General features: G+C 35.3%; 2 protein-coding genes and 1 non-coding gene across 4 annotated transcripts in view; 2 read left to right on the top strand and 1 right to left on the bottom strand.

The window, feature by feature from the left end:
• Positions 1-2955, top strand: part of LOC127119924 (serine/threonine-protein kinase Aurora-3) — a 3594-nt gene extending 639 nt beyond the window's left edge. The window contains exons 2-7 of one of the 2 annotated variants that reach the window (XM_051050292.1): positions 1-26; positions 782-1000; positions 1853-1948; positions 2168-2382; positions 2466-2538; positions 2634-2955. The exon at positions 1-26 is cut by the window's left edge and continues 81 nt beyond it. In XM_051050292.1, coding sequence (XP_050906249.1) covers positions 1-26; positions 782-1000; positions 1853-1948; positions 2168-2382; positions 2466-2538; positions 2634-2732 — 728 coding nt within the window. In that variant the 3' untranslated portion in view covers positions 2733-2955. Of the gene's footprint in view, positions 27-757; positions 1001-1852; positions 1949-2167; positions 2383-2465; positions 2539-2633 lie in introns of both variants that reach the window. The other variant, XM_051050291.1, reaches the window with a different exon arrangement.
• A 26973-nt stretch (positions 2956-29928) lies between these two features.
• LOC127124892 (small nucleolar RNA R71) lies at positions 29929-30036 on the top strand. Its single transcript, XR_007804370.1, has one exon. It is a non-coding gene; the product is annotated as a small nucleolar RNA R71 (small nucleolar RNA).
• A 16374-nt stretch (positions 30037-46410) lies between these two features.
• Positions 46411-67453, bottom strand: LOC127119923 (DNA-directed RNA polymerase I subunit 2). The gene is made up of 27 exons (XM_051050290.1): positions 66956-67453; positions 66751-66833; positions 66523-66645; positions 65464-65540; positions 65135-65198; positions 64851-64921; positions 62759-62836; positions 62601-62646; positions 62314-62494; positions 62186-62238; positions 61740-61813; positions 61460-61577; positions 59443-59530; positions 59118-59233; positions 55856-55983; positions 55698-55777; positions 53555-53796; positions 53305-53469; positions 53010-53174; positions 52860-52934; positions 52526-52629; positions 52374-52449; positions 50043-50171; positions 49823-49963; positions 48859-49071; positions 47438-47677; positions 46411-47073 (listed from the first exon to the last, which is right to left on the bottom strand). The coding sequence occupies exons 1-27, from the start codon at positions 67134-67136 to the stop codon at positions 46645-46647; spliced, it is 3540 nt and encodes a 1179-aa protein (XP_050906247.1). The 5' UTR covers positions 67137-67453; the 3' UTR covers positions 46411-46644.
• Positions 67454-72089: the final 4636 nt, after the last annotated feature.

Here is a 72089-nt window from a genome sequence, read left to right as displayed (position 1 = left end):
GAGTCTATGTCGCCAGAGAAGTCAAGGTACCCAATTTCTCCTCTTTTTTTTCTTTCACAATTTGGCCCTCTATGAATCGTTGAAACAAACATTGGGCACAACACGAACACATAAACACCGGTAATAATGTGAAAAAATTAAATGCTTATATGTAACCAAATGTGTTTGCGTTGTATGGATGTCAGAGACCAAACATGTCTTCAATTCGAAGTGTCAGTATTAGATAGCTACAAACTGATCATGAAGGGAAGACATTTTGAATTCAATCCATAGTTTTAGCTATTGCAACTAATGTGTATATGTAGGTAATAAATTTTCAAGGACTAGAGCTAATTGCATTTTTTGGAATTGGATTTTAAATTTAAGGTGTGTTTGGTAAATAGCTTATTTAAGTTATATATACAAGAGCTTATCATATAAGAGTCTAAATACAAGCTATTTCTAACCTCACAAAGAGAATGAGGATAATTAAGTCTTTGTTATGAGTAAGTTGATTCCTTAAGTTATATTCAAGACTAATGAAATAAGCTGAAAACAAGTAGTAAATATATTATATTAGTAACTCAAGCTATTCTAATTTTTTTAGAATATTTATATAGGTTTTTATATTATGAAATAAGTCAAAATAAGCTCTTCTAAATGCCCCTTGTTAGATTATCTTCAAATTTATAAGTGGATTTTCAAGTATGAGAAAAATTCAATTTTTCAGAGGGATCCAATAGATTTTTGTACTAATTTTGAACTTCTTTTTTGTCAGACTAAATTTGTGGTTGCATTGAAGGTTATATTTAAGGAACAACTTGAAAAGTATAAACTTCACCATCAACTGAGGAGAGAAGTGGAGATCCAGATCAGTCTTAAACATCCAAACATCTTGCGTCTCTATGGTTGGTTTCATGATTCCGAGCGTGTTGTCTTGATTCTTGAATATGCTCATAATGGTGAGCTATACAGGGAGCTTAGCAAAAGACATCATTTCTCAGAGAAGCAAGCTGCAACGGTAATCCTTTATTAACTTGATGAATGTATGGCTATTTTGAAGAATTACCATAATGAGGCTGGTTTTTGAACTTGGTTTTAACTATAGTTGTGAAATGAAATGAGAATATGAAGTTTGTCTTTCCTTCTTAACCTTTTCCTTGTTACTGGATGCTCTCCAGCTTCTCATTGCTTCGACATGGCATTATTTTGGAGGATTCCTTAGATGTGTCTTAGTTATGGGGGAACATTTTCATTGGTTCAAGGCATTGTGTCGGTGTTTGGTTTTGAATTTAAATAAAAGTGAGAAAATAAGAAGTCATAGTTTATTTTGAAAGAAATTTGGTTAAGCAACTGAAGAGATATTGCTTGGGAAACTCAGCAGGACTTTTCTTGAAAAATTAGATATGAAATATGAAGCTCAAATACTTTAGAGTTTAGCAATGGAAAAGGATCAGTGTTCAACGTATCCGATACCAATATGCTTATGATACATTTTAACGTGTACCCAAAAAGCGTTCAATAACTGTTTTTTATTCTTTTTAACAATATTTTCCCCAATACTTCTCAGATCTAGATATGATACATCTTTGATACACAAGCATATTGATATGAGCGGGGGAAAGATATATAACTATGCTTGTATGATATGTTTGATAATTTTAGCAGTGAAGCTAATTGTAGCGACATGCGGTGAAATATGGACTGCAAAAAAAGTTAGTGAATATTGGATTTGAAACTAACTTGTTTTTTTACAAAGAATGTATAAGTAGGGATTTTAGTATTCTATGATTATAATTGTACTTCCTTTTGAAGCAATTCTTTGTATTGTATTGATTCTTACTTTTGTTCATCTCACATTTCAAAATTTCAGTACATTTTAAGCCTGACAGAGGCATTGGCATATTGTCATGAGAAGCATGTTATTCACAGGGATATCAAGCCTGAAAATTTGTTGCTCGACCATGAGGTGATTTTTGTTATTTTACCTATTTTTGTTGCCTGTGTTGATATGTCAGTACAGTTTGATTAATTCAGTTACCTTCATAATATTAAATATAAAACATATCATTTCAGTCCTTTTTGATAATCTTTACTGTGGATATATGACAAAAACAGTTGGGAATTAGTTTTAGTCAGGGGAAGTTGTTGTAGCAACTAGTTTGATTGATAATGGTTTTTGTCACAGGGTCGTCTTAAGATTGCAGACTTTGGTTGGTCTGTACAATCTAAAATGAAAAGACAAACCATGTGTGGGACATTGGACTATTTAGCTCCTGAAATGGTAGAAAACAGAGGTCATGATTATGCTGTTGATAACTGGACTCTTGGTATCCTTTGCTATGAGTTCCTTTATGGTGCTCCTCCATTTGAGGCTGAGAGTCAAATTGATACCTTCCAAAGGTATCCAAGGGCTTGGAACTTATATATGTACGTGTTTGTGTCTGTGTCTCTGCGTGTGAGATGATGGATTTAAATTTGTGCAGGATAAAAAATGTTGATTTGATCTTCCCTCCTAGCCCTATTGTTTCTTCAGATGCCAAAAACCTTATAAGACGGGTATGGTGGTTGTTTTATATTTATATGATACCTATCTGCATTTTCATATCTATGATTAGATTGTTCTTGTTATTGCTAACTGTAAATTCATGCAGCTCCTGGTAAAAGATTCCTCAAGAAGGCTCTCACTCCAGAAGATAATGGAGCATCCTTGGATAATCAAGAATGCAAATTGTATCGGTGACTGCGCGTAGTATCAACTTTAGTCACTCGTGTATAAATATTTTCTGGAGGGATTAAGTTCATCTAGAATTGTAATATGATGAAAGCACATTATGTGTTTTTCAGAATTCAAATCATGATTGAAAAGCTAGAGACCAGATGAGCAACCGAGGCCTAGTTTCCTGTCACATTTTTACAAACAAATTCTTTGACATCTTTGAATAATGAAAGCCAAAAAGAGCCAGAATCCAATAACTTGAATGATCATTTGTCTAAGGGGTAATCTACAACTCGTCTAGGGGAGAATTTGGATAATATATTTTCAGTTCATAGGATAATATGGTTTTTTTACTCGACCCTATAAAACCCTAAGCTTGTCAAGACTGGCTCATTTAGGACTAATATCCTATTTTGACAGCTCTTTGGATTTGATCATTGAATCATTAGTCCATTAAATTGGGGAGAGAAAAGAAAAAGTTATAAAACAAGTGGCATTGAAGAAGGAGAGATTGATTATTTAATGAAGATTAAGTCATGAATGAAGAAGAAAGTTGAAAATTGTTTTGTTTTTTTTCTTTTTTTCTTTTGGAAATTGATATCGGGTTTGGTAGAAAATCATATTCTAATTTTGAATTCATTTTTTCAATTATTTATTTATTTTAAATTTTAATCTTACTTTAATTATTTTTTAGGTCATGTAACCTTGTGCTTCAATGACACATTTTAAAAAAATTCACAAATGAAAAATTTATATTAAAAAATAGTAAAAAATCTATATTAAAAAAGTAGTAAAAAGTAAAATATAAAATTTTAATTAAATTAATATACAATTTTCAATTTTTATATTTTTATATTTGGATATGTGCCCGATACAAGTTAGCTTTATTCTATTTTTAATTAATTTAATTACAAATTTTAGAAAATGGATGAACTAAAATTTTATTTAATAAAATGGAGGAACTATAATTAGATTTTATTTATAGAATTAATAAAATCATATGGTTAGATATTATACAAGTTTTATGTATTTTCTTAATTTTGGATAGTTAGTTAGTCCGTTAGAAAATTGGTTAGTCTGTTAGTGAACTTAGTCTCTTAGTGAACTAACTTCCTTTGATATGTATATATAAGAACATATTCAATGCATGCAAATTATCATTCCTTTGTTAATAGATATGAGTTTCTTCCTTTGCAAGTTATTCTATTTAATATGGTATTACGAGCAATTTTTGCATCATTTTTTTCTTCTTTTTGTTCTTCTTCTTTACTTATCCCTCTGATGGCCTTTGTTAATTATAGAGATTTTTTAACCAATTCTTCTAATCCATATTATTTTCACCCTAACGAAAGTCCAACTCTAGTTCTTGTTTCACCTCAATTGGATAACAAGAATTATCAATATTGGGCTCGTCCAATACATATTGCATTGATCTCCAACAACAAAGAAAAGTTTGTGCCCAAACCAAATGTGTCTGATTCGTTGTATGCACTATGGATACGCTACAACACAATGGTTCTTGCATTGCTTCATTGTTTCATTGGAGAGCCAATTGAAAGATCAATTCTCTGAATCAAATTTGCACCTGGAGTATGTTTAAATCTTAAGACTCAGTTCTCTCAAAGCGACAATTTTTAAATATCTAATATCCATGAACAACTCTACAAACTTCAACAAGGTAATTTGGACGTTTCAGATTACTACATCAAGATGAAGGTTCTTTGGGATGAGTTGGAGAATTATTGTCTCATTCTTCATTGCAAATGCTCTATTCAATGCAACTCAAATACAATTGCTTCTTTGCAGGTTTATCGTGATCAAAACTATGTCATCCGCTTTCTAAAAGGCTTAAATGAGAAATTTTGTATCACCATCTTAGATAATGCTTATAACTCCTTTCCCAGGCATTGACATTGTTTTTTCATTGGTCATTCAACAAGAAAAAAAAATATCAGGTCCCACATATCGATAATATGGGTCACCCATTGTTAATATTCACGCACCAAGTTCAATAATGTTTGGCGTGATGGGGTGTATTGGAAAAAACTCAAGTCTCACATTGGTTAAAGATATAGCCCACAAATAGTTTATAGAAAGTGACACTCCCCTCCTTACAAGTCAGTTTTGTAAGAATGAGTTAAGCAAGACTCTAATATGGTATTACGGACCTATCTATTCGAGTCACCCATGATTTATATATGCTCACCAAGCCCAAAAGTACTGAGCACAAGAGGGTGTATTGAAAACATAAAGTCTCACATGTCGATAATATATTTAGGGGATTGCTCTTTCCACCCTTAAAGGGTGTTCCTCCACCATCGTGAAAAATCATAACTGCCTCTAGAATTCGGAGATACATCTTCGAATGCACTAAAAAAATCGCACCAACAAAGATATTGCAAGTGAGACACCCCTATTTTGTCCAAATAATATTCGGAGATGCCTCTCTGAATTTCAGAGATGTATCTCCGTAAAATGTCAACGAGGTATGCCAATAGTAATGTTTTGTGTATTTTTAGTAACCAATGTTAATATAAGTAATTGGAAATTTTCATTTGCCTTGTGCCTTTATTCTTCTTTATATTAAATTAAAAAACCTTGGATCCAAACCCTGATATAATTTAGCATTATGACTTATGTTCTGTTGTTGTCTCTATGACAGAGTTAAAGAGATCTTTATACTGCTTATTCTCTCAATATAGAAGGATTTTGGACATTATTTCTTAAAAGACACCTAAACTTCGAAGACAGGTTGGATTTGTTTTAATAAAGTAACTGCTACCTGATGTGATTTCCGTGTGATAGTTTGTCCGCAAGTGCACAGACTTTATCAAAGTAATATAAAAGATATCGAGTCCACATAGACTTTTCAGTCAACTTAACCGCTATCTACTGTTGCTATGTAAATTTAAGGCAAATCGGATTTTGTTTGTTTTATGAGAAGGGGAATTTAAAATAAGAAAATAAAGCTTGTTTAAGAAAATATAAAAGCGAGAACGGAATATAATTTCAGTCACACCTCTAGGACTCAATAAATATTTGGCGTTTATTTTGGTTCTTAAAATATTTTTCGAAAGAAATTATTAACATAAAAACATTGCTCACTTTCGCGCAACCCGTGTTATGTGTCGAAACCATAAAAGTCATGTTGTCGCTCCATGTATTACAATTTCGAAAGAATTTTTGAAAACCAATAAATCCTAATTAATCTCTAAATTGATGTCGCTCTTTTTAGAAATTAAATCCAATTCTTACATTCGAGCATGAGTCTCACACTGTCGTGCTATTGACCAGTACCTGAGTATTTTCGCTTTTGCACAAAACCTTTTTTATTTTAAAACTAAAAATCGGAACCAGAAAAACAACTTAATATTGAAATTATACGCCAAACTAATTTACCGGGTCCTGCCGGAACGACGATCCTCAGACTCTATAAAATTAGCCGGACATGGTTACATAAATAAACGTGCAATTATAAATGTTCAACGCAAACAGAGGAATGATATATACTTTAAAATAAATGATAACAAGGATTTACAGATGAATTAAAGGAGTAAAACAAGAATTCAGAGCAATAACAATAGAAATAAAACGATAAGGCAGGAGTTGTAAAAGACTTAAAATAAAAGCTGAAAAGTAAAGCAATTGTAATTTAAATGAACCTGAAACTTAAAGCTGGAAATAAGTTGAATTAAACTTCAAATGGCGACAAAATTGTTTGATTCAAGCACACAACAAAAGCCTAAAAGCACTAAGGAGTAGTAGTTCCTCGATGTGAGAAAGCTACTACTTTACAATGGTGAATTTATGCTTAAAACTAAAAAACTCTAAACTTGCACAAGACTTGGATACCAAAAATCTAATAAACTACCTATTTATAGTGTTATAAGTGCAGGATGCGAGGTCAAAACATGTGGAAGTTGTGGGAGAAAAATATGGTGGAATGTGGGAAGATTGGGCCATTTTCTATTGCTATTTTTCACGACACGAAGTGCATGGCAGGCGCCATGCACTGTGGCAGTCGCCACAGGTGTAATTTGAAGATTGTTGCTAACTGGCAATGCATGGAGGACGTCATGGGTCTTTGACTGCGTCTCTTTGCTCCTTTTCTCTCTCTGGTGGACCCCACGACGACCTAATCATGGCTAGTACCATGGTAGGTGCCATGGAGGTTGCCACCGGTGTATTTTTGTCATATTTTCTTTGTTTTGCGTCATTTTTGTCTGGTTTCTTCATGCATCAACTTCACTTGTAAAGTACCTGAAACATACATAAACTACCAGCATAACACTACAAAATATGACACAATAACACTAAAACATATGCAAATCGAGTCAAAATGAACTATGCATTTTAGTGTTATCAAACTCCCTCATACTTAAACTTTTACTTTTCTTCAAGCAACTTGCTACACATATGAAAAGGACTTTGAAAAATTTGCAGCAGATAGTATCAAGACTCAATGAAAAAAACTAGCATACGGATACTCATTCTAAGTTACAAATTTCACTTTGGCTAAGAGTTGTGTTGACATGTACTAACTCGCACACTAAGGATATCGTAAGAACACAATTACGCAGTTGTGCGATCATAAGCCTCCCTTCTATACAAACCAATTTGAATCATGTCATCATGCCTAAGCCTAACCCATTCATCCCCTTTTCACCCTATTTCATTCTAGCACAAATCACATTAAGCCTGTTATCCTTACACACTCTTAAATAGGATAACATGTTAGTGACTATGATCTCATTATCATTTTTTCCTTGCACATTGGCTTAAGTGTCAACAAACAAAAGAATTTGCACTGTTGGGCTAAGTGACCGAGTGAGGTTCACATAACTTAGAAGGAACACTCCTTTTTATTCATTTTTCTTCTTTTTCCTTCTTTTTAAGCTTGAGATCATTCATTTATTTGCATCAGTTTCCTACTTAGTGTATGCTTAGGATGGTGTTGACTGCTAAATAAACTACTTAAGGACTACTAAGGGGTGAAAATGCAAGGCTACAACATGATAAGTACTCAAACTGGTCTCCATAATTGGGAGACTTAAGGTGTTTGAACGATACCGATCTTGTGGAGTTTTCTCAAGTCTCCACAATCTAACCTAAATTTCATCTGCAGCAAAAAATGTTCAAAATATGCACAATGTTTCTAAGTCAAAATTTTCACATTTTTTTTGTATGACTCAGGAAAATGAGAGAATCAATAAACAACATAAAACAACGCATAAAGACTCGACAACACATGGAATGACTCAACAAATAACAAATAAACTAGAAACAGATAAAATCCTAACAACATGGAATAAACTAAAAGAAACGGTAAATCTAACTAGAAAGCGATAAAATGAAAGCAGTAAAGTTCTTCCCCCACACTTAAACTAAACAATATCCTCAATGTTTTGATAAAATGTAGAAAAAGGAAAAATAGAACGTGTAAAAAAATACTACTGCGTTATGGAGGTTATTAATCCTCCAAAAGAAATGGGCCCTCTCTAGGCAGTGTGCATGTTCCCTAGAATGGCCACTTGGTTTGCTTGCACCGAGCCATATCTGCATTTTCTGAAGCTGCTCTTGCATGGTGCGCATGTTCCCTAGCATGGCCACTTGGTTTGCTTGCACAATGTTGAAGTTGTTCTTCATGTGTTGATGTTGTGCTACTTGTTGGTCATCCATCTGCAATGCCATGTTTACTTGGGTTGCTCACATCACTTGCATATGAATATTTATTTGAGCTTGTGATGCTTGCATATGTTCCATATAGCCCATCATCTCTTGTTGTTGTTGATACATGGCATAAAATAGTCTATCACGTTGTAACACCTCAAAATTTGCCCTCCTCTCTTGGGACTAGCTTAACATATTGCATTTCATTTTTTAGGACATTAGTCATTGCATCTTTGCATATCATATGGCAACATTAAGCAAGTCATCCTCCTAAGTCTTGATCAGAAGATAAAGAGGTTGAGATTCAAGCTGAGGGTTTCATTGAACTGATCACTAATCATCTGAGGGTTGGTGCTTCAAATTAGGGTTTCATGGTTCCTCAATGAGGTTGAGCTTTATCTTGGTGGAAATGGTACATCATCATCATCATGGTATTATCATCACCAAGAGATTCATTATGCTTGATCAGATACCTTGAAATTAGGGTTTTGACCTCTGGTCAACCCTAATCATCTGCATTGTGCCAATCAGGGCTTGTCAAGGAGATGAGGTCTTCATTGATATGAGAGATCATCATATAGTTATATTGAGCTTATGGAAGCTAGGGTTTCATTTTGGAGCCATTTCATCAAGAGATTGAAGCTCAATTTCATCTATGCATGGCCAGTTCATCTATCAGTCAACAAAAGTCAACCAAAGGTCAACTGTTGGATTTGGAGGTGGGAGAGGGTTAGAGACACTTCATTCATGTCCAAACAAGTTTCATTTGACATTTCAAACATCAACAATGAAGAAAATAAAGTCAGATGAAAACTTTCCAAAAATAGAAAGTGACTTGTAATTCAAAATTGCCAAAAATGGAAAGGTTTTCTCCTCAAAATGACATGTCCAAAAATGCTTCAAATGAAATTTTGTCCAACATGAAAGTTGTATATCTTGCTCTCACCTTTCCAAAAAGTCTAAGAACATGAATTTCTCATTTGTGGTTGGCAAGTTATGATCAAATCATTATCCATGGAATTTGAACTTCAATAAGGCATAACTTTCACATCCCAAGGCCAAATGAAGTGGGGTTTTTTGGAGAAATTTTATCTTGACATGAGCTATCATAAACAAGCATTACATTTCATGAATTCTCATCATAAAAAAATTGAACTTTTCATTGGATTTGAATTTGAAAATTGGAGGGAAAATATCACTTTGAAAAATAGGCATGGTTTTCATGTTTCTCCACTTGCATTGGCTTACAAACCTCATTTTGAAGTGCATTGTGACAGAAAAATGCACTGTTCCATTGGTATGAGCACATAAGGGTGGATTTGCTAATATGCACCAAAATTTGCATTTTCACTAATCATGTGCATTTTGGCTAATTGGGATTAGCAACATCATTAACATCACATATATAAACCTAATTCTAACTGTTTTTGTGATTAACACTTCATAATTCAGAAATCTGGATCTAGATCTCAAGAACTCTTCATTTTTCCTCTCAACTTTTCTTCATTTTTCTGCACAAACCTTGCATCATACTTGATCTAATCTTCATCCATGTGCATAATTGAGTGGAATTGAAGCAAGGAATCATCATTTTCAAGTCAAATCGTGGACTGTTGCAAGTGAACTCATCCATGGCAGTTTGAGTTTTCATCAAGATAATGCATAATTAACATCAAAGCTTTCATCCAAAGCATCATAGGAGAGCTGGAGAGCATCTGTTTCAGCATTTCCAAGCCAGAAAGCATCGAATTCAGTTCTGTCATCACTTGAAGGTTAGTTTTCGACCTTAACAATTCTTGAAATCAATAGATGCTTTTGGTAGATCTTGGAACATAGGTTAATCTGCAAGTTGAATCGTTGAAATCCATGAAGAAATGAACGAGTTATGTGGATTAGAAGTTTCATGCACCAAAAAGTTTCCCTTCGAATCTCTTGATTTAGGAAGAATTAGGATAAAATGAGTTTAGATTCGTAATGTGCTTGGAAAGACGGTTCTAGTGATATAGATTTTGTAAATTTCTGAAACAAATTGTTCTTGAGCTATGAAGGTGGATGAACACGTGATGAAACCTTAGGATTTTCGTTCCAGAACCTTGTTTAATCTTCCTTTTCGCGCATTGCATGGCGTTTGGTGTTAGTGGCTCATGCACTGGACCACGTGTCCAGGTCCATGCTGAGCGCGCCTCAATTTGAAAGTGGCCAGGCTTCGATTCCCCACGCTGGACAATTCCATTTCGGCCTTTTGCATTTTTTCTTCATATATGTTACACATGTTCATATGCCATTCCACATTTTTTTTTTATTTTCTTCACTCATTCAATAATTCATAACTTCTTGAATATTTGTCCAATTGAGATGAGATTTTTTGTACCATGATCCTTGCCATGTCTACTATTTTATGGATATTTTTCCAGGATTTGTGCACGTGTGGAATTTGTTTTGGCTTAGGGAATGTTTACACATGTGTTTGCTTGTACATTGCTTGCTATTCTTGTTGTGAAATGATGATGCTTAATCCAAAATTCTTGAAATTTTGCATGTGTAAAATAGACATCTCAATGAACCTTTTGGTATAGAGTTTGTGATTTTTGCTTTCCTGGTTGATGAGATATGAGCTGTTGAATCTAGGTGTGACAATGTGTGTCACACCATTTCTTGTCCAACTTGTGGATTTTCATTAGCATGCCATATGAACTTGAATTGATCTGAATTTTTGCATGTTGATACCTATGGAGTTTAGAATGTCTTGTGAATTTTTATGGAATTGTTAGATGCATTTCCAATTTGTTTGAGAATTTCCTTTCTGTTTGACCAATTATGGACTTTTTGTGAGTCATGATCTTAGATGATTTGTGAAATTCTTGATATGTATTGGATGGACTTGAAATTTTGTGGAGTGATTCTAGACATCTTGAAGTTTGCCATGGCTTTGGTTTGATTCATTTATCTTGTGCCAATTCTGTTTTGTGCTTGCTTGAAGTTGATGCATGATTTTGTGCCTTGTATGAGCTTGTTTTGCCTTGCCTTGACTTGATGAATTTAATTGACTTGCTTCCACTTGTCCAAATGACCTGAATTTTGGTATGATGATCATGTTAGGAATGCTGTTTAGCCATGATTTTTCTTGGGATTTATTGAATTATTTTTGATTGAGTTTGGATTGATTCATTCTGTTTGGTCCAATGAGCTTTGAAATTGCATGCTTTGCACTATTGGTTGTATGAAATGAAATTGGTTGATGATATGGATATGAGACCACTTGGATTTGTTTCTTATTTGATTGAACTTGATTTTTGATAATTTTCATGTTCTGTTTTGGTTTATTGCTCCCATTTTGACCCTAGGCCATGTCCTAGTGGTTAGTGCTTAATGTTTGAGTTGTGTTTTCAGGACAAAAAGCATATGGCATGGAGGAATTAATTCACTTGGCTTGAGTTGCTTGTTTGATTGATGTTGATTAACATTGAGTTTGTTTTTTAGGTGGACTCTAAGTCATTTATGTTGAGCATTGACTTATGCTTTGCTTAATGCATTGCTTGTGTACAGTTAACTGTTGACTTTTAGTTTGTCTGTTTGACTGTTTGAGCTATGTACTGATTATGTTAGATTGTTTTCAGGTACATTAGTTGCTATAGTTCATTGTGAACTTGCTTTTGTTGTTGCTTGGTTGCTTAACCAATTGAGGTATAGCATCACTAACTTCATGTAGTCTGGAAGACCTGACCTGTTACTTGGCCAGACACCTGTCTGAAGTCCTCCTTAAGAGGCAATGCTTGTGATTGTTTATCTTTGTCCCCAAGCAGGAAAAGACCTTTGAGTAAGGCAATTGGCAGATAAAAGAGATGTGCAATCCATCTCCTGCTATTTAGTTGAGTCATCCCTTTGCTCACACAACTGGTGTTGATGCATTGTGGATATTAACCCAAGATCCATGTTGAGTCAGTCATAAGTGTAGAAGGGTTCCCACTTTCTGAACCCACACTTCCTTTGTCTAAAGCTCTCCCAGGCCAGGGATAAGAGTTGTGAGGCACACCCCTCACTTCCTATTTCATCTGCTTCACCCTAACTCTCAATGTTAGGGTTAAGAGCTAACATCACCTGATACAGTTGGTTTGCTTTTGCAGCCTAACCCTTGTGTGAGCCCACTTTGTCTGTATATGGTGTGTGCTAATTGTGAATGTTTGCTTTGTTTTGATTATGCTTGCATGCTTTGCTTTGCCTGGTTAGGATTAGCTTGCAGCCTGTGCAAGTAGATAGAAAACTCAACCTATGACCATTGTGGAATACATGATAACTATTAGGCTCGAGTCAGTCTCCCTTCTAGTTGGTCATTTCCCAGTCTCTGGTTAGGAGAAAGTTTCTCCCCTGTTCAGGGGAACTACGTTGCCCTGATCCTCATACCAGATGAGGTACGTAGGCAGGAGGTCGTGCGAGATCTCTCCGGGCACCCTTTTTTCTTTTTGTATGTGTTTGCTTGACAGTTGCTAGGCTCGAGTGCCAGACTCCTTAGTAACTTGTTGCTTGTTTCTTCTTGTGTGTGTTAGGAGATGGATGTAAGCCCAGCGATTGGCATTCCGTATCCTATTGTTGTGTGCTTGGAGTCCGGTATAAGTCCATCAAGTGGCATCTGGTTTCCAGTGTGGGTTTGTTTGGTTCGGAAGCTGATGTAAGTCCAGCGATTGGCATTCGGGTTCCATGTTTGCCTGCTTGTGTGTTTGTTTTGTTTGGCGTGCGTGAGCCGAACTACGGTAGCTCTGATTCTCATTCCAAATGAGATACGTAGGCATAGGATGGGATATCCTAGCGAGCCCTCTCCCCTCTTCTCCCACCTGTGTTGTGTGTGTGTGTGATGTTTGTGTTAGGAACCTTGTTCTATCTGTCTGAGCGTGGATCCCGTCGAGTACGACGGATGCGTAGGGGTGCTAATACCTTCCCTTCGCATAACCGACTCCCTATCCCATTCTCTTTGGTCGCGAGACCATGTCTTTTCCAGGTTTACTTCAAGCGTTTCCTTTCCCTCTTTTGGGATAAATAACGCACGGTGGCGGCTCTGTGTTGTTTTGTTTTAGCCCGCCGGTTGTTTTTCGCGGATGCGACACACGTTCATCATCATAAGATCTTTGACTGCACATCTCTTGAAATAACTTTTTATATTGTCCACTTCCGGAGGAAGTACCTGCAAAAGTGAGAAAAATATGATGCAATATATGCATGTGGAACATGACCATGTGAAGAATGAGGATGGGTGAGTTACATACGAAAGAGATGTGCTCTCTCCTATCATACTCATCATCAGTGTTACCACCAGCAACAACATTTGTAGGAATGTCCGTGGGCCCCGACTCAACTCCAGAATTGGCATCCAGGTCATAGAACCAATTGTCCCCATTTCGCACCTCGGTGCGGTTAAATCATGGTATAATAATATTTAGAACAACAACATTATTAATCATTAAATCAAATCTCCCATCATGTATGATTCTTACAAGGTGCATATGTCTAATGGCAGTGAGATCAAGGGATCACGGGGGAAGAGGCTCTAGTATGGCGATCTCTGTACCGAGCCCTATGGCACGAGTTATGGAGGTTATTAATCCTCCAAAAGAAATGGGCCCTCTCTAGGCGGTGCCAACCGCGTGCATGTGGGCCAACATGAATGTGGCCGAGTTAACTCGTTCAGGTGCGAATACATCAAATAAGTAAAAGAACTCCCTATCATTGATTTTGTTGGAGTTTTCTCGCAAAAAATAGTGCATGCCAACAATTGGCAAAAGTAACGCATCGACGGGTTATGTATCAAAGAAGAGAGGTTACCCTTAAAAGTATCAGTAGTCTGCCCTGTTAATCCCTCCCATAACTGACTAATACCTCGTGACCAATTAAATCCTAACGGTGTTTCACAAACCACACCTTCCCCATGAGGGAAGTGCAACAAATCAACAAATTGATTGAAACTATACTAGTACTCATTATTGAACATTCGAAAACTAACTAGTACTCATTACTGAACATTCGAGAACGAAGGAATTTTAAGGATAATCTAACATATGTAGGGTATCTACATACAAGAAAATGTGTTAAAATTACCTGTGTAACATACAATAAACATTATAAAATAATCCTAAATCACGCAGACAAGAGTCATCAGCATACCTGGTTGAGAGAATTTCTCGATTCTACAGAGCTTCATATTTCCTCTTTTTCCTATGACCAACTTTGCCTTCCTGAAAGATTACTCCATCAAAATCAAGTTCTCCTCCTTGAGCCATTGGTAGGAATATAGAGAAATTTGGCGTGGATGAAGGTTTGAGAAGTTTGAATCTGGCGAAGACGGGGATGGTAAGGTTAGGTTTAAATAGAAATGTAAGTGGAAGGTGAAAAGGTGGAGGAATAATGATAGATTTTTTTGGGGTGGTTAGAGGTTGAGAAGATGAAATAATGGAGTAAATAGGAAGTTTGAAGGTTGCAAAACTGATTTTTCCCATTTTCAACTGCATGGCGGGCGCCATAAGGGTCGTGGCGAGCGCGACACAATGCAACAACGCTTTTACACTTGTTTTTGTGATTTTTGGTGTTAAGTTTGATCTTTTGGGCTTCTCAACTTTCTTTTTGGGCCTGTATCATGGTTAATGGTGCATAAATATTTGGAAAACATGAAATATTAAAGTTAGATAATATAACTTCAAAGGAAATGCATAAAAAATGAAAAATTTGTGGGTTGCCTCCCATGCAGTGCTTTGTTTAACGTCGACCACTCGACAAGTGAAATAGAAATATTATTTAAATAAGTATTAAATAACCTAAAAACTAAAAATTAATGAGAACAAAGTGAAATGGATAAACAATCACTGAAAAAAAACAAAAGACTTAAACAAAAACGGGAAACACAAGACATAAACAAAACGGGAAATATTTCTTCTCCTCCCCCACACTTAAAATCAACATTGGCCTCAATGTTTCCACCTAAGCGGGAGGAAAGACAGACTAAACTACTTCGTAACTCATGTGTCACGATGTCTAGCTTGATACCCCAACACGCTCCTCAAGGAATGTATTTCTTGGAATAAATGGTCCATCTGCTTAGCGGATCTATCTGATTGATCTTAAATTGCATGACAGAGAGAGATAACTATTCTTTATAGCATGTTGAGCTCATAGTCAACATTGTGTCTGTCTGTAGGATCTGCAAAAGAGGATGATGACGATACGTCTGATGAAGGAGTAAGTGATATTTAGGAGCGGGATGAGTCTCGGGTGGGGTTGGAGTCTCGTTTTGATCCTCTAGTAAGTAACGCCGGTTTTCTCGATTGTGTACACTTGTCTTTTTAGGGTTTGACAGGGTGAATTGGTGAACAAATTCACTTAGAATTACTATCTTGAACTCGTTAGGCCCCCACGCCTCACTAAACCTCTATTCAAGCGGTGGTCTATATCTTGTATGTTATATCCACACATAGGAGTCAAGTGACCTACTTGGTTACGTAGGCCTAAAGCTAAGGATATATGGGTAATTGTACCGTTTACATAAATGTTCTCAATCTTTTGGTTAGCAACCCTATCTAGACCAATAAGCAAGAAGGCATTAGAATTGATAAGGAGAGACTGAAAGACTTTGAACATAATGAACAATTATTCTCTACTGTCCGATCCAATGTTCTCAACTTTCCCAAAGAATGTCTAGGCTACAACCATCTAGAAATACCTAATGGTTAGGTTAAGGATCAGGGTGGCATTCATTCTCTCATTATCTGGTGGAAAATACCTTATAATCCTACCCCATAAAAAATCTAACTCAACTTGCATGTCATCATCGACGGGTACCTCGGTGTGAACATGAGGGCCATGCTGAAATGCTAAGAGTTGGGCCAACTCTCTCTGGTTAAGTCGGTAGTCTCGTCCAAAAAGTCTAAAGGTAGCTAAGCCTCTAGCTAGTCCTAGTCCTATGTGAGGGTGGTATTGAAAAGAGCTTAGGAACTCTAAGGTCAGGTTTTGGTAAGTTGGATGTTTCGCAACTGAGAATCTATCCGAGTTGATCTGATTAAACATGTATCGAACGCTATCTCTGAGTCCTAAGGTTTCTAGGCATGGGAAGTCAAGATATCAGGTAGGTGATATGATCCTTTCATCTAAGACTTTGTAACACCTTCTCTAGGCATCGTTCTTGAAAATGATCCTCATGTTATCCACGTGCTGCATTCTAAAAAATGTTAGTGAAAAAATCCACTAAGGAGAATGTAGTGGACCTGAAAATAAAAACACATGAACAAAGTTAGTGAATAATCAATAAGTTTTAAATTTCGCCATTTATTTATTTTGATAAGAAAAAAATGAAAAACAAAATTTGTGGGTTGTCTCCCACGCATCGCTTTTGTTTTACGTTGTTAGCTTGACGTACTTGTAATCTCATTCTTCAGGTGAACTAGCAGGTGGCTCACTCAATTTCCATTTGGTATAGTGAAAAGTATTTCCTCGTCACTATGATAATATTTTAGCCTCTTCCCGTTTACTATAAATGGTCATATTGACTTACTCAATATTTCAAATGCTCCAGGTTGCATAACTTTTATCACCTCGAACGGTCCTGACCATCGGGAACGTAATTTTATTGAAAATAACCTAAATATGGAGTTGAACAAGAGCATTAGCTCTCTTATCGAGAAATCTCACCTAATGATACGCTTATCCTGCCATATTTTAGTTCGCTTTTTATATTTTTGGGCACTTTAATATGCGTCTAACCTTAGTTCTTCTAGTTCATGGGGATCTAGTATCCGTTTTCCACTGGTGGCCTGGTAATCCATGTTTAGAGCCTTTATAGCTCAATAGGCTTTATGTTCTAGTTCGACCGGTAGGTGGCATGATTTTCCATACACAAGCTTAAAAGGTGTAGTTCCTATAGGTGTCTTGTAGTCCATTCTATATGCCCACAATGCTTCATTTAGTTTAGCCGACCAATCCTTTCTGGAGGTAGCGACAATCTTTTCTAGAATCTGTTTGATCTCTCTATTAGAAATCTCTACTTGCCCACTTGTTTGTGGGTGGTAAGGCGTGGCTACTTGATGTCTTACCTCGTACTTGTGTAGGAGTTTCTCAAATATCCTAGATATAAAATGTGATCCTCCACCACTTATGACTAACCTAGGCACTCCAAATCTTGGGAATATATAGTTTTTGAACATTTTAATAACTACACATGCATCATTTGTTGGAGAGGCGATGACCTATATCCATTTGAATACATAATCAACAACTAAGGGTATATATTTATTTCCCATTGAAGATGGGAATGGACCCATAAAATCTATACCCCACACATCAAAGACCTCAACTTCTAATATGTTGTTTAAAGGCATTTTGTCACGTATGGAAATGTTTCCGGTGCGTTGGCAATAGTCATAGTTTATGACCATATAATGGACATCGCGCCATATGGTGGGCCAATAGAGGCCAATTCGAAGAATTTTAGCGCATGTTTTTGACTTGCTTATGTGTCCTCCATAAGGAGAAGAATTACCGTGGTTTATAATGCTTTATGTTTCCTCCTCGGGAACACACCGGCGAAAAAGGCCATCGGCTCCATGTTTGAAAATGAGTGGTTCGTCCCAATAAAAATGTTTTAGGTCATGGAAGAATCTTTTCTTCTGTTGGTAGGTCATATCAAGGGGTAGAACTTTAGCTTCCAAGTAGTTACATAGTCAGTGTACCATGGTACACTCTTGTGCACTAAGGCAACTTCTTCATCTATCACGGCCTCAACATTTGAGTATTGAGCTTTAAGATATTCATGGCAGTGATCATAACTTATCCCTTCGATGTCAATTGACGCGACCGGGTTTATCATAAGTAAAGTCATCATTTATGGGTACATGGTCTGGTTTTAAATTCTCTAACCTTGAAAGAGGGTCAGCTACCATGTTTTCGGTTCCTTTCTTGTCTCATATTTCCAAATGAAATTCCTATAAAAATAAGATCCACCATAATAGTCTTGGTTTCACGTCCTTCTTGGTTAACAGGTATCTTATGACAATGTGATATATGTATATAATGATCTCGGCTCCTACCATGTAAGAACGAAATTTGTCTATTACGAACACTACAACTAAAAGTTCTTTCTCGGTAGTGGTATGATTAATTTGAGCAGCGTCTAAAGTATTGCTTGCATAATATATTGAAGGAAAATTGTGATTCCAAAATGCAGCGGAAATTAAATAATTTTCTTTAGTGATCCTTACGAATGGACATGATCAGTGATAGAAACCGTTGTCTCTTATGGAGATTGAAACCTTTGATGCAGATCTAAGGAGTGATCACAAGCGTTGAATGATGACAACGCATCTACTCAGTCCACACGAACAGATTCCTTTAGTCTCAGTGCTAGCTGCTACGAATGAAGTGTTTAAGTGAGTGTGTGTGTGTGTGTGTGTGTGTGTGTGTGTGTGTGTGTGTGTGTGTGTGTGTGAGAGAGAGAGAGAGAGAGAGAGAGAGAGAGAGAGAGAGAGAGAGAGAGAAACAAAATTTCATCAAGTGAAATGGTTATGCACAAGGGTTCTATTTATAGAACCACTTGTGTGAGATGCAAGCTAAAAAGCCCACTTAAGTGTATGTGACCCATATCTTATGGTATAGCAAAAATCACTTAAGCGCGTGGTACCTTATCATATTTCGTATTTTACCTAAGTGCACCGTACCTTACGATGTTCTACAATTCACTTATAGTGCATCGTACCTTACGGCGTTCCTTATTTACTCTATCTCTCATCAATCCGTCCTTTTGTATATGACCCTGTAGGTTTTCACGACATTGAAAATTATATTAAATCACATATTTAACATAATAAACAATGAGCATTATCTATCAGCATATCACTGCTATCCAAGACACGAAAATGTCATGTGATCTGACAAATCCTTTTTGTGATAATACTTGTGTGTATAATTACGCTTTTTGCCCTCATATCTATATTGAACATAAGGCATAGACCGTGTCATCCTTATCCATTTCAATATTGGGTCCTTAGACATTTATCCTGTTACGCAGGATGGGCAAATTCCATCTAGGTCACTCATGTCCCTCAACATGCTTTGTGGAGCACCTATCAACTATCTTTATGGTCATCCAGTTACGGACAATGTTTGCTCAGCAATAAAGCACTCGACTCTACATCTAGAGTCCATAGTGGTTTCAGGTCGAAGGGTGGTATACACCAATATCACCATGAGAATAACTTATGACACTTTGCATAACATTTTATGTAGTATTCTCATAACGGGTCAATCCAGTATAAATATTACTCCTAATATTCATACCTATGTTCCAAACTTGATAACTCCTTATCCATGATCCATGAGATATGATCATCAATATATATACATAATAGTATTAATGCTTTAATGTTATCCCACTTCACAACAAATCTCGACTACTGATACTTTAAGAATAATGTCCTTATGTTTAATGGGATCTCATGATTAAGTCACACTTGATACATTAAACGGACTAGTTATTCTAGGGACTTTATTAAACAAACATAATAAAGAAAAAACCTTTTATTATTAATAAATAATTCAATACAAGTACCAAAAGTATTGGCCTCTAGGGGTTACACCAACAATCTCCCACTAGCACTAGAGCCAATCAGACATACCCCTAATACCCATAGATCTAGTATGGCCATCATGCTTCTGTTGCGCAAGAGGCTTTACCAGTGGGTCAGCAATATTGTCAAGTGTAGATACTCTACATATTTTCACATCTCCTCTATTTATTATCTCTCGAATGAGATGATAACGCCTAAGTATGTGTTTAGATTGTTGGTGAGATCTAGGATCCTTAGCTTGTGCGACATCACCATTGTCATCACAATAGTGTTCAATGGGATCCACAATGCTAGGATTTATGCCAAGTTCACTAATGAACTTTGTGATCCAAATAACTTCCTTTGTTGCACTTGAGGCAGCAATATACTCGACCTTGGTTGTAAAATCAACAACTGTATTTTGCTTTGAACTTTTCCAGCTCACAGCGCCACCGTTTAAGCAGAATACATAACCAGATTGCAATCTAAAGTCATCCTTATTTGTCTAGAAGATGACATCGGTGTACCCAATTACAACATGCTCTTCCTAACCTCCATATATCAAGAATGAGTCCTTAGTCCTTCTCAAATACTTAAGGATATTCTTGATATCTACCCAATGAGCATCACCGGGATCAGATTGGTACCTTCTCGTTGCACTTAAAGCATACGAGACATCTAGTCGAGTACATAACATGACATACATGATAGATCCTATTGCAGTTGCATATGAAATCTTATTCATGAGATACCTTTCTTCCTTAGTTGAAGGGGATTGTGTTTTTGATAGACACATGCCATGTTGCATAGGTATGAATCCTTTCTTGGAATCATGCATATTAAAACGTCTCAACACTTTGTCTATGTATGTACTCTGACTTAGGCCAAGCAATTTTTATGATCTATCTCTATAGATCCTGATTCCTAATATATAGGCTATTTCACCTAGGTCCTTCATAGAAAAGCATTTCCCCAACCAAGTCTTTACTTGTTGCAGGGTAGGGACATCGTTTCCAATGAGTAATATGTCATCTACATATAATACCAGGAAGACAATCATGCTCCCACTAACCTTCTTGTAGACACAAGGCTCATCTTCATTCTTGATGAATCCATATTGTTTTACTGTTTCATCAAAACAAAGATTCTAGCTTTTGGAAGCTTGTTGCAATCCATAAATTGATCTTTGTAACTTGCATATCTTTTGGGCTTCTTCTGGTATGTCAAATCCTTCAGGCTATGTCATGTACACATCCTCAAGAAGATTCGCGTTAAGGAAAGTAGTTTTGACATCCATCTGCCATATTTCATAATCATGATATGCAGCGATAACAAGTAAAATTCGAACAGATTTAAGCATTGCAACTGGTGAAAAGGTTTCATCATAGTCAACCCCATGAATTTGTTTATATCCTTTTACAACCTGTCTTGTCTTATAGGTATGTACCTTACCATTCATGCCAGACTTCTTTTTGAAGACCCACTTGCATCCTATAGGGTTAACTCCTACAGGAGGCTCTACCAAGGTCCAAACCTGGTTTGTGTACATGGAATCCATTTCATATTTCATGGCTTCTAGCCACTTCTCGGACTCAGGACCGATTATGGCCTCTTGGTAGGTCACAAGCTCATCTTGATCCATGAGTAATACATCACCTTGATCAGTTATGAGATATCCATATCTCTCAGGTAGGTGACGTATCCTGCTTGACCTACACTGGTCTTGTTCTACTTGAGCAAGTTGCTCTTCCACAACTACTTGTGCTTCATACTCTAATTCATCCATAGGTGTATCAATGCTTTGTGATTCTTGAATTTCTTCAAGCTCTATTTTCCTCCCTTTAATTCCTTTAGAAATAAAATATGTTTCTAGGAAAACTCCAGTTCGAGCGACAAACACTTTGTCCTCAGAAGGATTGTAGAAGTAATACCCTTTTGTTTCTTTAGGATATCCCACAAATAAGTATTTGTCAGATTTAGGCTCAAGCCTAGTAAAAATTTGTCGTTTCACATAAACTTTGCAACCCCAAATCTTCATGTAAGACATATGTGGTTTCTTACCACTCGATATCTCATATGGTGTCTTCTCAACCTTTTTGGATGGAACACGGTTAAGTCTGTAAGATGTTATCAATAGTCCATATCCCCAAAAGGAGTTTGGAAGATCGGCGTGACTCATCATGGATCAGACCATGTCTAACAAGGTTTGATTTCTTATCTTAGATACACCGTTCCATTGGGGTGTTCCAGGAGGAGTAAGTTGGGATAGGACCCCACACTCTTTCAGATGGTCATCAAAGTCTAGGCTTAAATATTCACCACCTCGATCTGATCGAAGAGTTTTAATATTCTTACCTAGTTAGTTTTGTACCTCATTCTTGAATTCCTTAAACTTTTCAAAGGACTCTGATTTGTGTTTCATTAAATACATATAACCATATCTACTAAAATCATCAGTAAATGTGATGAAGTACTGAAAACCTCTTATGGCTGGTATGTTCAGTGGTCCATAAACATCAGTATGTATGAGGACCAAAAGATCGTTAGCTCTTTCACCTTTTCTTGTGAATGGAAGACTTTTTCATCTTTCCAATTAGACAATATTTGCATGTCTCATATGATTCATAATCAAAAGAGTCCAAGAGTCCATCTTTATGGAGTTTGGAAATGTGTTTCTCATTTATGTGGCCTAATCGACAATGCCAAAGGTAAGTTGGATTTAACTCATTAGGTTTTATACTTTTAGTATTAATGTTATAAATAGGCATTTCAAGATCAAGGACATATAGTCCATTGTTCATTTGTGCAGTAGCATAGAATATATCATTCAAATAAATGGAGCAACAATTGTTCTTTATTATGAATGAAAAACCAAACTTGTCCAAACAAGAAGCGGAAATAATATTCTTGCTAATTACAGGTACATAATAACATTTCTCTAACTGAATTATTAAAAAACTAGGTAAAGTTAATACATTAGTTCCTACGGATAAAGCAACAACCTTTGCTCCATTGTCAACACGTAGGTCAACTTCACCTTTTGTCAAATCTCTACTCCTGTTTAGCCCCTGCACATTGGTACAAATGTGAGAGCCGCATCCAGTATTTAATACTCATGATGTAGAAGTAGATAGATTAATTTCAATAACAAAAATACCTGAAGTTGAAGTCTCTACTCCATTCTTCTTATCTTCCAGGTACTTTAGGCAATTTCTCTTCCAGTGTCCGGTCTTACCACAATGGAAGCAAGTGGCATCCTTTGCTATGCCTCCACTAGGCTTCAAAGCAGGAGCAGTGGGTTTGGTTTTGGCAACTTCCTTGCCTTTCCCTTTACCATCCTGCTTGGTGGGTCTTTTGTTCTATTTCTTTCCATTTCTGATCATCAGAATGGACTTCCCTTTTGACTTCAGAATCTGCTAAGAAGTTCTTGACATGCCTAGTAGTTCAGGAAGAGTTTTGTCCATATCATTCATGTTGAAATTAAGGACAAATTGACTGAAGCTCTCTGGCAACGATTGCAAGATCAAATCAGTCGCAAGTTCCTTCCCAAGGGGAAAACCCAACCTCTCAAGGTTCTCCACATACTGAATCGTCTTGAGCACATGGGGACCTACAAGGTCTCCCTCAACTAACTTGCATTAAAAAAGGGTTTTTGAAACTTCAAACCTTTCATGCCTTGCATGCTCTTGATAGTGCATCTTCAGGTGTCCGGTCATATCGAACGCTGCCATGTTCTCATGTTGCTTTTGCAACTCCGAGTTCATGGTAGCTAGCATGAGGCAAGCAACTTCATTGGCATCATCGACGTGCTTCTTATAAGCATCTCTTTCTGCCTTAGGTTCAAAACTAGGAGGTTCCTCTTCAGGAACAGGTTCCTCCAAGACATATAACTTTTTATCATGCTTGAGGATAATCCTCAGATTTCGGTGCCAATCTAGAAAATATGTCCCAAACAATTTTTCCTTATCAAGGATTGATCATAAAATGTTGTTAGAGGTGTTTGTTGTCATGGTAATCTACATGAAAAATATGAAAACATAAGTATCATTAAAATAACATATTCAATTAGGACTTTAATTAAATATGCTCCCACTATTTTACTCAAAATAAATGACCCTCACCATTTGATTTCGAAAATCCCGTTGGAAGATTTTCTAGTGGGTTAAGATTCACATTTCACTTTGTTTTAAGTCCGCGTAGGCGGATTACACAAAACTAGGTTATTTAGGCAGGAACTCCTTCCAATTGTATCTAATATAACTCTCAAATATTTTAGTTGGGTGAATAACTCCTAATTCCAATCCATCATATGGATCATTTCCAAATCTTGCTTCTAAACGTATACAATCTTATTATAATTTGTTTAGTTAAGTTTGACCCATTGTTTTAGCAATTGGATATTACAATTATCCTATCGTACCTTACTAATATAGAACATGCACCTCGCGTAGGTGAAACCTACATTATTCGATACTAGTCTTGATGAGTGCTAAAACTTGGAAAGCATAAACTTAATATTTAATTTGAGGGAATTTTCAATTATTTTGATCTCACCGACTTATTTATCATATAAATCGCCTTTCACATGCATCAACATACATTCACATGGCCCCTAGCGCAATTATTCTCTCAAGCCAATGAGAGAACCTAAGTTAACCTAATAACGATCTAAGCTTCTCCAAGCAAGATCTTCAAGGTTGTCCTCCTTTGATATTGTATTCTTCTCTTTCTTCATAACATTATATTACATGAAAGAAACTCGTTTTACATACGAGGGAGTAAGATGGGACGCGAGTCTTATTTTAAAATCCCAAAAACAAAATAAAGAAAAACTAAAGCCATAATTGATCAGCACAAGACAATAATAATAAACATATTATTATTATTAATTTAAATTCTGTTAATTAAATAAACCAAATTAAATTTCGGCGATTGAACAATTCATTTGAAATCAACGTCATTTTTCGCATCAACACTTGATACTTTAAAGCATAACTCTTGTGCAGTCACAACCCTAATCGCATAACTCTTTGACGACATAACCATTGTACCGTTATGAACCCTAATGCAACAATTTCATACTGTCAAACACATCTCGATTGATACTTTAGTATGATTGATCAACACGTCATTGCTTCACCATACTAATGTCGGATTCCGAAGCAAATGACCATTGATCACTCAAAGGAATAACAATCATTAAGTGTTTGAATGACCAAAATAGAAACAATATATCATATATATAGCATATTTTGCATCAGAATTACTTATATCATATATATAAATTGATTGATCTCATTTGTGTAACCTATGGACGATCGATGTATCGCTGCTTCACCATACTAATGTCGGATTTCGAAGCATAGTCAACATCAATCATCCAAATCGTACACACATGATGCCAAATTTAATTACTCGTTTATTATTTAATTAATTATGTCTTTTAATCGTATTAATACAAAAAATAAACAGCTATCAGATGTATGGTTTCGTAAATGACTCTGATACCACTGAAGGAAAATTGCGATCTAAAACACAGCGGAAAATAAAAAATTTCCTTTAGTGATCCTTACGAATTGGAATGATCAATGATAGAAACCGTTACCTCTTGTGGTGATTGAAACCTTTGATGCAAATCTAAGGAGTGATCACGGGCATTGAATGGTGACAACTCCTCTACTCAGTCCACACGAACAGATTCCTTTAGTCTCAGTGCTAGCTGCTTCAAATGAAGGCTTTTAGTGAGTGAGAGAGAGAGAAACAAAATTTCATCAAGTGAAATGCTTTTGCACAAGGGTTATATTTATAGAACCACTTGTATGGACTGCAAGCTAAAAAGCCTACTTAAGTGTATGTGGCCCATATCTTATGGTATATCGAAAATCACTTAAGTGTGTGGTACCTTACCATATTTTGTATTCTACTTAAGTGAACCGTACCTTACGATGTTCTACAATTCACTTAAGTGCACCATACCTTACGATGTTACTTATTTACTCTATCTCTCATCAGTCCGTCCTTTTGTGTGTGACCCTGTAGGTTTTCGCGACATTGACAATTACATTAAATCACATATTTAACATAATAAACAGTGAGCGGTATCTAACAACGCATCACTGCTACTCAAGACACGAAAATGTCATGTGATATGACAAATCCTTTTTGTGATAATAGTTGTGTGTATAGTTACCCTTTTTGCCCTTATGTCTATATTGAACACAAGGCATAGACCGTGTCATCCTTGTCCAGTTCAATATTGGGCCCTTAGACATTTATCTTGTTATGTAGGATGGGAAAATTCCATCTAGGTCACTCATGTCCCTCATCATGCTTCATGGAGTACCCATCAACTGTCTTTATGGTCATCCAGTTACGGACAATATTTGATCAATAATAAAGCACTCGACTTTACTTCTAGGGTCCATAGTAGTTTCAGGTCGAAGGGTGGTATACACCACTATCACCATGAGAATAACTTATGACACTTTGCATAACATTTTGTGTAGTATTCTCATAGCGGGTTAATCCAGTATAAATATTACTCCTAATATTCATACATATGTTTAAGACTTGATAACTCCTTATCCATGATCCATGAGATGTGACCATCAGTCTATATACACAATAGTCTTAATGCTTTATGTTATCCCACTTCACAACAAAGTTCGTCTACAGATACTTTAAGAATAATGTCCTTATGTTTAATGGTATCTCATAATTAAGTCACACTTGATACATTAAACGGACTAACTATTCTAGGGACTTTATTAAACAAACATAATAAAGAAAAAACCTTTTATTATTAATATATAATTCAATACAAGTACCAAAAGTATTGTCCTTTAGGGCTTACACCAACATATATGACACGTAATTTCTTATCTTTATGTTGTCCTAAGAGATCGCCTACAACATAGTCACTAACATCACACATAATCTTAAACGGTTGACTCCAATCAGGATGTTGCATGATAGGTGCAGAGGTTAATGCATGTTTATGGAGATTAAAAGATTCGAGGCATTTTTCATCGAATATGAATTCAACATCTTTCATCAGAAGATCGGTTAAAGGTTTAGTAATCTTAGAGAAGTCTTTTAGAAAGCATCGGTAAAAACCAACATGTCCAAGAAAGCTTCTGACCTCTCTAAAGGTGGTTGGAGGTTCTCTATGACTTCTATCTTAGCATTATCAACCTTAATTCCTCTTTCAGACATGATGTGTCCCAGGACTATGCCTTTCTTTACCATGAAGTGACATTTTTCCCAATTTAGTACTATGTTGACCTTTACGCATCTTTCCAGAACTTTTTATAAGTTAGCTAGGCATCATTCAAAAGTAGATCCGCATACGAAGAAATCATTCATAAAAACTTCAATGATGTCATTTAAGAAGTCTGCGAATATTGCCATCATGCATATCTAGAATGTTGCATAGTTCAAATGGAATTCAACGGTAGGCAAAATTTCCATATGGACATGTAAAAGCTGTTTTCTCTTGGTCATACAGGTGAATCGTAATTTGGAAAAATCCTGAGTATCCGTCTAAATAATAGAAGTACGAATGTCTAGCTAAACGTTCAAGCATTTGATCAATGAACGAAAAGGGAAAATGATCATTTCAGGTTGCTTTGTTTAGCCTCCTATAGTCTAAACAGATACGCCATCCAGTTTCTGTGCCATTAGCTACAGAGTCTCCCTTGTCGTTTTTTACAACTGTAATACCTCCTTTCTTAGGGATGACGTGCATTGGGCTAATCCATTGACTGTATGAGATTGGATAGATTATTCTATCTTTTAGCAATTTTAGTACTTACTTTCTCACTACACCGCTCATGATATGATTGATCATCCTCTGATGCTCTCTAAAGGTTTTATAGTGCTCTTCTAACATAATTTTGTGCATGCACACCGAGGGGCTTATCCCTTTTAGATCGGAGATGTTAGAACCTAAAGTTACAGGATATTTCCTTAACACGATCAAAAGTATCTTGGTTTCTTCATCATTAAGATTGGCACTAACTATGATCGGGCGATCAAGTCATTCATCAAGAAACTCATATCTTAGATTCTTGGGCATAACGTTAAGTTCTACTAATGTTTTCTTAGGGTTCGACATAGGATCAGGTGTAAGTTCTAAGCATTCTCTTAGGTTATCATCCACGTATCGGTTATGGTATTCCTCTTCATCTTTCATTTCTTTGTTTGGAAATTCTACTAATTCTGTGATTGGATGAGGAGGTGTATATGGTAATTCTTGTATGCATTCGTAAATGATGTCTATAAAGCAACAAGTGTCGTCTATAGCTGGGGTGTTTAGAAATTGAGAAAGGATAAATTCAATTTTCTCTTCTCCTACCTCAAATGTTAACTTCCCTCTTTTCACATCTACTATCGCACCGAATGTGGCTAAGAAAGGTCTTCTTAAAATGATGGGTATATTAGAGTCTTCCTTTATAGCCATGGCTATGAAATCAATAGAGATATAAAATTGGCCAATGCAAACTGGAATATTTTCTAGCACTCCCACAGGGTATTTAACTGAACGATCTGCCAATTAAAGTGACATTCTAGTAGGTCTCAAGTCTCCTAACTTAAGTTTTGCACAAACGGAAAGAGGCATCAAACCGACACTTGCTCAGAGATCACATTATGACTTGTCAATGACAAACTTACATATGACACATGGAATAGAAAAACTACCAGGGTATTTTAATTTAGGTGGCAGATTGTTTTGGATAATGGCACTACACTCTGCGGTGAGTGTAAATGTCTTGTCATATTTAAGTTTCTTCTTTTTCTACATGATCTCTTTTAGGAACTTAGCATATGATGGGATTTGAGTAATGTCCTCAGTGAAAGCAATAGTAACATGAGGTTGTTTTAGAAGCTCCATAAATTTCTTAAATTTACCTTCATTCTTGGTTTTGGCTAGTCTTTGAGGGTATGGTATCTTTTATTCATAGGGAGGTGGAGGTACATAAGGTTTCTCTTTCTCAATGGCATCCTTATTAGTGATAGCCTCTTATTCCTCAACTATTGTTTTTCTTACTTGATTCTCATCAGTAACCTTTTCAAGTTCGTCCTCTACTCTCTTATACATCATAGGGTTTTTAACTCTTGGGTCTACTGGTCCATCTAACTCTGTCCCACTTCATAGTGTGATAACGTTTGCATGTCCCTTAGGATTTGGTTGAGGTTGTCTTGGAAATGTGGCAAGTGGAGCAGCAGTGGCTACTTGTTGTTGGGCAACTTGAGAGATTTGAGTCTCCAACATCTTGTTACATCTTGTTATGCGTAGACATGGCTTCAACCTTATTTACTAATTGTTTTACCAGCTCGTTAGTATGAACGTTTTGATTCATGAACTCTTTGTTCTGTTGGGTTTTGGATGCAATGAAGTTTTCCATCATAAGTTCTAAGTTTGACTTTCTAGAAGTAGGAGGAGCAACAACATTTCCCTTTTGATAACTTGGAGTGTTTGTAGGTGGATGACTTGGCGCAAACAACATGTTATTTTTCTTGTAAGAAAAGTTGGGATCATTCCTCCACCCAGGAGGATAAGTATTGGAATACGGATTTCCTTGTGCATAATTGACATGGTCTGGTGTAGTTCCAGTCAAGATTTGGCAATCAGTGGCCATATGTCCTTGGACTTCACAAATTTCGCATTTTAGGGCTACAACAACTACAATGGCTGGAGTGGTTATAGTAAGATTGTTGATCTTTTGGGTAAGTGCCCCAACTTTAGCATTTACGTGATCAAATCCATTGACTTCAAACATTCCTCCCTTCTGTTGGGTTTTCTCGACTTGAACTCTTTCATCTCCCCGTTGGTAATGATTCTGAGCCAAGTTTTTCCCGATAAGTTGGTAGGCTTCCTTGAAGGGTTTATTCATTAAGGCTCCACCAGTAGCAACACCTATGGCCCTTATGGTGTTATATAGTAGACCATTGTAGAAAGTATTAATTATAAGCCATTGTTCTAATCCATGATGAGGATATAGTCTTATCATATCTTTATATCTTTCCCATGCATCAAAAAGTGATTCTCCTTCAGTTTGTTTAAACGTAGTTATATGATTTCTTAACACTGTCGTTTTGTTTGGTGGAAAATATATGGCTAAGAATACCCTCTCGAGTTCATTCCAAGTGGTGATTGAGTTTGCGGGTAGAGACTGTAGCCATGTTCTGGCTCTATCTCTTAGGGAAAATGGAAATAAACGTAGTCTAATGGCTTCTAGATTTTCACCACTACTCTTGAATGTGTCTGCATACTATACAAACACTGATTAATGAATATTTAGGTCCTCAGTGGGATTTCCAGAGAACTGGTTCTGTTACATGATTTGCACAAGATATGGTTTCAGTTCAAAAGAGTTTTCCTGGATTGCAGGTGGAATAATGCTTGAGTGCGGTTTGTACTGAGACGAAACTGCATAGTCCTTGAATGAACGGTTATTAGCTTCATCCATGGGTTCATATATGACTCTAAGTTCATGTATTTGGCATTTCAGATGAATGTAACACTCGATTTCAGAGATCGGTTGTTCTAACTTCTCTTTGTGAGAGCGAGTGTTGGGCATTAAATCGATAAAAATAAAATAAAATTCTTTAATCTATACGGTGCAACAATTGAGTTACGATGTTGACTAAATAAAAGTCCTCGGTAACGGCGTCAAAAACTTGATGTGCTTCACGTGTGGTAGCTTATTCGCAAGTGCAAGGACTTTATTAAAGTAATATAAAAGATACCGAACCCACAAAGACTTTCCAGTCAACTTAACCGCTATCTACTGTTGCATGTAAATTTAAGGCAAATCGTATTTTGTTTATTTTATGAGAAGGGGAATTAAAAACAAGAAAATAAAGCTTGCTTAAGAAAATTTAAAAGCGAGACCAGAATGTAAGTTTAGCCGCACATCTACGACTCAATAAATCTTTGGCGTTTATTTTGGTTCTTAAAATATTTTTCGGAATAAATTATTAACTTAAAAACAATGCTCAATTTCGCACAACCCGTATTATGTTTCGAAAACATAAAAGTATGTTATCGCTCCATAAATTACAATTATGATTTTTCTTTGAAAACCAATAAATCCTAATTAATCGCTAAAATGTTGTCACTGTTTTTAGAAATTAAATCCAATTCTTACGTTCGAGCAGGAGTCTCACATTGTCGTGTTGTTGACCAATACTTGAGTGTGTTCGTTTTCGCGCAAAACCTTTTTGATTTTAAAACTAAAAATCGGAACCAGAAAAACAAATTAATATTGAAATTATACGCCCAACTAATTATTGAGTCCCGTCAGAATGAAGATCCTCATACTCAGACTCTATAAATTTAGCCGGACATGGTTACGAAAATAAACATGTCATTATAAACGTTCAACTCAAATAGAGGCATGATAAATACTTTAAAACAAATAATAACAAGGGTTTGCAGATGATTTAAAGGAGTAATACAAGAATCCAAAGCAATAACAATAGAAATAAAATGATAATGCAGGAATTGTAAAAGACTTAAAATAAAAGCAGAAAAGTAAAGCAATTGTAATTTAAATGAACCTGAAGCGTAAAGCTGGAAATAAATTGAATTAAACTTCAAATGACAGAAATATTGTTTGATCTAAACACACAACAAAATCCTAAAAGCACTAAGGTGTAGTAGTTCCTCGATGTGAGAAAGCTACTACTTTATAATGGTGAATTTCTGCTTAAAATTAAAAAACTCTGAACTTGCACAAGACTTGGATTCTAAAAATCTAATAAACTACCTATTTATAGTGTTACAAGTGCATAATATGAGGTTAAAATGTGTGGAAGTCGTGGGAGAAAATATGGTGGAATGAGGAAAGACTGAGTTGTTTTCTGTTGCTCTTTTTTAGGACACGAAGTGCATGGCGGGCACCATGCACTGTGGCGGTCGCCACAAGTGTAATTTGAAGATTGTGGCTGGCTAACAATGTGTGGCGGGCTCCATGGGTCTTTGAATAGGTCTCTTTGCTCCTTTTCTCTCTCGGATTGATCCCATGACTACCTAGTCATGGCTAGTACCATGGTAGGCGCCATGGAGATTAACACCAGTGTATTTTTGCCATACAGAAACTACCAGCATAACACTACAAAATATGGTACAATGACACTAAAACGTATGCAAATCAAGTCAAAATGAACTATGTATTTTAGTGTTATCAAACTCCCCAATACTTAAACATTTGTTTATCCTCAAGCAAACTACTACACATATGAAAAAGACTTTGAAAATTTTGCAGTAGATAGTATCAAGACTCAATGAAAAACAATAGCATATGAATACTAATTCTAAGTTACAAACTCCAATTCGGCTAAGATTTATGTTGATACGTACTAGCTCGCGTACTAAGGATGTCATAAGAACACAATTCCGAAGTTGTGTGGTCATAAGCCCCCCTCCTATATAATCAAAAATGAATTATGTCATCATGCCTAAGCCTAACCCACTCATCCCCTTTTCGTCCTCTTTCATTCTAGTGCAATCACATTAAGTCTATTATCCTTACTCACTCATAATAGGATAACCTGTTAGTGACTATGATCTCATTATCATTATTTTTTCCCTTCTTTTTCTTGCACGTTGGCTTAAGTGTTAATAAACAAAAGAATTAGCACCGTTGGGCTAAGTGACCGGGTGAGGTTCACCTAACTTAGAAGGAACACTCATTTTTATTCATTTTTATTCTTTTTCCTTCTTTTTAACCCTGAGATGCATCAACTTCCTACGTATTGTATGCTTAGGATGGTGCTGACTGCTAAATAAACTACTTAAGGACTACTAAGGGGTAAAAATTCAAGGCTACGACATGATAAGTACTCAAACCGGTCTCCACAATTGGGAGACTTAAGGTGTTCAAATGATACCGATCTTGTGGAGTTTTCCCAAGTGTCCACAATCTAACCTTAATTTCATTTGTAGCCTAAAACTTTCAAAAGATGCATAGTGTTTCGAAGTCAAAATTTTCACAAAATTTTTGGTATGGCTCAGGAAAATGGGAGAATCAATAAACAACATAAAACAACGTATAAAGACTCGACAACACATGGAATGACCCAACCAATAACAAATAAACTAGAAACAGATAAAATCCTAATAATATGGAATAAACTAAAAGAAACGGTAAATCTAGATACATCTTCGAATACACTAAAAATCACACCAACAAAGATGTTGCAAATGAGACACCCTTATTTTGTCCAAAAAATATTCGAAGATGCATCTCTGAATTTCGGAGATGTATCTCCATAAAAAGTTAATGAGGTATGCCAAGAGTAATGTTTTGTGTTTTTTTATTAACAAATGTTAATATAAGTAATCCGAATTTTTCATTTGCCTTGTGTGTTTCTTCTTCATTATATTAAATTAAAAAACTTTAATGCTGACCTTGATATAATTTAGCATTATGACTTATGTTATGTTGTTGTCTATGTGGCGCTGTTGAAGAGATCTTTATACTGCTTATTCTCTAAATATAGAAGGATTTTGGACATTATTGCTTAGAAGACACCTAAGCTTCGAAGACATGTTGGGTTTGTTTTAATAAAGTAATTGCTGTCTGATATGATTCCCGTGTGGTAGCTTATCCGCAAGTGCATGAACTTTATCAATTAATATAAAATATATCGAACCCACATAGACTTTTCAGTCAACTTAACCGCTATCTACTGTTGCTACGTAAATTTAAGGCAAATCGGATTTTGTTTGTTTTATGAGAAGGGGAATTTAAAAGAAGAAAATAAAGTTTGTTTTAGAAAATATAAAAGCGAGATCGGAATGTAATTTCAGTCACACCTCTAGGACTCAATAAATCTTTGGTATTTATTTTGGTTCTTAAAATATTTTTCGAAAGAAATTATTAACTTAAAAATACGGCTCAATTTCGCGCAATCCGTATTATGTTTCGAAACCGTAAAAGTCATGTTGTCGCTCCACATATTACAATTTCGAAATAATTTTTAAAAACCAATAAATCCTAATTAATCACTAAAGAGTTGTCGCTGTTTTTAGAAATTAAATTAAATTCTTACGTTCATGCATGAGTCTCACACTGTCGCACTGTTGACCATTACATGAGTGTTCTTTATTTTAAAACTAAAAATAGGAACAAAAAAAACAAATTAATCTTGAAATTAAACACCAAACTAATTTACCTAGTCCCGTCGGAAAAACGGTCCTCACATCTGGACTTTATAAATTTAGCCAGACATGGTTACGACAATAAACGTGCAATTATAAATGTTCAACTCAAACATAGGCATGATAAATACTTTAAAACAGATGATAAGGGTTTGTAGATGAATTAAAGGAGTAATACAAGAATTCAGAGCAATAACAATATAAATAAAACGATAAGGTATGAATTGTAAAAGACTTAAAATAAAAGCTGAAAAGTAAAGCAATTGTAACTTAAATGAACCTGAAACGTAAAGCTGGAAATAAATTGAATTAAACTTCAAATGCCGACAAGATTGTTTGATCGAAGCACACAACAAAAACCTAAAAGCACTAAGGTGTAGTAGTTCCTCGATGTGGGAAAGCTACTACTTTACAATGGTGAATTTATGCTTAAAACTAAAAAAGTTTGAACTTGACTACGTGTAATTTGACCCATGTCGCCATAAGTGTAATTTGAAGATCGTAGCTGGCTGGCAATGTGTGGCGGGCGCCATGTCCCCTGCAGCGGGCGCTATGGGTCCTTGACTACGTCTCTTTGCTCATTTTCTCTCTCTGGTGGATCTCATAACTGCATAGTCATGGCTAGTACCATGGCAGACACCATGGAGGTTGTCACCAATGTATTTTTGCCATATTTTCTCCGTCTTGCATCATTTTTGTCTGATTTCTTCGTGCATTGACTTTACTTGTAAAGTACTTGAAACATACACAAACTATCAGCATAACACTACAATATATGGTACAATAACACTATGTATTTTAGTGTTATCACTGCCAATAATGCAGTGCGACAGATACAAAATTTCCCATTTAATAAAAAGCCCATGGTATTCATGCATGTAAATGACTATCTTCTTTTTTTAAGGAGAAATATTGTTTATAGGGTAGCAACACCTTACAGAAATACATCTTAAAAACTCGGAGATACATCTTCGAATATTTTTTAGATAAAACAGAGGTGTCTTATATGCAATGTCTTTATTGGTGTCATTTTATGTGCGTCTGAAAATGTATCTCTAAATACAGCAAAAATATTTTCAGAATTTTAGAGATGTGAATCGTTCCCTTAAGGGTAGAAAGAGCAACCCCCTACATTTAAATCTTATATCATTTGAAATACATCTTTATAAACAACCTTATTGGTGGGAATATATACCTTAGTTATCAACTACCATTAAAATTTATAAGCCATTTATTTATTTTTCACTCACGACATAGCCACATAAAGCTAAATGTAAAAAGAACATTAAGCGGTTAAAGTAAGTAATCTAATTCTCCCTCTCTCACATAGTGAGTGACTCAGTTGATCCTTTAACACAAATTAAGAAAAATGAATAATTGAAAGAGAGAAAATCATATTTTTACTAAAGTACCTATTGTCAAGTGTTGAGAATGATGAAAATAATATTAATTAGAGGGAAAATTGAAAAAAGTGAATTGAAAATTGAAATGAGTCATTCAATTTGGGACACTTTGTTATTTTAAATGAGTCACTCATTGTGAGACGGAGGGAGTATATGATAGGCTACCTTAACTTTTTTTGTTGATAGATTTTGCAAAATCAAATGCAAGAACTAACACTGCTAAAATTTTATAATATTAAGTAAATCTCTAGCTTACAATGATTATTTTTTGGGAAAATTATAATCACCTCCCATAAGGTCTATTAAAATGACACTAAAACCTTCTCTAGTTTTAAAGTATGCGCTAACCTCTTCCGAGATCTATTCGCCTATTTTAGTGTTTAGTGACAGTAAAAAATTGTAGATATATATAACATTTATCTACAATTTTTTGTCTGTCAATAAACAATTTTGTTGATATATGTAAGTTTAAATAAGGTTAGGGCATATTTAAATCTAGAGAAGGTCTGAGTATCATATTTTAACAAACCTCAAGAAAAGTGAGTGTAGTTTTTCCTTTTTTTTCTTTCTATTTCATTCATATATATTGTAAAAAGTATTTGTATATTGTAGTAATAACTTCAATTGTAGTATGCTTTTAGAAAAACAAATCTAATTTTCCCGACTACTCTTAAACTAATTTTAACCAACACAAGGTTTTGGGATTTCAAAATTTTACATTATTATGAAATAAATTTCAAAGGGTTAATATCCATTTCTTCGGCCAAATTAGGCGAATTCGAAAAACAACAATGTAAAAAAAACACAGATTCCATCATTACCCTTATAAGATTCCTTTATTTTGGTCCCTGGATAGATTTGGTCAACATACTGGGTTACGTGGCATGTACACATTGATTTTTTTTTCTATTTAATATATATCCACATGGCATGAAACATATTTTTAATATTATTTCTAACATATACTTTTTTCCTAATTACTAAAACATTAAAATAATTCAATTAGTGAAATTATTTAACCAAAACAAAAGTAGATAACCATTTACAAGTGGAGGAGTTGAAACAAGCGTTAGTGGGGAAGATTAAGACAAATGGTCGTATTTTGAAGCTCTGATTTTAGTAAAAGAATGAGGTTAAGATGGTAGTGAAGTTAGAATGTGGAGAAAGATTGAATGGATTGATAAAGGTTTCTTTCACCTGAATGATGATTTTGATGTTGTAGAAGTTGCTAATCATTCTATTTCTAACAATATTGATGGACATATATGGGTGGAGCATAAAGTTGAGGAATTTTAGAATTGAGTGCTCATTCCAAAATATGTAGATGTTGATGAAGAAGTGATGAAAGCATTGATGATGATGATGATGATGGAGGGATAAAATTTGATGATAGTGAAGAATAAAGAGCTAATGAAAATAATGAAGGCTTTGTGGTTGTTGAGTTTGGTCAACCACATGGTAGGAAATATAGATATAAGTTAAAATCTAACAAAATTGGATCTATTGTAAAATCTCCTTAAAAAATCAGTCTGGTTGCTCCTCAAAGTGTCATGGCTGGAGTTTAAGAATGGATGGGAAACCAAATAATTCAAGGTGTGTAGAAGATGACGGCGACTATGAAAGTGAATAATTTGGTAGCTCATACCCATATGATAGTGACAATGAAAGAATGCCCAAATATGAGAAGTTTATAAGATATTTGCTCAACAAAGACTATGAGTTTAAACTAGGTATGGAGTTCAACTCACTTGTTGAATTTAAGAATGTTATTAGAGATTGGTCAATTTTGGATGGTAGAGAGATTAGGTTTGTGAAAAATGAAAGTTATAGGATTATGGCGGAGTGTAGGGATAAATGTGGTTTTTTTATTACTTTGTAGTAAAGTGGGAGACAAATACACCTATCAAATAAAGACATGGTGAGGACACACACATGTGCTAGAGTTTTGAATAACAAGTCAGCTAACTTAAAGTAGGTATCCAAGGTTATGGTTGAAAATAGATAGTCAAGTGGGAAGGTTAAGGTATCATATCTAATGACAGAACTAGAAGAAATATTCATTGGGGATCTTAAAAGGAAGAACATTTCGGGCCAAAAATATAGTTGAAGAAATTATTGAATGTGACCCATCTAAAAAATATTCATTGTTTTGGAGTTATGCTGCAAAACTTAAGAAGTAAAGTAGTGGAAATGATGTGAAAATCAACGTGGAGAGACCAATTCTTACCATTCCACTAAGGTTTTATATTTCCTATTTCTGTTTTGATGGCTGCAAGAAAGATTTATTAATGGATGCATACCCTTTATTGGTGTGGATGGATGTCATTTGTAAACAAAGTATGGTGGTCAATTAATTATTGTTGTGTCTAGGGATCCAAATGACCAATACTTTCCATTAGCATTTAGCGTTGTGGAGACTAAGACAAAGGAAAGTTGGGGGTGGTTCTTACAGTAGCTTATGGAAGATATTAGTCAACGTAGAATATATGTATTTATACCAAATGAACAAAAGGTATCAGTAATGTTTATTTGTACAGGGTATGCATAATGTATAGTTTGTCCATATGTGCAGGGTATGAATTAAATGATTGTGTTTCTTATGCATGGTCTTGTGGTTGTTGAGGAGATGTTTGAGTTCATTAAGAATAGAATATGTCTAAGACATTTGTATGTCAATTTTAAAAAAGATTTAGGGGAGGCTATGTTATAAGAGATTTTATGATGGGACTGCAAAGTCAACCTACTACCAAGCTTGGGAGAAGAAGATGTGTGAGTTAAGGCAGTTGGATAAGAAGGTTTGGGAATAGCTTATGGGTGTTCCTACCAAACTGTGGTGTAAGCATGCGTTTAGTTTTTACCAAAGTGTGATGTACTGATGAATAACATTAGTGAGTCTTTAAATAGTACATTGTTGCAGGCTAGGGATAAATCTATTAACTATGTGTGAGCGAATTAGAAATTATCTAATGAATAGGGTAGTTGTGAATTTAACCAAATGAGGAACATGCATTGCCAAAATAGAGACATGGGATGTAATTCAGTATAATACAATTTGGAACCTTGTAGTTATGTGTGTAATGCTATTACGATTGTAATGCACCTAATGTGCTATTTTTGGGAATGTTAAATGTAATGCACTTAATGTGTTTATTTTGAACTAGTCGATGTAATGCATAATTTGGAGCATTTAACTTGACACCCCCCACTTAGACCTGACACCCTCCCATTTAGAACACTTTTATCATTATATCCTTTTGTAAAAATCGTTTTTTTATAAAATTTATCTGTTTTTACCAAAAATATGGAGTATGTACTAGAAATTTCCGATTTTCCGACTTTTTATCGGAAATTTCAATATTTCCGATAGAAAATGAAAATTTTTGGAAAAATATTTGAAGAATAGCGGAATTTTAAAAAGAAATTAAATTTTTTTTTTGCAATTTCGAAATTTTCAGTGTCTCAAAAATTTCAAAATTTTTAGTAGTGAAAAAAAATCAATTCAAAAATTTTAAATTTTTTTCTGAAAATTTTGGTATTCTTCATATTTATTACTCAAATTCTTTTATTTTTTATCAAAAATTTCAAATTTTTCAATAATTTAAATTTTTTTCACTTATTTTAAATTTTTTTCAAAGACAATTTTAGAATTAAGAAATTTTGGGGGATGTCGGGTTTGAGTCGGGGATGGGAAGTTAATTCCTCCATAATTTATGCTTAATCATAATCAAATTATCTGATGTTTAATATAGTTGACATTCAATTCATCTTATCTGGTGTATAACCTACTTGGTAAGCAAATATTGTATCATTTAAGTGAAGCGGATAGTGCAGACTACACTACATCATTTAACTACATATATTGCATCATTTAACTACATATAAGGTAAATAATGCATCATTTTGTTTATCAAAATTTAGCACAAATAGGAAAATATGATATAAACTTTAGTACAAATACTACATATAGGAAAGGAAAACAATTTTCAATTTATTTGCATTGATAATCAAAAGGTTACAAGATGCAACAAGAAGATATACTTGTACATTACAGAAGAAAAAAAAATCCAAGATGCTAGATGCAACAAGAAGATAGGTGAGTGCTTTAAATTTCTTCTGATCATTTGAAGCCTTCAGCTTGAGTTTCATAATCTTTTTGTTGCTAATTGCCTTCGCAAACAACTCTATATTGTATTTCTTCATATCCACTTTCAATTTTTTACACTCATAGCGACCTGCATCAATCATTGATTCCACTTGTTTTCATAAAACAATTCATCATCCTAGTGATAGAATTGACAATCATCATCTTTCTGGAAAATAAGCATTCAAATATATTGAGAGTGATCAGTCTTTAGTCAAATAAGAATCCTAGTTTTTAGGATAGTTTGTTGAATTGATTTAGTCAAGTTTGTTTCCTTATTTCTAGCTAGAAGTGAGTTGTAGTTTGTTACTGCACGTTCATTTTATTCCCTATTTATTTTACAGCATTTCACAAAGAATAAACAAGTCATTCCCAGTACTGTTAGTTGTTTTCTATTGAATTCTTATTGCATCTAACAATCTGGCATCAGAGCGTGACTTGAGAAAGATGGGTTCAGAAGCAAACTTTGTTTCAGCGTCCATTCCAAAGTTCGATGGTGACTACGATCATTGGAGCATGGTCATGGAGAATCTTCTCCGATCCAAGGAGTATTGGGTTGTTGTCGAATCGGGCTACAGCCAGCCTACGAATATGGATGGGATGACGCCTACGCAAAAACAGAACCTGGAGGAGATAAAGCTGAAGGATTTGAAAGCTAAGAATTACTTGTTTCAGTCACTTGACAAGTCAATTCTGAAGACGATTACGCAGAAGGAGACATCTAAACAGCTATGGGATCCCATGAAGATGAAGTGTCAAGGTAATGTTCGAGTGAAGAGAGCTCAGCTCAATCGTCTACGCCGGGACTTTGAGGTTCTGGCAATGAAGAAGGGAGAATCGATAAATGATTACTTTGATCGAGTAATGACGGTTGCAAATGACATGAGGAATTATAGGGAAGATATGAGTGATGTCAAGATTGTTGAGAAGATTTTGAGAACACTTACTGATAAATGGAACTATATTGTTTGTTCCATTGAGGAAGCCAAGGACATAGATCAACTCTCTGTGGATGCCTTGCAAAGTTCTCTGCTCGTTCATGAGTAAAAATTCAAAGGAGATGGAGGAGAAGAACATGCTTTGGAAGTGACTCATGAAGGCTATGGTGGAAGAGGACGGGGAAAAGCTGCTTTCAGAGGAGGCCGAGGACAAGGTAGAGGCAGGGGTTGCCTAAACTGGAGCAAAGATACAGTTGAGTGTTATAAATGTCATAAGCTTGGACACTTTCAGTATGAGTGCCAAGCAAATTATGCAAATTTGGATGAATCGGAAGAGATGGTGCTAATGACATATACCGATACGCTTGGAGGTGATTAAGACGACGTATGGTTTACTGACTCTGGATGTAGCAATCACATGTGTGATGATTCATCTCTCTTCTGTAATTTAGAAAAGGGGTTCAACAAGGTGGTAAGATTGGGGAATTATGCAAGCATGAATGTTGTTGGAAAGGTAAGTGTTCGATTGACCGTAAAAGGAGTGAATCACCTTGTACGGGATGTGTATTATATACCGGGATCGAAGAATAATCTTCTCAATGTTGGGCAGCTGCAAGAAAGGGGTTTGGTTGTACTGATGCAGTCAAATATGTGTCGGATTTATCATCACACAAAGGGATTGATTTTCAAAACCACCATGGCTGCCAATCGAATGTTTGTGTTGCTATCGAACACTCGATCAGTCAAATAGGAAAGAGATGAAGAGTGTCTCCAAGTAATCACTCAAGACGTGGCTCATTTATGGCATCAAAGATTCGGTCATCTCAGTTACAAAGGATTGAAGACTTTGCAAACAAATGGCATGGTGAGGGGCTTGCCAAGTTTTTCCGAGGGTGAGATTACGTGCAGCAATTGTTTGAAAGGGAAACAACATAAAGATGTAATCCCAAATAAAAGTACATGGAGAGCATCATCAAAGTTGGAGCTCGTTCACGCTGATATTTGCGGCCCAATATCTCCAGTTTCAGAGGGCAGCAAGAGGTATTTTATTTGCTTCATTGATGCCTATTAAATGTCTCAGAACAGATCGTGGGGGTGAGTTCACATCAAATAAGTTCAAAGAATATTGTGAAACAAATGGGATCAAGAGGCAATTAACTGATGCATATACACCGCAGCATAATGGAGTTGTTGGGCGGAAATGCAGAACCATGATGAATATAGTGAGGAGCTTATTGGTTCAGAAGAATGTTCCAAGAAAACTCTGGGCAGAAGTAGTGAATTGGGCATTTTATCTTCTTAATAGATGCCCGACATCATCGGTGAAACAAATGATGCCAAAAGAAGCTTGGTGTGGGGTGAAACCTTTAGTCGAGCACTTGAGAGTCTTTGGTTGTATAGCACATGCTCATGTACCGGATGCCTTGCAAAGTTCTCTGCTCGTTCATGAGCAAAAATTCAAAGGAGATGGAGGAGAAGAACATGCTTTGGAAGTGACTCATGAAGGCTATGGTGGAAGAGGACGGGGAAAAGCTGCTTTCAGAAGAGGCCGAGGATAAGGTAGAGGCAGGGGTTGCCTAAACTGGAGCAAAGATACAGTTGAGTGTTATAAATGTCATAAGCTTGGACACTTTCAGTATGAGTGCCAAGCAAATTATGCAAATTTGGATGAATCGGAAGAGATGGTGCTAATGGCATATACCGATACGCTTGGAGGTGATTGAGACGACGTATGGTTTACTGACTCTGGATGTAGCAATCACATGTGTGATGATTCATCTCTCTTCTGTAATTTAGAAAAGGGGTTCAACAAGGTGGTAAGATTGGGGAATTATGCAAGCATGAATGTTGTTGGAAAGGTAAGTGTTCGATTGACCGTAAAAGGAGTGAATCACCTTGTACGGGATGTGTATTATATACCGGGATTGAAGAATAATCTTCTCAATGTTGGGCAGCTGCAAGAAAGGGGTTTGGTTGTACTGATGCAGTCAAATATGTGTCGGATTTATCACCACACAAAGGGATTGATTTTCAAAACCACCATGACTGCCAATCGAATGTTTGTGTTGCTATCGAACACTCGATCAGTCAAATAGGAAAGAGATGAAGAGTGTCTCCAAGTAATCACTCAAGACGTGGCTCATTTATGGCATCAAAGATTCGGTCATCTCAGTTACAAAGGATTGAAGACTTTGCAAACAAATGGCATGGTGAGGGGCTTGCCAAGTTTTTCCGAGGGTGAGATTACGTGCAGCAATTGTTTGAAAGGGAAACAACATAAAGATGTAATCCCAAATAAAAGTACATGGAGAGCATCATCAAAGTTGGAGCTCGTTCACGCTGATATTTACGGCCCAATATCTCCAGTTTCAGAGGGCAGCAAGAGGTATTTTATTTGCTTCATTGATGCCCATTAAATGTCTCAGAACAGATCGTGGGGGTGAGTTCACATCAAATAAGTTCAAAGAATATTGTGAAACAAATGGGATCAAGAGGCAATTAACTTATGCATATACACCGCAGCATAATGGAGTTGTTGAGCGGAAAAACAGAACCATGATGAATTTGGTGAGGAGCTTATTGGTTCAGAAGAATGTTCCAAGAAAACTCTGGGCAGAAGCAGTGAATTGGGCATTTTATCTTCTTAATAGATGCCCGACATCATCGGTGAAACAAATGATGCCAAAAGAAGCTTGGTGTGGGGTGAAACCTTTAGTCGAGCACTTGAGAGTCTTTGGTTGTATAGCACATGCTCATGTACCGGATGCTCGGAGAACAAAGCTTGAGGATAAGAGCCATTGTTGTGTTCTTTTAGGGGTAAGTGAAGAATCAAAGGCATATCGACTATATAATCCTATCTCTAAGAGGATTATAATTAGTCGGGATGTCATCTTCGAAGAAGAAGAACAATGGAATTGGAAAAGGAGCTTTGAAGATGACAGAAGGTTTGATCTGGAATGGGAAGATGGTAACGGTGAAGAGGTGGAGGATTCTGATGATGGTAGTGAAGAAGAAAATGTAGCTTCTCCGGTGAGGGATGAATCTAGTGATGACAATGAAGAAGATGAAGCGGATCCTCCGATGACACCCCGAGTTAGAAGAGCACCAACATATTTGAATGATTTTGTCTCTGGTGATGGTCTTTCAGATGAAGGGGAAGAGGTACAAACTCACTTAGCCTTGTTTGCTAGTGCTGTCCATTTTGATCCAATTTCGTTTGACAAAGCAGTAAAGGAGGAGAAATGGAGAACAACCATGGATGCCGAAATGAGATCAATTGAGAAGAATGAAACATGGGATCTTATTGAGCTGCCTAAAGGAGCTAAAAGAATAGGAGTTAAATGGGTGTACAAAACAAAATTGAATGAGCTCGGAGAAGTGGATAAACACAAGGCTCCCTTGGTTGCAAAAGGGTATGCTCAAGAATACGGAGTTGATTATGAAGAAGTATATGCTCCCGTAGCTCGCATGGACACAGTTCGAATGATTTTAGAACTTGCAGCACAAAGAAGATGGTGTGTGTTTCAGCTGGACGTGAAATCAACTTTCCTTCACGGGAAGTTAACTGAGAATGTGTACGTGGAGCAGCCAAGAGGTTGTGAAATAAAGAATGAGGAACATAAGGTGTACAAGCTCAACAAAGCTTTGTACGGACTCAAGCAGGCACCACGAGCATGGTTCAGCCGGATTGAATCATATTTCAAAAAGGAAGGTTTTGGGAAGGAGGACAGCGAGCAAACTTTGTTTACCAAAGTCAACAAACAAGGTAAACATTTAATGATTAGCTTGTACGTTGATGATTTAATTTACATCAGAGATGATGAGAATATGATGGTTGAGTCCAAAGAGTCCATGATGCAGGAATTTGATATGACGGACTTAGGTAAGATAAAGTATTTTCTTGGTATTGAGGTAGTTCAGTTTGATGGTGGTATATTCACCAGTCAGGAGAAGTACGTGATGGAAGTGTTGAGGCGTTTTGGAATGGAGCATAGCAATTCCGTTGAAAATACAATGGTTACAGGATTCAAAATCTCCAAAGATGAAAATGGTATTGAGATGGATGGTCCATTCTTCAAGCAGCTGATTGGGAGCATGATGTACTTGACCGCTACAAGACCAGATATAATGTATGCAGTAAGCTTATTAAGCAAGTATATGTCAAGTACTATAGAAGTTCATCATTCGGTAGCCAAGAGAGTTCTACGTTACTTGCAAGGTACAACAACGTTTGGCATTCTTTACAGAAGAGGAGGAAGTCAGAAGTTGATTGGTTTTACTGACAACGATTATGCTGGATCCGTGGAAGATAGAAGAAGCACCTCATGCTATGTTTTTATGCTAAGTGGAGCAGTTGTGACTTGGTCTTCTCGAAAGCAACCGATCGTAACACTAAGCACAACCGAAGCTGAATTCATTGCAGCTGCAGGAAGTACTTGTCAAGCAATATGGATGCAACAGGTGCTAAAGAAGATTGGCTACATGGACAGTGAGAGTACTGTCATCCTTTGTGACAATAGCTCAACAATTAAGTTGGCGAGGAATCCGGTGATGCACGGCAGGAGCAAGCACATTGATGTGCGCTACCATTTCTTACGAGAGCTAGTGAATGATGGAGTTGTACAGCTTCAGTTTTGTGGTACAAGGCAGCAGATAGCCGACATTTTCACCAAACCGCTCAAATTGGAGTTATTTCGGGAGCTAAGAAGGAGGCTTGGAGTGTGTGAACTACCACATGTTAACTAGCTGCAAATGCAGTCTAGTTCAAGGGAGGGAATGATAAGTCTTTAGTCAAAGTCAAGTTTGTTTCCTTATTTCTAGCTAGAAGTGGGTTGTAGTTTGTTATTGCACGTTCATTTTGTTCCCTACTTATTTTACAACATTTCACAAGTAATAAACAAGTCATTCCCAGTACTGTTAGTTGTTTTCTATTGAATTCTTATTGCATCTAGCAGAGAGAAATACGAATGCCATTATAACTCAAAAATATGAATAGCAAAGAAATATGATTGAAAGACGGGAAGAAATTTAACAAATTCGTCCGAACTTACACTTCAATATCTTTTTCCTGGATTTGCGCTTGATCCGAAAACATAAACTTTCATGGGAGTCTCGTGTCCACAAAATAAAGCATTTTCTTTCATTGGAATTGACACCTGAACCGATGTTTCCAATCATTATGAGATGATTTGAGGTAGTCGATAGTAACTGAAGATATAAAAGATGGGAGATGAACTCTAACTCGTGTATCTACAACTTGTGTTTTTAAAATAGGAGATGAAGCTGGATTTTAAACAATCTGGTAATGTTAGGAAGAGCTTAAATAACATGTGCAACTTAATTAATAAAATAAGTTTAATAAATAATTTATTTTAATATTTTAATAATTTGAGAGAATTTTGCCTAATATGCTTTAATATAATTCACAAAAATGTTATGTTTATCCTCAAATATTTATATCATACGTAACAAAAAAGCATACTTTATAAAACTTTCTTTAGTTGCATGAAAATCAGTCACTTAAATACATTACTTCCTGCATCTCACAATATGCCCCATTTAAAATAAAATAATGTCACAATCGAAATATATATTTCAATTCCTAACGCATATTTTCTAATTTTACACTCTAATTAATATTACTCTCATCATTCACGATTCATGATAAAAATACTTTAGTAAAAATATCATTTTTTTCACTTTTATTTGTAATTGTAAAACATAAAAACAAGTCAACGACAGGCAAAGCTATATTTGAACTCATGCAAGGTCCCAGAATAAATTTTATACTCCTCTTAAGGATAAGATGAAGCATTAATGGTGGAAACATATTTCATTAGTTTACCAAAATCACCAATCTATCACTAAATAAATATAAATATAGTAATTAAGTTTACAAAATGAGAGGAAGAAAGCAAAATTTTAAACCCCATGATGTAAGAAAGCATCTTAGATCTAAACGACACTCATCATGTTCATGGGATTCACAACAATCTTAATATATCTAATCAATCTAATATTTGGTAATCATAGTTATTGAGACTATTCTTAAACACTTGTATCAGAGGCGTTAGCTCCATGACTAAGCTTCAGAGTCATTTTAATGTTCATTGCTGCTAACTCTGCTGCTAAATATCTAAATATATAGGGCATGGCGACTGTCTCCATGCCTTTACTGGTTTGGCAAGCATGACAAGTGACTTTATTTGGAGCTCTTCGCGGTGGTAGACCACCAATCTCTCGCACTGTCGGCTTTTGAGCCTGGATGAATGTTGTCGAGAGCATGCTTCCACAAATGGAACACACATCAGCAATGTGATAATCGGAACAGGTGTGCAGCCTATCATGAAGAAGATATGCAGCCCCGTGTGCTAGTAGAGAGTCACGTTCCATTTCTCCAAATCGTATCCCCCCACCACGTTTTCGTCCTTTTATTGGCTGTCGGGTGACCTGGTCGACAGTGCCGGTAGATCGAACCTGTAACAGACAAATCAATTGGTCTTAACAACAAAAGTAACACATCATAGTATTTTATTGACAAAGGGTGCAAACCCGTGATTGGCACAAGAGGGTACCAAACTTAACACCTTTCATCAGCAATATGAAGAACAATATAAACATTAGCTTGGCAGATAAATACACATACGTAGTTACTAAGTCACTTATCACCAACATTTGAAAACTTAAAATTTAAATTGCCAAAGCAAAGATTGATTTTTTTTTCAGACTCAGAAGACAACATGATAAATCTTGTAAATTAAGGATCAAATAATACAAAATATGGAACATCATTTTGCTGATTGCTAGTTTAATAGGAAGGAAAAACAGTGAATTTGCTCACTTGGTATTTATCTGAAACCATGTGACGGAGCCGCTGATAATAAACAGGCCCAATAAATATCTCACATGTCAGTTCTGTTCCATAGACCCCACTGTACAGAACCTCGCATCCATGGTAATTAAATCCCTTCTCTTTTAACATATCACCAAGCTCATCGACAAGGGAAGCAGACTTGGATCCAGACTCCACTGAACTACGAAATGGAGTTGCATCTTTAAATTTTCCATGTAAACTACCACCCTGCAAAAATCAATTATTATTCATGTTAAAATTTCTAACCAAGGACATAGACATAGCAGCACTTAATACCACACATGAAATTGATATAATATTAACATACACAAATCCATAATCATTATGAAGATATCTATGTTTTATAAATCAGCATTATCAAATCACTGTGGGACTCCAATTTTGTTAGCACAAACTAAAAAAAATAAAAACAGTTAAAAGATGTAGCCTAGAAGCATCTAAACTAGGATAGCATATGAAGTTTAAGTTCGGTGCTTAAGAGGAGAGAGAAGTTAACACTAGAAAAGCAGCAAAGAAAGTAAGCATTTGGTCTATTTAGCTCAGCATAGAAGTGGAGAGAATAAAATCATCCGGGACCATAATTTCGTCAATTTGGAGGATTTACTACTGTTTTTTCTTTCTGTATGAGTGAAACGAGTAAGTTAAACTATTATATTAAAATAAATTAAATAAAATAAAATTCTTGATTTAATCTAATTACTATAAAGTTAAATTAAACATTTAAATTAACTAAAATAAATCTTAAGACAAATAAATAAATTTAGAGGATTTTTTTATTGCAGGGGTACTTTAGTACTTTTATAGATATCAACACTCTATCTCTTCGATTTATCTCATCTTTCTCTTATACCAAACAAAAAACTAAATCTACTCTAACTCTCTTTCTCACGTCTTTCTCTGTTCCCACTTTCTCCTTACAAACAAACACACCCTTACGTTATGACAGTGGTCCTATTACCTATGAAGCTTTACTATGGCAGCAATAAAGATACTTTACAATCATGTCCAACATGATAGAACCAAGCACATTAAAGTTGACGGTCATTTCATGAAAGTAAAACTAGACTGAAATTAGGCTTAACGTTTGTGACTGCTAACCATAAACCTACTTATATCCTAACTACGAGTATTGCTAGGCCTAATTTTGGGTGGTTATCAAGCAAGTTGGACATTACTATGCACCAACTTGGAGAGGGTGCGTAGCAGAGTCAGGCAAGCTACTCTAAGCACCATCCATGGTTCAATAATATTTAATTCTTGATTTTATTTTTATTTTATTTAGACAAGATTTTATTAGTATTTATTTCTGCTTATCATCGGCACTAAGTTCAAGGGCAACAACACCTATATTACTAAAAAATAAAATATGAAAGTAATTTCTTCATTACCTTAGCTGCAACAGATTCCAAAAGCATAGCAATTGTCATTCTAGAAGGAAATGCATGAGGATTTATAATGAGATCTGGGCGCATCCCTGTATTTCCAGAAAATGGCATGTCAATGTCTGGCCACAACTGAGAGCAAACACCTTTCTGCCCATGTCTACTGCTAAATTTATCGCCAATAACAGGGTTTCGAGGGTATCGAAAACGTATGTTAGCCTGTTCCAAAAAATTAAATGCATAAGCTAAAACATAACAGATCAAACTCAATAATAAAAAGTTCAACAGAACTACAAGCCCAATAAATAAATCAAAAGAAAATACTCTTCATATGCTAGAACTAAAACTAACGCACCGACATTTATGGTAGTCAAGATTATGTTAGATACTCCCTCCGTTCCAAAATATGACATATTAATAAAATGCAATCAATGAAAGAGAGAGAATAGTGATTTTACCAAATTATCCCAATCAACTATAGGTATATTCGAATTAGCATTAATGCAAAGTGATAAAACAATAAATTAAGTGTATTAATTAGAGGGTACAATTGTAAGATACAAATTAAAATTGCATCGGTAAGCTAAAGTGACAATTATTTTGGGACGGAGGAGTAGTAAATAAGGACCTTCTGATCTTGTTACTATCTTATGTTTTACGATCTTACTACCCCCTTGCAGTCTTATGCAAGATCTTGATCTTGATGTCCTTTAAAGTAATTCAGCATATATATAGCATAGATCTAGTGCATTATACATGAGTTCCATCAATTTACTCTCTTTTTCTCCTCAAAATGGTATATACTAACAATCTAGACCCTAAAAAGGGGCAGCCATACAATCAATAGCGAAATGAAGTAAATTACATCATTAACAAGACCAATCTGTCCTAGCCTATTCAGTTATTTAATTTTAATGTGAAAACTCATTAAAATACAGGAAGAAAATTACAATGAATGTTTTCAACTCACCTTCCTTAGATGCTTCTTATTTTTTACGTCAACAGCGACATAGTCAATATAAGCAGGTTCAGTACCCTTTTTTTTGAAGACAAATGTTTTATTTGTTACTTCATTGTAACTGCTACAATAGGGTTCATCTGGCCGTATCATCTGAAAAGTGATACATTCAGAATTTTTGTATAAGAAAGTTGGAGTTGTGATAATAAATAGAGGTGTGACAATAACAAACCTGACCAACATGTGGAAGTCCATCTGAATCAATCGAGGGACAAGATGATTTTTCTAGGTTACTTTTTCTGAATATTCTTGAAGATCGTTCTGTCACAGGGCCTTGTTCTGCTAAGTCAATAGTTTCTGTCTGCCAAAACAATTGCAGAAGCAAGGTTAAGGTCAGAATTCGTAGCAGAAAATATTTTCTGTATATTCAAATAACACCAAATATAAGAAAGCTATGCACTGTCAAAGGATGTGAAAAAATAAAAGCACAGATACATACATCATTGGATACATGACTAATCTAACTTAGTATATTGTCCAGGTTCTTTGTACATAAAATTAGCTTGATCCAGGACCATTGCCCATACATTAATTTTGGAAATAAGGACTTACATACTCAATACCAACACAGTTTATAGCAGTTCCTTTAAGATCGAGAGGTAAGTGTGGGGTCATACAATCCCATGATTTTTTCTATCACTTGTGTGTTGAATTCAGCTGTGGATCAAGAGGATCCACGATGATTGCGGTATCACGAGTTTTTTTCACATGAATGTAAGATCACATGATTTGTTGTGTCTCACAAAAAGGAATTTTCAAGTTCAGATTTTTGCAGCTCGGATCACTCAAGAGGTTTCCTGCTATGTATTTTTAAAAGCCCTAGTTGGTTTCCTCTCCCACACTGCAAAATCTTCCCTCACTCTGCAAACTACTGATACGACCCTCACCCTCTCTGCCAGTGATTTGCGACTACAAATTGTGAGCCTTGGAGAACCAGACCTGCCTATCCTCTGCAAAACATCTGTGCAAACCAAAATCTGCTACCTGTGTCCAAGCATCTCGCAACAGTGTTTTGTTGGACGGCGCAAACCTCATTTTTAGGCTGTTCTGTTTTTGCAAGTGAGAATCTGACTCCTTCGTCTGCTATACCCGGATTGAATCTAAATGTATGTTTGGTTTGACTTTAGGAGGTGTAGAATTGGTTTTGAAATGATTGAGGTGTTTGGTTCTTCTAAAGTAGAATTGATTCTACTAGAACCTAGAATTTGTAGCTTTAGAGTTTAAACGTGATTTTTACATTGAAATTTACTGTTCAACTCAATTTTGCATAAAGTTATCCAAACATAAAATCACTTTACGTTCAACTCACTTTTTACCATAATCAACTTTATAGAATCAATTCACTCAAAATCATTTTTTCCACCGCAAAACCAAACATACGCTAGCACACTTCTCTACTACAAATCAGGGGTAAAAATCTATAAGTGAGGCTGATGGCAGCCAGCCTAATGAAGTTGGTTCCAGGGGCCCTGAAGGTGTAGGCCCTACAAGGACTGTGCACTACCTGCAGCCAGAGTACTTATATATGCCCCCTGGATTGAGGACTAACCTAGCATGGAACCATTGTGTTTCAAATGATGGAAATACAAGAAAAGTAAGGTGTGAATATTGTGAGAAGGTATCATGATTGAAACATCACTTGGCCTGAACAACAAAGGATGATGTTGGAGCCTGCAGAACTGTTCTTGAAGAGGTTCAGAAACTAACTTTAAAGAAAATCTCATTAAATAGTCATACTTAATTCAGTGTGAAGGCGCTATCATGGCTGAATCAGAAGAGGAAGTTGAGAAAAGAAAAAGTTAGCACGAGATTGGGACTCAAGGGAAACTTTCCAAGAAATGGGGAGTAAGCTCTCAAGGTAAATTTTCATGAGAAGCCATACCAACTTTCATAAGAAGTCAGCCACCAAAAATATTTTCACAAAATACACACGCAAATGGTCATGGCAGAAAATAAATTTAGGGGGAAGGTAGAAACGCAATGAGAAAAAGACAGAAAGAAGAGAGGGAGGTTACTGTCATGAAAGAGAAGAGAGCACGCTGACCCACACAGGTAAGGAATTTCTGTTTCTGAACCGGGTAGCAAAATTGAGTAGGTAAATTCATGCGATTAGGATTGCAGAAACGGGGCAATCTTGCAATGAAGATCCAACTGCAATTACATACGAATATGACCCAGCATAGAGAGCCCCCTAAAAATCATAGAAATGTACAGTCCTACAAGTAAATATGTGATCTTGACAACAAACTCAAGACCAAGGGAATGGAATGATATTTAAACAATACAAAAGGGGGTAGAAAACTTGGAAAAACGAATAAGAAAAAAGTTTCAATCAAAACAAAATTAAGTAAACAAATTTGTTTTTTTAGAGTAAACAAATTGCTAAAACTTCAAAGTGACAACAGAATCATGGCATCTCAAAATGAAGTGTCGTGACTCATAAAAAGTTAACTGATAGACATTCAAAAAGAGGAAGCTTAATCAATTGTGTCAGGTATCAAACCTGATATATTTGTCCATGAAACATTCCACGTTCCACAGATGACTTGTTTAGAATCATGGCATCCTCCATATCGTATCTGCATTTGTTAACAAAAAGTTGTTGAACATAGCACAAAGAAGGTTAAAATACAGCTGCCCAATTATATTAATTACCCTGTATATGCCAAAACTGCAACTATAGCATTCGTGCCTGATGGATATTCATCAATATTATATTCAGTATATGCACCTGTCCGAACAAGGGGAGTCTGAGGAGTCTGAAAATGTCACAAATATTGAACTTATTATTGTTTTTTTTTTACACATGAACTTATTATAGTTGAAGAGCAGAAAAAGTATATGGTATGCTTGTATCAGATGCCAGGGATATAACTCTTAAAGAACAACTACTATTGCTATTTCCCAATTTGGGTTTGAATATACCAAAGCATATTTCGATATGGAACAGAAAGTCTCTGTGATTTCAATCAAACTGAATCGAACAAACCTGAAGATGGTATAACTTTTGATCTGCACGATGTTGAATTGTTTGTGAAGAAAATGCCATTGTTTGCTTTGCCATCTATATAGAAAACAAGCAAAATAAAAAACTGCAACTAAGGTAGACCACCAACACACAATTAAAAAATAATCCAACCTGACACTGATACATATTTCGTGGGCTCTGATTATGATCTGACCAAGGTGTAAGATTAGCGACTACACTCAGCATTCCTGTTGGATGGATTTCCTCATGAGTTGGAGGAAAATGACTTTTTCTTCCACCATCTCCACCGTCAGGACATTGTATCTCCATATAAACCTGAAAAGAAACATCAAAATATCACTTAAAAATTGACAGATCTACAGTTGAAAGTACTATTTTCCATAAAGATGCATTTCCATAATTCTTTCCAAACAATTATATGATGCACCAACAAATCTATGTTGACCTGTTCAAATGGACCGATAAGTTCAATATTATCATCTCCATTGGAAGGAATTGATATATTTCTCACTGGGCGAACAAATCTTGAAGGGGATGTGAAGAGGTAGAGGCCAGGATATGCTCCACCCATGCTCAAAGGAACATATCCCACTTCCAGATCATTTGGAATCTGCATCACATGGCATGATAGTTAAGTCAACATCAAGGAACAACTGTATTATTAGGGAACAAAAGAAATTTTGACATAAACAAACCACTGCAGCAGATGACACTTTCAATTTTCGAAGGTGAGCGACAACTTTCTCAACCTCAGTTGAAGGGATAAAACCAACAATACAACCATCTAGAAGAACAGTAAGAACTTCAGGTGGGCCAGGTAGAAATATCTTTGGCAATGATTGTGTCATTCCAATGTCAATTAATATGTTGAGTATAGACAATTTAATTTTAAAATAATCTTTAATATTTCCTTGAGAATCATAGAATGATGTAATCCCTGAAATAGAGAGGAGGGGGAAAAAACAATGAAGTAAGTTTAACAATAAATGAACAAATGACATTTCGGACGAACAATGAACATTGTTGCTAGTCAATAAAAGTAACGTAAAAAGTAATTTGGGATGTTATACTCTTAAGTTTTTACCATACAAGGATAATTTAAGGGTACCATGTGCAACAGTGTTTCACTTTTAATATGCTTAACACATGTTATTTTAGACTGAAGAACATGTCATGATCATGATTATTGGTGTTAAGAGTCTCACATCGGATAATATACAGAGTTATTAATAGCGGATAGCGGAGCGGTCGACCCCAAAACTGGGATAGCGGGCTAGCGGATAGTGGGATAAGTTTTGTTGACTTTTTAGAATTGACTATTTTTTAGATTAACATAATCTATACAAATAAATTATTTTGGATGAATATTAAAAAGAATATTAAACTAACAACACAAAAGTTTTTAAGTTAAATTTAAAAAATAAAATTATCTGATGTATGATATTATTATTTTCATTATTAAATGTTATTATATTTATTAAGTTTAATATTATTTTATTTATTAAGTTTTATTACCATATTATAAACCAAAGGGTTAATATGCCTTTTTTTAACCTAACGCCTATTTCAGGCCCACTTTAGTTTTGTTTCAGTGAAAAAAAAATCTTTTTATTTTTAACCAGTCCATTAAACCCTAACCACTGTCTTTCTTATTCCTTTCTTCTCCGCCGCTTTCTTCTTTCTTCTCCGCCGCTTTCTTCTTTCTTCTCCGCTGCTGCCTTTCTTCTCTGCCGCATCTGCAAAACAACCAGAGAAACACAGACGGAGAAAAAAAAGGTGGATAAACCACTCCACTCATGGTGCGGCCCGCGACCCGCAACCCGCGTTTGCGGCGATCTCGGACACGTTTTCAAATGCCACTGTGCCACCCTCTTCTCGCGTGGCTGGTGGCCGCTCCGGCCAGACCGCCCGGGATCGTGCCTTTCCCGGCCGCGATTGATAACTCTGATAATAGATAATATATGACTTGAACATGTGTTTATAAGTGGGGACAGTCCTCACTCTATCAACCGGTTTTGTAGGGTTGAGTTAGGCTCAACCACATTTCTTAGCATGGTATCAGAGCCTCGTTTAAGCTTCGGTGGGCCACCTACTATGGTTTCCGCTATCGGGTCATCCACCATTTATTTCCATGCTCCAGTTGTCTAATCCTGAGCGTGAGAGGGTGTGTTAAGAGTCCCACATCGGATAATATATGACCTGAACATGTGTTTATAAGTGGGGGCAGTCCTCACTCTACCAACCGATTTTGTAGGATTGAGTTAGGCTCAACCACATTTCTTAATGGAATGAGAGAAGAGAAGATTACACCAATTTCCATCGTTTGGAATAGACAACAAAACAAAGAATCCCACAAAAAAAATCCTGAATTATGCCGTAGCTTGTGAATTTACTGTAGCTAAAGCTTGTTTAGTAAAGTAGTGAAGCACTACTTACTCTCTTTGTCTCATATTGAATGCTACTAGTAGTTTTTTCACACATATTTAGAAAAGTTGTGTATAAGTGAAAGGGTGTACTAACAATTTAATAAAGTTATCTTATTAACTGATGGATTCTTCGGATATATAATCATCATGAAATTCTTCAATATGGAGGACTAAAGTACACAGTCACAAATGACTAACTTGGTGAATAGATCTTACAAGAACAAATATAGTGGCGTTTTGAATTTTTTACATTTTAGGGACTAATTTAACAACAGAAAACATAACAGAACTAATGTGACGACAAACTTATCTTGGAAGGTTCAATTTGGGGATTACCCACTTTTCAATAGTTTTTAAGAGTGGGAGAAAATTGAAATGAAGAAAAAAGGGTTTAAAAAGAATGACAACTTACTACAAGTGCGAGTCATATGATTCAACAATCCACACGGCCCCCCATCAGGTGTGTGTACAGGGCAAAGAAAACCCCAAGATCTATTCATTAAAAAGAAAAATCCTTAGAAAATAAACTGTAAGATTCATACGAAGCTGATTATGTAAAAAGTTACTAACTCGGGCAATAGCTTCCGCACAGTTGTAGTACGAAGTCCGGCAAACAAAGCACCTCTATGGACAGCACGAAAATGTGAGAGAAATCGTAAATAGTTTAACCGTTCAGCCTGGAGTGTATAGCCTGAAACCTGAATGAGAAAAAGTAGTTTGTGAATAATTTACAAGGGCGGCAATTAAAATAACAAGAGATTCAAAGCAATTATCCAACAACTACGCATAATTAACCAACAAGAAGAATATAATCAGAGAAGTATAGAATATGCTAGGGGAATATTATCAACTTAGCGAAGGGGAAGAATTTTGCTCAACGGAAAGCATAAAAATTGTGGATAAGTCGTGATTTAAAAAAAAAAAGTTAGGCACCAAGTGCTTTCAAACACGGGGTATTAGGCGTGATAACAGAACTTTACCAATGTTAAAATATTATAAAATATCATATAATATCTTTTATGTTAATATCATCTTAAGAATTGTGGTTGTGCGTTGTGCCTAACTCAACTTATAAAACCGGCTTGTAAGATGAGAATTGCCTCCACTTATAACATATGTTCAGCCATATATTGTCCAAGGTGAGACTCTTAACACACCCTTTCACGGCCATGACCGGACATCTGGAGCATGGATAATAAATAGTAGATGGCCTGATAGCAGGTGGCTCAAGAGGCCTTAAACCACTCTAATACCATCTTGTTGGGGAGTCCAAGGGAGGCGAGAGTAACAACGGACACAATACTCCAGGACCACAAGAGACTCACACTTTCACGGCCATGGCTGGACATCTGGAGCGTGGATAATAAATAGTAGATGGCCTGATAGCAGGTGGCTCAACAGGCCTTAAACCACTCTAATACCATCTTGTTGGGGAGTCCGGGGGAGGTGAGAGTAACAACGGACACAATGCTCCGGGACCACAAGAGAGGGAGACCCACTCACACTTGCATCCAACAAGTAATTAACAAATGCTTAAAGGTTAACGAAGCAAAACTCCTCTCCATTCTTTGCTTGTCACAAGCAGCATAATACATACTTTATTTTAATCAACAATTAACTTTCTTTGAGAGGCAAAATCCTTACTTTCAAAATCAAAAGTCAAATTTCTCCCTTTTTTTTTTCTTTCTCCATCTCACGGGTTCCCTTTTTCTCCTCTTTTTTCCTTCCTTTTCTTTCTCTCTTTTCTCCCCCACCTTATGTTACAGTGAGTTTTTCTTTCATTTCTTCTCATCTTCATTTTTCTTTCTTCATCTATCTCACACCTCCCTTACCAAAACAAATGTTTATTTTTTTATCTACAGTAGCTACACACTAACAAGGAACTCTTCAGCTTGGCATATCGTTTGTGTTCAAAATTTAATTTAATTTACTCATTTGTTTGAATTTATATTGCTATGCTTCAGTTTCATATATGCACACCATATGTTATAAGATGATATAGTGGATTCTCACAACCATTAAATCACCCAGCTTTATGTAATTGCTTTTTCTTCTTTATTCATGAATACTTTTATAAATTTGCTGGTCTATTTCCTCACATTTATTGAAGTAGAATTTTCGAGGTTTTTTAATAATGATTTTGTATGTTAAAATTTTATCTATTTTGTGTTAATCTTTTTGTAAATTTACAATCATAACTGCAAAAAATATTGATATTAAATATTGGACAATACAGTGAAAGAAATTATCAAGCTCTGTCCCGCCAGGGTGCTTGTATTTCTTTACAAAATGCCAATTTTTGATTCAGTTGACGACTTCCTACAGATTTCAGCTACTGTTACGGACAATCTCAAGAAGAATGTAATAGTTGACAATGAATATGCTGTAAGAATGTTCTTCATTATTGAAATGAAGGTATGCATGTATATAATGGAGTAAGCTAGATAAATTGAAGCATGTTTCTTTTGAAAAGTGACTCTAACCAGCTGAAATTATTGTGCATGTTATGTGTTGATAATTGCTCTTCTATTTCAGGCACCTAAAAAAAGATTTACTTAGAAGGATGCTCATTGCATATAGTTTGAATTATACAAAACATTCTTGGAAGAAGGTATTTGGACACTGGTGGATAATCCGTGTGTTTTTAGAAAATTGGATTAAGGATCCAATCGCTATTTACACTGCATATGCATTTTGATATGATTTTTCGGTGTTCGATTCATTTATCCACAATATTGTGTTGTTTGAGAGACATCTACTATCAGAGGCGTTTTTTATTGAATGGCAGCAGATCAATTTTGAATGGAGTTTTGATTTGCTATACTTCCTAAAGAGAACATTAGGATTCACACTTTGAAAATCTTTTGATTTATTGAAAACATTTATCATGGTTCTCGGTGGAAGATTACTAATGATGATAGTAAAAACTAAGAAGATGAAAAACACTTACAATGAAGACATGAAAGAAATCATTTACAAACATAACCCACCCTGATGAGAAGTATACAAATCATATATCCTATTTTTGTTATGTCATAGTAGAAACTTTATTGACATCACTTTGTAGGAAGGTTTTAATGTGAAGTTGCTGTACTATATGAAATACAAAACCAAGAAGGGACCAATAGTCATTATTTTGACTCATGCGTTGCGCAAGCTTGCAGGTAACATACAAAATTTGAAAGCATTATATTTATGAACTTTCTAATATTGTTGCAGTCAGTGATTTGGAAGGTCGTCCTAATATGCAGACAACAAGTAAAGAGCATATTTTATTTTATTAATTTGTTGGGAAATTACTTTAGTTGAATTTAAATTGTTGCTTCCAATATCTAAATTACATATCATGCAGATGGAATAAGAATATAATGCACTGACTGATTTAAAAGATCTAATATCCTCACATATGCATATTATATCATGTTGAACAATAACTATACCGTGCAGGTTTTTAACTAGTAACTGCCATTAAAATTCCTAATAAATGCTATTGCAAAGTTCTGCTACTAATAACTTCCTACTTATAGCTGCCAACGGGAAGTTCTTTTAAATGGGTGGCTTGGCTCATTTATAGCTACATGGTTCACTCTTCCCTATCTTCTCCCTATTTATTCTAAACCTAAACTCACAGCATGAATAAAACTTCATTGTCCCCAATAATATAATAATTTTCCACTAAACCTAACAGAATACAAAAGAATATCTAATTACATGCAATTACTCAAGTATAACTGTACAATTTTTAGTATGGTATACCTATGAAACAGAGACAATTGGCAACCAGGAAATACAAACAGAAAAAAAGTTAACTAAGCAATGCGCAAGTCCATACCTGAGGCAGATCCAGAGATATTTGTGTTGCCAATCTTCCAGATGTCAACATACTTTCAATTGCTTTGCTGACTGCATTTGCATGATTTTTTAACAAAACTTTCTTAACTTGTGAAACTGCAATACCAAAGAAGGAAAAGGTTACAGATAGCATTAGATAATAAAAGGAAGAATGCACTTAGTTATCATGTATGGTCCCATAATTATTCCAGAACTCATACAATAAGCATTAACAAAAGTTAAAGAAAACAAAAATATACGCACATAGAACTAAATGAGAATGCAAGGAAATAAATTGTTAAAGGGTCCAATAACCATTTACATACAGTCATCGAAATTGAATTTCGCTCCTTTTTTCTCAATCTCGTCCAAGAGCATCGTTTTTCCCTTCTCCAGCCACTCTTCTAGTTTTGCCTGGGATCCACATCAATAGATGCAAGAAATCAGCAAACTATACAAGACTCAAGTTTTAAAACCTGTGTATTGTTTGTTGGAAACAAAATTGCAAAAGTTTACACAATACAGCTCTTTAAGCAGAACAAAAGCCTTGTACAAAGAAAGGGAGAACAGAGTGTTCCATTTTGTACCCATAACTAACACTAAGAGAAGGGGGGAAAACATGCGATGGCAGCATGTCCCATAGTATTGGGTAATGCAGTGTTCTCGAGGGCAAGTGACCATGGCGGAAAGCCAAAATTCCGCCATAAAATTACCATAAACTCCAAAAAAATTCAGCAACTACTCAAAACCACAACGCAGTGCTCTTTGGTGTGGCAATAGCAACTAGGAGCCGTTGTGTTGACTCATCCTTATGAGTAGGGGTGGCAAAATGGATGGATTGGATGGATATGGATTGGATCGTTAATGGATGGATCAAAACAATTCATTAGTCCATTAACAATCCACTAAAAGTTTCTTAAAAATATCCAATCCAATTCATCCATTAAGAATAAAATTCATCCAATCCATTATCATATTTTTAACGGATGGATATCCATCTATCCATTTTTCTTTTTAAAAATAATTTTTTTAAATATATTAATTTTTGTATTTTTGAAAATGTTAAGAGTCCCACATCGGACAATATATGGCCTGAACATGTGTTTATAAGTGGGGGCAGTCCTCACTCTACCAACCGGTTTTGTAGGGTTGAGTTAGGTCCAATTACACATTCTTAACAGAAAAATTCAATTTTTTTACTTTTGAAAAATAACTTTTTCGAAAGTAAAATCAAATTTTGTTATTTTCCAAAAAAATAATTTTAAAATTTTTGAAGAAAATCAGCTTTTTGTATTTTTTTTTAAAAATGGTTTTTTTTCAGAAAAAAAAATTAATTTTGTATTTTTCAAAAAAAATAATTTTTTTAATATTTAAAAAAAAATCATTTTTTTAAAATTAGATAAAAAAAATTCATTGGATCATTAAAATGTGTTGGATGGATTGGATCAATCCATGTTTATAAATGGATGGATTTAATCCAATCCATTAACTTAGTTTTTATGTAGTGAATGAATTAGATGAATTTTTTGATGGATGGATTGGATGGATTTTGTCTTAATGGATCCAATTGTCACCCCTATTTATGAGACTGACTGAACTCATCCTTACGAAACCAACTTGTAAAGTAAGGGATGTCCCTCTTTATAAACTCTAATCAAGCCTTATTTTTAAGTTAGTGGGACTTGAACTTTTTCCCCAATATGCTAGAGTGGCTGTAGCCACTATTGACCACATAGAACTGGCCATTATGACTGACTACACTTTGGCCCATCAACATGAAAGAATAAGTTTTGGCAAATGTTGCTTTTAACAAGTTGGATACAAACATGATTTTAGATAGAACATTATAACATAGTTTGATCCATGTAGCGGGCTCCACTTGGTGGATAAGGCTTGGTTGTTGTTATTTTTGTATGAAAATAGTAATTGAATGGTATTTTTGGAATGCTAACATTAAACATGGTAAAGTTAAATAGAATTTGCATATATTTAAATCCGCCATATATGACTTATCTTTTGTTTAAATTTGAGTATGTAGGGAATATGTAATAAGGAACTTGACCAGTTCAAAAAGGTATAACTGAGTTTATTTAGAATTTGATAATCCAATTCCATTCAAAACTTGAGTTTATACCAAATTTCAAATGGGACCAAAGAAGTTTAAGCATATGCCTTCAGTTGAGAGAATCTAGGCACTACACCAATGTAAGAAATCATATGTCTAACAGACTGATATTGAACTACAATTGAAATTAATTTGATTCACAAATGTAAACGACATGTTCTAACAATTACTATTGATAATAATACAAATTATTTTGAAAACAATTAAAAACTGTATACCTTAAGATAAAGTGTAATCAGATGGCCTGGTAGTAAAACCTCCTGATTTTGCAAGCTATCAGGGTTATCTGGCACCGATGTCTGATCTATAAGTGAAAAAAGTTTCTGCAACATGAAGCTGAAGGGGAGATGAAAGAAGGGGCCAAAATCAAATACTAGACTGTGGGAAAACTATACATATAAGATATATCCTCTGCCAAATGTAATTGTTGCCCATAAGAAACAACCGTGTGGCTAATTAAACAATTCATCACACAGAAAATAAAATCAACAGACTTACATGAGCAGATTGAACTTGTCAAAATTGTCATCCAGATGAACAAGTATGAAGTCCTTCAGAACAGCATTAGCAACCTAGAAAACAAAAGAACTCATGAAATCACTAATCATAATTCAGAAATAAAGGCAAACAAAACCTTTCCTCCAATCAATTTAATGAAAGGATAAATTGCACCTCCTTCTGAAGAGATGCCAAGATTTTGTTGCTGGTTTATATGATGATATGAAGTTTTGAATTACCATGCTATTGGCTTTGAGACTTCAAAACATTCAAACTCTTGCCATTAGGAGGCTTATTCACACCAAACAGTATTTAAGTGAAAGCATATAGTAATCTCTCAGCAGAAATCACAGTGTAATTTTTTTAAGAGGAAAGGGTTGTGAAACTTAATTTCAAATGAGATGAGTGTAATTTACCCCATATATGACATGATAAAAAAGACTTACAGTATAATGGCTTTCATTTCTGAGTTCATGCATAATAGGTTGGAAATGCTCTCCTGAATTTCAAATAAAGAATTAGTACAAAAACATGTGAATTGATCAAGAAAACAAAGGGACTAGAAATTAAGTACCAATATATTGTAGACATTCAAGACGAGTGAAAAGAGACAAATCACGAACTTCATCTAAGATTATTTTTGCCCTTTCACCAACAAGCTGAGTTCCAACAGCCCCCTTTCCCTTTTCATACTTTTCATTATAACAGCTTGTCAAATTTACATAAATTTCTCTGTCAGTGGTGTCAATGAGGGCCTGTTACAAATGATCAATAGCACCATGAGTATATTTATACAACCAAAGTTCAAAACCAAAAAAGTGGAAAATAAAGAGGCTGTTTAATAGAGTTAGTAATAATAACCTTCAAAAGAATACCCACAGGAAGCATGTACTCTCTTCCTTGTATCCTGCAAAATGATATTATGATGAAACATCTGCTTAAACCTAAAATCATATCCACTTCTTTATGGGGGTATCGAAGATTATTTGTGTTAGGTCTTTTACATAAACTATACTTACCAGAAACCAAGCCTTGCACTCCCATTACGAAGGTAATATAATTTTACCGTTAACGAGGTTTGATCAGCTCTTACACACCTGAACAGTTGAAATACGAAATCTTGAGAAAATAAAAACATGAAGTCTTCAAAATTGAGGAGTGAAACATTATAGTAATCAATATGCATAACATTTTGGACACAGCATAAACTAATTTTTATAGGACATGATGAACAAAACAGTTGAGTTTCCATGCATATATAAAACTTAAATCTGAATGCAATATATGTCTGGACAAACATTCAACATCACGGACAAGTACAACTATTTCTTATAAATGGAAAGAAATATCTTGCTATGCTCTCTTTTGGTTAAAGAAAATAAATATACAGTATATTAGTGAGTAGATTTGGGTTTAATGAACCTGGGTAAGTATACTCTTAGAACAACATTTTATAACATGCAAATAAAGTATAAACAAAGATTTATTTATAACATCCATAGAAAAATATTGTTAAAAGAGCTTGTACAAAACTGATTGTGCATACACAAACAACAAACAATGAGATGCCAGACTTCCATATACCAAAATGAAGAACTTAGCAAAAACCAAACTTCTTAGGTATGCGTTTATCTTCAGGGACATAAAATTATAGAAATCAATCCAAAGTGCCTTTTGTCCATGGACTCGTCAGATTTGGCTCCATAGCTCTTATCAAATTCATATCCGACTTCAATGTCATTTTATCCACCAGAATGAGCGACATTTTTTAGTAGGGAGTGACTTTAGGGGGTTTTACTACAGAGAATGCTATAGTCTTGGCCTTTTTGGCAAGGTGCAAAAGATTTAGTAAGGCACTACGGCCAAGCTACATGCCTGAGCGAGAAAAATACTAAACGTTGACACTCTATGGCATGCACCTGGCCAAAGTGCCTAGCCTGAGAGACAAAAATTGTTGGCCCTTATGTGCCATCACCTTAGCCCCTTTATTTCTAGGGGCTGTATGGCATGGGTACACAACTCCCATCTTTTTACTACAATGAGCAAAAGAGAATTAGAGAAATTAACAATAATTCTAGTTCAGAAGTAATGTTAATCAGGATTAGAAAAATGGAAGAACATATTGGACCCAGTGACATTCCCCCTCCATCACAGTCAATGCTCTGTTCGGTAAGAGTAACTCTTCAAAACAAAAACAACAAAAAAAGAGGAAAACATCATCTCCTTTCTTATTTTCCACTAAAACATCATAAATGGTTAGAAAACTCCACCTTTCATTGTGGTCCACTCGGAGCCACCTAGTTGCGGCATTTGGGTTGTCTTCATTGCAATCTCTAATACCTCCATTGTGTTGGGTGTAACAAGGTGGATTTAGTCTCACATTGTCAAGAGATATGGCATGTGTAGTGTTTATAAAGGTCGGACAACCTTCATCTTACAGGCCAGTTTTATGAGGTTGGGTTAGGCAGAATCCAAAATTGTAAGATGGTATCAGAGTCTATTGTAAATATGCCGTTAGTATATCGCTGGGCTCTCCCGCATCATCCATGCTTCAGGCTCATTGGGGCCCAAGTGTGAAGGGGTGTGTTAGAAATTTCGCTTTCATTGTGGAAAGCCGCTAGCCACCTAATTGCAGCATTGGAATGTCTTCATTGAAGCCTCCAACACATTCATTGTGTTGGGTGTAAATGAGTGGATTTAGTCTCACATTGTCTAGAGATATGGCAAGTGGGGTGTTTATAAAGCTTGGATTGCCCTCAGCTTACAAGCCGGTTGTGTAAGATTGAGTTATACCCAACTTAAATTATAAGATAAACATGTGATGTCTTGTGTTAAACACCTTCCTTTCTCATTGCCTTCTCCCCTCTCCATCACCACTATGTCTAACGATTGTTAACTCTCAAATGTAGTATCAGAACAGGATCAGTACAGGTTAAAAATCTTGAGGTGAAGCATGTGAATACTTGGTACGGGACTCTATTACACAAATAACAAAGAAAAAATATGAAATACTCCAAAAAGGACCACCTGTCTAACCATTCAGTTGCAAGACATCTTAAACCTTAAATATATCAATTCAAAATAGCACTACTGGCAGCAGATAGAACAAACCTTATTACAACTGCTTTATCAGTATATCCTTCCCGCTTTTCACTAAATGAACTTCGTACCGTACTCATTGGCTACAACATTAAAGGAATCAGAAAAAAATTGATGAGCAATGACGAGTTTTAAATCCATTATTAGCCTTACAACCTGCTCTTGGCTCCAGTAGTCAAGTTGTATGTTCCTGGACTAGTATAACAAATTTCAACTCAAGCAGAAACTAATCTAGGCATATAACTGCTCTGGTTCGCTACAGCAAAGTATTTTTATGAGACCAAAAGATTGCTTACATAATTTCGTTTTGGCATAATTATAGGTCGAATATATCTCTCAAGGCCATTCACGATGAAGTAACTGGAAAGAAACAATGTGTGATAAAGAAACAGTCAGTCAACAAGTCAATTACGAAAACAAAATAATTAGGAATGAAATAAAGTAAGAAAAAAAAAAGAAAAAGGAATTTGAATGACGCTGGTGCTAATAAAACAAAATAATTTTTCATATACTTTTCCAATAGAGCTGTTATGCTGATTCAGCATTGATTCACAGATGGTAATATATAGTAACATCTAATCCAACATCATGTAGGAAGTTTAAGTGGGCATAGACAATAACATACCCGCCCATTTCCGATGCCTCTTCCTTCAATGACACAAGTTTCCGGGGAGAAGCACCTCTCAAGTTGCATCGCTTAGACTGCATTAGAACAAAAGTATTCATATATTCATATATTCATATATTTTTCAAAGATAGATAACTAATAGCTAACTTTATGCCACTTTTACTATGGTTACCACTTCCCAGCACTTTTACTCCATTAGAACAAAAACAAGCTAATACTACAAAGAAACTAAGAATCATTTATTAGTTATTATAAGGATAAAAATACAAACAAATCATGAAGGTGAGATGATTTCATGAAACAAAGTCTAAGTTTACTTTCTTGTCCAACATCCAGTTACATACAACATTGGGAGTCTTATCAATGTGCAAAAAAGTAATTTCCAAGCTTGATAAAGTATTTTTCATCCTGTATCACACTCAGAATTTCTCCATTCCATTCACCCTACTTCCTAGGTGCAGCTCCTTAAATATTCTTATCGCGCCACATTACAACACAGAATAATATGGCATTTTAAAATATAGGTAAATATGTATTACTGAAATGCATACCTACAAGTATATAAATTATCCATTAAAATTTTGTGCACATGACGAGCAAAACAATATAACATGAACCAATAGTCGGAATGGTAAATTTTGCATTCTACAACCCATTATTAGGCAATGTGCTCCCTCTCGTACTGTATCAAAGCTTGAAAAAAAACACCCTTTAAGAAAGTGGATTAAGTGCATTTAAGTCATGAGAAAAAAGCACACCCCTTCCACTTTCAATCTTACCATTTGCTTTGGAAAGGGTTGAAAAGGCGGGAATATGAAAAAACTAGTAAAATAAATCAATTATTTTGAGGGTAAGTAAATATGGAATAGGGACATTAAATATAAATAATTATAGTAGACTTTTCCTTATATTTGAGTACATTGAGAAAAATCTGTTGCTTATGGGAGTAAGTTTCCAATATTCACTACTAGTATCATCTAATTTTGACTATAGATATGACTGCATCTCATAAGCCAAAAAAATTGAAAGTAAATGTAAAATCACACAGTAACAAACCTTTAGCATTATGGGAAACTGCCCAAAACTAAAACTGTCTCGAACAATAGCAGCATCGCCCTCATATTGAAGACAGACATTTGCTGAAAATCTCCCTGAATATGTGAGTTTTGCCTGTCTGCACTGCTCAGGAAAAAAAATCAACAACCGAATCAAACACTAAATAGAAAGACCAAATCAACACAACCAAAATCTAGAAAGCTAAAGCATAAAAAATTTGAAACTTGCCTCAAATGGATACAATGCCTGCCGTGTTGAATTCGCTAATCCTTCCTTCTGAGGCGGATGAAGGGCCGGTTTTTCCAACGAAAGTAAGATCCAAGTTAAGAACAAACACTATCAAACCCACTTCGAAAACAATCAAGTAACAAAAGAGAATAAAAATGCATAATTTTAAGCTAATTGAACTACTGTTAATTTCAAAAAAGGATATTTATAAGCTTTTTTGATGTTGAAGGATGAGTAACCACAAAGGATTTGAGGTTGATGCTTCTGAATATGGTTTCAAACCCAGCATCAATCAAATGGTCAAAGGACTCTATGTGTGGGTAGAAAAGCACTCGCAGTTCATCCAAGTTCAAGTCGTCAGGTGAACCCGGTTTTGCAGTCGCCATCTTCGAAACTATGCCGTGACGATTTAGAGAAAAAGATGAACTAGGGTTTTGGTTAGAGCAGTAGAATTTGGGTACAGTTTCAGAGCTCAACGATGAAATTGATTAGGGGTTTACAGTGTAGGGTTTTAGAGTTGGCCAGCACCAGCAGAACGAATTACTACAGGTTTTAAACTGTGCTTTAAAACCCGGTTCGGACCGGTAGGTGAAACCGGTTACTTTGGCCGGTTTTTTAAAATGGCGGACTGGTGGTTCCTATAACTCGAACCGGTGATAAGGGTGCCGTAAAAAAAAGAACAAACGGTGTGGCAGCAGCGCAAGCGCGGCATTGAGAAGAAGATGAAAATTAGTGGAAATTGGATTTGGGCTTTTCTTTTTGGCAACCGGGTTTGGGCTATCTTTTAACATTTAAATTTTTACGAGGAATATCTCTGCATCCCTTAAATTCTCCTTGGCACTCCCACACCCCTATGCTTTTACATCAATATTTTTTTTGTGATTTTTTATGTTTTTAAAAAATTGTATATTTTTTGGAATTTTTGAAAAAAAATTGAGTTTTTATCGAATTTTTAAAAAATTATCGGATTGGAACTATCGGATTTTTCAAAATATTTTTTATCAGATTTTTCAAATACACTACCGGATTTTTTCAAAAAGTATAAGTTTTTATTAGATTTTTCAAAAAGTCTATGAATTTTTACCAGATTTTTCATAAAATCTATGGATTTTTATCGGATTTTTCAAAAAAATCTGAATTTTTATCGGATTTTCCAAAACTTTATGAGTTTTTACTGGATTTTTCAAAAAGCTATTAATTTTTATCGATTTTTTCAAAAACTATGAGTTTTTATCGAATTTTTCAAAATACACTACTAGATTTTTCAAAAAGCTATGAGTTTTTACCGGATTTTTTCGAAAAATCTAGTAGTGTTAATTTTCGGTTTTTTGTCTATAAGAATTTAAAAAAAAAATACAAAACGTACTAAACTTTTCAAATTGTACTACCGATTTTTTTTATTCGCTCCTTTTAGTTAAATTTTGACAAGGATATTTTTGCCATTATGAAATAATATAGGGATGTCATATTCAATTTAGGGGATGGCAGGAAGATTCCTCAATGTTTACGGGTTGTTTTTTCCATCCTTAGTGGAATGCGATTTGCTGAAGAAATCAGAAGACTCACCTACGAGGCAGAGAGTTGCCCCATAGTTGTAGGAGTTGAAGAAGATGAAGATGAAAACAGAAGAATCTTCGGGAAATCTTCAATATCACCACTCCTTCACGCTGCAATTCTTTCTTCTTCTTCTTCAATTCTTCTTTAGCCTGTAGGTGTCTGAATTTGTGTTGCTCTGCGTTTGTTGTTGCGTGTGCATGAGAGAATAGTAGAATGATTGCAGATAGAGTGAGAGAAATTCTGAGAGAGTGAGAATTCTCAGATTTCGATGATTGTGATTTGCTGATGAATATGATTGTGTGTGATCCCCCCCTCCCTAATGATTGAGTGAGATGATGAATATATAGGTGTTGAGTTACACAACTAAATAGGACAGTGAAATCGGGCAGGTCCGTTACAAGTTTGGGCAAGGTAACTCTATTAGTATTTTATGAGTAAGGTTGTTCGGAGTTAGCCAAATTTGTTAGCTTATGTTAGATGCTTTTGTTAAAAATTGTTAATTCAATTGTGTTATTCACTAATATTGTTAATTAATGAAGTTGATTAGTTGCTCAACTGAATTAGATGTTAATAGGAGTTTTGATTAATTAGTCAACGGAAAGAGTTAGTTAGTTTAGGTTAATACTTGTTAAAATAACTATTAAAGTGGTTGTTAGATGTCATGATTTCAGTTAGTTATTAGAAATGAATTAGTTTAGTTGATGTTAGAATTAATGTGAACTTGTAGTGTTAACTAGTGATTCTTAGAGAGATTAGAGTGGAGGTTAAGTGAGATGTTAGTTTCTGCAGTTAATGTGTTAAAGTGTTAGCATTATGTTAGTGAAGAATGGCTCCAGTTTCTGTTAAAGTGAAGTGTGACTTTGAAATACTTGTTGTTATGTTAGTTGCATTTGTTGGATTGAAATTGGTTAGTAAGTTTAACTTGGTATCAGAAATTGTTAGCTAGTAAATCAACATGTGTTGTGTGTATGAATTGAAGAAAACAATCTTATAGTGGGATTTTTTCAATGGTAACTTTGAATTGGGAATGAAGTGGTTATGAATGCATTTGTTAGATTATTGTTGTAGCAAAATGTGAATCATTGTTAAGTGACCTGCAAAAGTTATGTTACTTTGAAATTTTGTTAGAAGTTTACTTACAGTTAGTTAATTAACCAAGTAAGTGTTAAATTGTTAGATTTTATTAGAATCTTATGCAAGTAAAAATGGTTTGAAATGTTAGTGGTTAACATGTATTGGTGTTATACTTGTGGAATGATAATTAGCATTTTTAACAAAGTTAGTTAATGTTATGGGTGATGTCATGAATGTGTATGGCATTATGAGCATGGTGCTTGTTTGTTGTAGGACCGATGCACATGGGATGGCTTGGCAAGGCATTTTGGATAATGGAGAAGCTTAGTACACCATGGCCTATCAAGATGCGAGTTTTGGACAACGCAAAAAATTGTGAAAAGGATGGGATGATTTGTAAATAAAGGGAAAAGTAGGATAGAGTTCAAGATAATTAGTTGACTCTGGTCAACTATTTGACCAAAAAGTCAACTCTAGAAAACAATTATTTTTGTGTAATCTTGATTTTTTGACTGTGTAATGAACTTGTATATTTTTTGAAATAAAAGAGGCCTTCTTGAAATGAATGTAGCTTGTATCTTAAGAAAGATGAATTTTCCCTCCAAATTGAATTGGAATATGTGAACTTGAATCTTGCAATTTGATCTTGTATGGACATGAATCTTGACTCTTGAATGAACCATAATGTCTGGCCTTTAATCCACACCAAACAAATAATGGACTAGTGCAATGAACAAACCCACAAGAGATTTAACGGGTCAAGGTCAATCTTTCATGGTTGACCAATGTGATACTTGCAATCCACACTCAACTCCATGCCATGATGTAATCAAGAATTAGGGTTCCATGATCACATCCAATACCATGATGCAAACCACATGACCCACAAGTGCCAAAGATCAAGAATTAGGGTCCCACCAGCATTGATCCATAAGGAATGAACCAAACATCATTGTTGTTCCAAAATAGCCAAGACATAGCATAAGCTTGATCCACTATCTTTGTATCATAAATAGCAAGACTCTTTGAATCAATGATGCTTATTTGAAAATGCAGTTATAAATGCATATGTTGTGATGGATGATTAATGCATGTGAATATAAAGATGCAATGAGCAATAAGCCAAACAAAATTGAAAAAAAATGGGCAAATTTTGGGGAATGACATCGGCGTGAGGGTATCCCTTGCGCCTGACGTGTTTTGAAAATAAGACGTCAAGCTATTGATGGAAAAGAAGCATTGGATGAGGGGCAACCCATTATTTTAATTGGATTTTATTTGGCATAATTCATTTTGTTTTATTCAAGACAATACCAATTGGAAGTAGCCACTAAAGAAAATATTTTCCAAGAAGATCTCAATTGTCTTTAATAAACAAGTTGTGGTTGTTTATGTTTTTTCAAATTTCAAGTTTAGCATTTTAGCATTGAACAGGTGATTCAAAAGAAATTTGATCATTACAATAGAAACTAGCAACTTGAAGGCCAAGGATAAGAAATGAATCAACAAACTTATACTCAACCTACAGAGACCTCATATAGTAAGGTTTGAGTCAAATATTTCCATTGTTCACTTTTCTTTCTTTATGAGTGTATTCATGCATTATTCTTTTATCTGGTTTGATATATTTCCAATTAAGTTATTTGGTTTGAACAACAAACGATGAGGCAACTTTTTTGTTTATAACTTTGAGCATTTGTAAACCACCATTTAGTAATAGTATATCCATTGCTAAACACTTTGAGCCTAAGCATTTCTTTCGGTGAAGTGGCCTAAAATTCTTAGCCATATTAATCAAAAGATCTTGTATTTTCACCCTTTATTTGGAGTTAGGTAGAAGTATAGTCTTAAAGTATATTAAAAAGATTAAGTTTGGGGGTTGCTCTTGGAAGTGAGTAAAGTTTTAAGTTTGGGGTTGGGTACTAGAGAATATGATCTAAAATTTCAAAAATTATTGTGAAAAAGAAGTGGAAAAAAGACACTTCTTCGAAGAAAAAAATGAATTAGAAAAGAAAATAATGATATTATAAGAAGGATCAAAACTCTCTAGTATTAGCAAAAAGGAACAAAGAGGTATGACGATAGAAGGAGAACTAGGAACCTAATCCAAAGGTTTAACCCTACTTTCCTAAAAATATCCTACCCTAACATAAGCCAAGTTACATCCTGAAAAGTCTTCTAATGTGTGTGTTGTGATTTTTGTTATTGACTATATTAGAACATGATCAAGCTAAGTTTAATTGATTTTTCATGTTGATTGAGAGATCATCATATCCATTGAGTGAGTTATAGTGAGCTGAGAGACAGGTTGAGTACTCATCAATATCGAGGATGTTTTTCCGAATTCACCGGATAGAAGTTGGGAGCTAGAACAATTGCTAGGTAAAAGAAATATTTAATTTAGGATGTTTAGTTGTTATTGTGCGGCTTGTTGTCTGTTGAAATATGCAGTTGCAAGCAAGTTACTTGAGGACAAGCAACAATTCAAGTTTGGGATTGTGATGACAGCCCGTCATTGCATATATCTAGTTGAAGAATCGGAGCAAAACAAGGGAAAGTCGAGCAAATATGAGGAAGAATGACCAAAGAATGAAGGAAAAATAGCTAAGTGTGCAAATTGTGGGCTTAGTGAAAATTTGATTGAAAAGGGAACAAAAAAGAGTGAAGCTTCGGAAATAATTGCATCCACCATCGTGCATGCGATAGGG

The sequence above is a fragment of the Lathyrus oleraceus genome, chromosome 2 (assembly GCF_024323335.1).
Source record: "Lathyrus oleraceus cultivar Zhongwan6 chromosome 2, CAAS_Psat_ZW6_1.0, whole genome shotgun sequence".
NCBI lineage: Eukaryota > Viridiplantae > Streptophyta > Magnoliopsida > Fabales > Fabaceae > Lathyrus > Lathyrus oleraceus.
This window is presented reverse-complemented; position numbering and strand designations above follow the sequence as displayed.

What these genes read in the sequence shown, in the direction of transcription:
- LOC127119923 (XM_051050290.1), bottom strand. Translation starts at nt 67,136, where the DNA reads ATGGCGACTGCAAAACCGGGTTCACCTGACGACTTGAACTTGGATGAA. An exon ending in TGGAATCTGTTGCAGCTAAG is followed by an intron (nt 47,678 to 48,858) that starts GTAATGAAGAAA and finishes TGATTTTTGCAG; the next exon opens with GGTGGTAGTTTACATGGAAA. An exon ending in TGGTTTCAGATAAATACCAA is followed by an intron (nt 47,074 to 47,437) that starts GTGAGCAAATTC and finishes TGTCTGTTACAG; the next exon opens with GTTCGATCTACCGGCACTGT.